Source organism: Pongo pygmaeus, chromosome 2 (assembly GCF_028885625.2).
Source record: "Pongo pygmaeus isolate AG05252 chromosome 2, NHGRI_mPonPyg2-v2.0_pri, whole genome shotgun sequence".
Lineage (NCBI taxonomy): Eukaryota > Metazoa > Chordata > Mammalia > Primates > Hominidae > Pongo > Pongo pygmaeus.
This window is the reverse complement of record NC_085930.1, coordinates 122,636,705-122,708,793: the sequence shown is the minus strand read 5'-3', so window position 1 is coordinate 122,708,793 and position 72,089 is coordinate 122,636,705. Positions and strand designations below refer to the sequence as shown.

Sequence of the window (72,089 nt, the reverse complement as noted above, 5' to 3'; positions counted from 1 at the left end):
TTCTATGCATTACTAGAAAAGGTATGCCCTAGTAATACCCTTTGTTCTTTGCAGCATGACACCTAAATCACTTTGTTCCAGCATAGTGCCTGACACATAAAATATGTTCAATATATGGTGCAGAAGGAAAGAGAAAGAAAAACAGTAAGAAAGGGTAGAAGGGCAACATGAGATTAAGTATCTCTTTGTAGTCCAGAAGTCTCTTTCACTTTTTTCAAAATCAACTTGTTTGGCAAAATATTCTGTAAAATAATTATTCTAAAATCAAAAAGAAAATCCACATATTATAGCCTCTTCTTGGATATTTGCACATGATACTATTAAAAGTGCTGGGAAGTCCTGCATCAGAGAAACATGTTTGATTCTGTTTCTTCCAGAGTATTCCGTGGAATTCTCCTCTATGAATCCTTTTATTATAATCTATTCACATCCTACAGGACCAGTGTCTGTCACAGGACACTTTGGCAAATGTAGCTTTAACTCAACTAGATATGATTTAGAGACTGCCAATATAAACTGTTCCCTGCAAAGAGCTTCTGAAACCATAATTATCAACTACATAAATGCCTCTGAGCCTGCACCAGGATCATCCTGATTAAAATACTTGCTCATATGAAGTTAAGAGCATATGAATCTATTATACTATAAGTTTTGTGCATCCTAAATATATCCTGAGCCTTTATTGGGAGGAAGCTGTTGAGGATGCTGGCAGCTAAAGTCATGCCAGGCAGTATGGTTACAGTCAATGGGTGTGTAATGTTCCATTCTGGGGGTCATTACAAATGAACCACATGATTGAGAGACACATTTATTTTTGTATCATATGATCCTGGCATTCAGTTCCATTCTGTGTCATGAATTTAACACAGCCAAACAAAGCATTGATTACTCTCTTCAAATTCAATTGGAGCCTGCCATGTTTAATGAGAGGGAAGCAAGAGATTATTGAGACCAGAGTTTGCCAGTGTCAGTTAGCCAGTGATAAAGGCAATCTGAGCCTATATTACACAAAAAAGAATGGAAAGTTGGCCTGCTTGTGGTGTCCCTCATGCCACTGGGAGGGAGGCAAGTATATGGCTTCTCAAACAGATTTTTTTTTTTTTTTTTGTCACCAGATGAATATTCTACCTGTTACCTCAGTGTGAGGATGGACTGACATCTAGTGGATAACCAGGTGATTGATATTTTTGCTATAAATTGCACTGTAGAAATGAGTAAGTTGCATAACAATGGTACATGAGAAGGTTCAGTTTAAATAAAATTTGAATTATAAATATAGACTTTTTCCTCATGGTTGAGACCAGTTAATTAAATTTGTATTTAAAGTTGATATTATATTTTGAAGATGTTTCCCATTAACAATACTATCCCATTGTCTTATGAAATAGTGGTCCATAATTAGATGCCTACCGGAATTAACAACTACATATGTAAAGACAAATAACATAATGCCAGAAACACCCAAAAGATGGCATAGAAGGATTTTTACTTTATACATTTTTGGAAAAGAAAAATGTCTATTTCTCAAACACACATGCGTCAGTAGATTGTAGCCACCTGCCAGTAAGGAATTTAAGAATTTTAAGAAATTTGGCTAATAATTTACAAAGCTGAGTACAGTTGTCTCATGTGCTACTCTGATGGGGCAGAGAAGGGCATTTCAAGTCAAAAGATAAGGTTTATGTGTCCAGTTTCCCTTGTATCATTGATCAAGAGCATCTGTGATATTGATCTTACTTATCTGGTTCATTGAATGATACCTTGTAGGAAGTAGTTAGTGTTAAGATGTGAGGAGAAAAAGAGACAACATCTGTCTCTTCAATTCTTGAAGTGTGAACCAACTGAGAAATAAATTAAAGAAGTAAATTAGACACAGATTTAAAAAATACAAGTTTTACGCTTGGTAAAGCAGATTGAAGAATGCTGTTCAAACTCCGCCCAACATAGATCTTTCTAATATTGCCTTTTCCTCCTGGATTAAATCTATTCTGAAATAATTACAGTGCTTCTGTCCAGTTCTTATCTAGTGTCTATGTTTTCCGGAATTGTATGAATTGCTCACAACCTCTATATTTATCCTTCTCTAATATACAGTGGTAAAACATTATCAAAAACTTGGAAATAAGGTAAAGGGAAAGTAGGGTATTTTCTCAATGCCACACTAGAATTTTGCTGAATAGGCCTACACAAAGGATTGTTTAATTTTCTAGGAGAATGTATCTGTTTTTGACTTACTACACATACGTTAATTTGTAGAATTTTGTACTGAAAGATTGAATATACAAATGGAAAGTTGCCAGACCATATATAAAAATAGACCTCTGATCCACAGCCTGCAAAAATCATCCCAGGAAACCAACCCATATCTATAGGAAGCCAGCCTACTTCTGACTTATAGCCGGCCTGATTTACAGGAAATCAGACCACCATCTCTAGTAACCATCCAGGAAGCCAAAACATAGCCCCTGTAACAATTGGCCCAAAATGGGTAGGACTAGATTAATAACTGACAGTTTCTTTAATTTTGTTTCTGTTTTCAACTTAGTACTAGCCAGAGAAAGCCAAATATGCACCCCAACCAATCACATGGGATGCACCATTTCTAGTTAGCCTGCCTCCAGTTCCCCCATGACAGCAGCCTTCAATCAGGGTACCCCCAAAGCCTTCCCTTTTTGCCACTATAAAGATTTTTACTCTGCCTGCCTTTGAGTCTCTTCCAAAATACAAGTAATAGTGGCTGACTCCCTTGCTACAGCAAACTGTGAACAGTAGCCTTTGTTTCTTCTCATTTTGTTTGTTGTCATTTACTTCCACCTTCCACTAGAAAAGAGAACCTCAAAAGTTAATGTTTATTGCCCCATAGAACATTAACCAGTTTTCTATATAGCCAAGCCATCTTATTTTAACATTCTTTTTGCTAATGTCTAGAAATAACTGTTCCTCATATATTCTTGGAACCAGTTTTACTATCTCACTTGTTCTCTCATTAATAGGTTGACTAAATTGCTGACAAGTAGACGTTCTACATTTGCAATTATGCTTTTAACTCTTTGAAAATTACACATTGACAACAGAAAAGAAACAGAATGCCTGTGAGCATCTAAGAAGAAATTCATATCTATATTTTGCCTGTATTAAAAGCTGTGTTAACAGAGGAAACTGGATTCTTATTAGGTCTACAAGGTGTCTTCAATTTATTTTAATATTGTAAAATTGCTGTGCCATAGTTATTTGTTGAAGAGATTTACCAAACTTCCTTAGATCATGGACTGTTTGGAATTACATAGCTCTAAGTGGTCCAACTTGAAACTTATCTTCGTCAGTTTTTGCTATTTAACAACCCCCAGATCTTACCTTCAGCATTTATTTTTCTTACTCAAATGTATGCAAGTCAGTTTGGTGGTTCTGCTTTAGGTGTGGGTTGGGTTCAAATCTGCTCTACCTCTGGTCCAGAGACTACTAGGGACAAATTCTTCTCACGGTGGTGACAAACAAGCAAGAGAAGAAGCTCAACCACGCAAGCAAACCTCAGCTTATGTCATACTTGCTAGTATCCCACTGGCCAAAGTAAGTTACCTATCTAAATCCCAGGTCAGGGGACAAGGGAGGTATACCCCTCCCACAGCAAGAAGCACTGCAAAGTCACATGTTAAAGTATGGACGTATACACCTCTAACAGGGAGGGAGTAATGTAATCTAATCCACTGCAAAAACAAAACTGTAAAGGAAGAAAGAACACTGCTGATCAGTTTTCAGAGCACTGGCATATAGTCACAGACCAGATGTGGGAGAAGGCAAGTGGGGATAGGATTCATTTCCCAGAGTGAAAGACCCTCAGTTGGTGTAATCACAGATCTTGAAAATCTGCAGAGCTATTTGGCAGAATGAAAATCACAATTTCAGAAGAAATTCACCACTAAGCATTAATCAAGCTTTAAGCCGTGTGGCAGCCTCTGTAATGCAAATCTCAGGATGTGTCAGAATAATTATGCACTTTTGCCCTATTGTGCTCCAGTTCCCAAAAGCATTGATTAAGGTAGAAGTAAACAATGCCCTACTAGCAGAAACTGAGTCCGTGGAATTAGAGGACAAGTATATTCCAAATATACTAAGTAACATTTATTAAAATCTTATGCAACCCAATTCTGAGCAATGTATGATTCCCTTTTCTCTTTCATAAAACTAAATGAAAGCTAAAGTCTAACTCATTGATATGTTTACATATACTCCATAGTTGTCAAGAATTATTGTCTGTTAAAACGCCAACAGCTTATTGATTGTAATAGATAGCTTATTAGGCTTAAATGTTACTTTTTATATAAACTTGACCAAATTTTGAAAATGCTCTATTAAACAAAATTAAGAGAGGTCATTGTTTTGGACTGAGCTTCTGCACTAAGGCCCCAGCAGACCAGATCAAACTGAAATGGAGTCACTAATGCTAAATGCCACATCATCAGACTGAAACTTTAAGAAAGCAAGCAAATGTCCACACAGACCAATGTTTCCTGAAAACAAGAGATTCACAGCAACCAAGTCTACCTGAGTCAGCATAAGTTCCCTGTGCTTTAACCCTTCCAAGAAAAGTAACCTGTAGTAAACCAGTGTTAACCAACCTGCTTTTAAAAAAATTGTTCTGTTTCCTTGTTCCCACCTTACAAAAACCAACTGTTCTCTCATGCCCAGCAGAATACTATTCTATTTTATTAAATAACGTGTTGCTTGATTCTAGAATCACAAACAAAAGCCAATTAGATCTTTAAACTAATTTGGGGGAAGTGGTTGTAATTTTGTCTTTTGACAGCTCTTATAAAACTGATTAAATCCATTTTTTTTACTTCCAATAAACTATAATCAATACCCTTTTCCATGTAGTCCACCCAAATATCTGTGTCTAATCACATGGCCAACTGTTGCAAAACTTTAGATACCTAATAGGAAAATACTTCAGTCTGCCGCCCAAGTTGTATTTTCACTAACCATTATATTCTTGAGATTCTCCCATTGATACATGTGGTTTTAGTTAACTCATTTTCAGTGCTATATTGCTTTCCATTGTTGATATATTCCATTTTTAAAATTCAATTTTGTATTAATAATTATTTTGAATTATTACCACACTTTGTCACCCCAAAACATTCTTGTTTCTTACCCTGTCATCTATCTGTCATCTATTAGTGTCTCAATGCTAATACTTACTTCCTAACAGACATGCATCATGGTTGGAGTTTAGCCTTAACTTGTAAACATGGAGAAAGAGGGACTTGCTGGTGTGATCTGTTGCCCATCCACAACAACATCCTATTAATGACAAAGGCCAAAATGATTCTAGTGAGAGAAACATTCAAGATGTTCTAGTCTGGGCCAGGCTTTGTGGCTCTTGACTAGCTTGCTTATGCATCTCTGGTCATTTGGTGGAAGGCTGATTTGTCTAGAACGGTCTTACGTTTCTACAGATAGGCTGGCTGTTGGCTGGGTCACTGAGCAGCTGGCCACGTGTCTCTCATCTTCCAACGGTCTCCAAAGGTAGGGTACCAAGAGAGAACAGAAGCTCTCAAGGCCTTTTGAGTATACATATGTGCTCTGAACTGGCACAACATCACTTCCTCCATTCTATTGGCTAGAGTAAAACACACAGATAGCTCATATTCAAGGGCAGTATTCCAGCTATCAATTTCTACGCACAGCACCTCAAAACATAGTAGTTCAAAACAACAATCCTTTGTTTTGCTCACAAATCTGCTCTTTGCAGAGCTTGGTAGAGAAGTTCATCTCTGCTCTAGTAGATCAGCTGGGAACTGAACTAGGGCTGAAAGATCTACCTCCAAGATGGCTCCATCATCTGGCTGGCAAATTTCTCTCCTGTGATACTCTCCAGGGGGATAATGGCTGGGTCCTAAGAGCAAGCATCACAAGAGACAGGAAATAACAGTTAAGTTTCTTAAGGCTTGGCCCAGACACTGGTACAGCACCACTTATACTACATTCCTTTTGTCAAGCAGTAAGTACCCAGATTCAAGCAGAGGAAACATAAACCCATCTCTCAATGAAGGAGTGTCAAAGAATCTGGGGACTGTACTTTAAAACTGCCACAGGCAGTCTCTAGACCTCACTCTTGATGGAAGAGGTGATAATGTCACCTTGTAAAGGGCATGGATGCTGGAAGGGGGTTAAAGAACAAAACCCTTTTCACAATCTATCACAGTGTGAATAGGGAGAGGGAAGGAGTTTCTGATTCAACATTTTTTCTGCTCCTTTTAACTAAACTATTATTTATTTTTTCAGCTTTATGTTAGCTATAACTTACCAAAAGGTAAATTTAGAAATACTATTCTTATTATTTAAATGGTTTAGAGGACTTTAAATAGGAAGCTTTTATAAATGTTTCCTTTTTATTTCAAAATAAATATTAGCACTTTAGCTCCCCTTGAAAGATGTGAAATCATGTTTTATTGATGGGATAACTATTATAAAACAGTAGTGCATGTAATCATCTTATTCCACTTGACGGGATGAACATAGCCATTTTTCACACAGAAAAGACAGTGAAGTACTCATTTACTGCTGTGTAATCAATTTAAAATTTCTCATTCATATGAGCTGCAGAGTCATTGATTAGACATGGAAACTATGTAAGCTGTGGCAACCCTGAATTTTCCTTTGGCTGTCTTCTCTGTGCCTCATGGAACACAACTGAAATGACCTAGAGGCCAGTAAAACGGAATTACTCATCAGCTTTCCCCAGACCCATTCATACCTGCTCAAACATTGCTCCATGGGACACAATCTTTTCTTTGGGGAGAAAATCTAAGTCACACGCATCTTTTAAATTCCCAAATCCTTGTTTTCCTTTCCTAGGCAGGAACCTGATTTCAGAAAAGGGATTTGACCTTATGGAAGTCCAAAAAATAAAATATTGATAGATAGCGACCGCATAGTATGGTTTGGTAAGCTGCATAGTAAGGTTTATATGCTCTAAGAAAATAGCACTCCTAGGGAGTGTTGAAGTGGTAATTGCTATGATTCATTGAGTATTTGGTTTGGGCTAGTCTCTGCATTATGAGCTTTTCAAATGCTTTCAGTTAGGACTGCATTTGGCAAGAAGAAACAAAATCTTACATATAATAACTCTTAAAAAGTGAGCATAGAGTATGCTTCTATACTTATAGAAGCATAAGTATGAGGCAGCATCATGATACAATCAGGAACCGATGCTTCTTTCTGTTGGGATCTTCTTATTTTGTGGTTTTCATCTTCATGTTTGACACCATGGTGTTGCAAGCTGGCTGCTTTATCTCTAGATTGAAGCTACTATGACAATCTTCCTATGGGAAGCCTGAGATTCCAGACAACACAAAGGAATCACAGAAAAGAAATGGAAAAACAAAAAATAGAGGCTGGAGACTTTGTTCACCTTGTTTAAGCCAATCCGAAAGATACTCTTAAATTACACATATCCCTGACCTTTTAAGTTACATGAGTCACTACATTCCCACTGTCCCCACTTTTTTTTGTTTTTTTTTGTTGTTGTTGTTGTTTTTTTTTTTTTTTTTTTTAGATAGTGTCTCACTCTGTTGCTCAGGCTGGTGTGCAGTGGTACAATCATAGCTCATTGCAGCTTTGAACTCCTATGTTCAAGTTATCCTCCCACCTCAGCCTCCTGAGTAGCTGAGTAGCTAGGACTATAGGCATGTGCCACCACATTTGGCTATTTATTTTTTTTAATTTCTGTAAAGTCATGGTCTGCTTATATTGCCCAGGCTGGTCTTGAACTCCTGGCTCAATCTTCCCACCTTGGCCTCCCAAAGTTCTGGGATTACAGGCGTGACTCCTGCAACAAGGGAGGCATGAAGTGTGCCCAGCCTCCCTTCCTATTAAATACATTGGAACTGAGTTTCTTGTCTTATGGAATTGAAAGAGCCTTAATAGACACAAACCCCATTTTGCAGATTAGAAAATGTGAGAGTCTCCAGATCCATCTAAAAAGAAAAAAAATTAGTTGCTCTTTCCATTCACATAGCACGAATTCATACAGTGAAAATTTGGAATATGAGGAACTATGGGGATGAATTTGTGAAAAACTGCAAAAGTGATATTTTGGGAAGAATATATAGCCTCGAATAGGTATAACAGAAATAGAGACTGAAATTTATTGAGCTAAGAATTTAGAAAGAGAACACCAGGATAAATCAAAATAAAGGAAGAGGAGGATAAAGAAAAGAGCAGATAAGTTAATAAAACAAAAACTAAAGATAAAAATAAGAGGATTACAAAATTATAATGGAAATTTAAAAATATTTATATGTAAATTAAAATTAAAATTAAATCTATCAAAACATGTACATTGAGACAAGTGATATCTGGAAAGAAATTTATAGTTCTAAATGCTTGTATTGGGGGAAAAAAGCTAGAGGTTAATTTGTTAGACATCCAATTTAAGAATTTAGAGGAAAACAAAATGAACCCAAAAAGTAAAAAAAAAAAAAAAAAAAAGAAAGGAAGAAGAAGAACATAAAATAAGAGCAGATCAAAGAACAGGATCAAAAAGCCAAAGCTGGTTCTTTGAAAAGTCTGTTGAGACAGACAAAAGCCTAGTAATCATTAGCCGGGGGTAGGGGGATGGGAAGAAGAAGGGAGAGAAAAATAAATAATATTAAGAATGAGAAGAAGGGCATATGAACAGATTCCACACAGATGTAAAAAGGAATAAGATAACATTATAAACAATTTGTATTACCATGAATTTGACAACAGATAAAATGGACACTTACTAGAAAAATATAACAGTACTGATTCAAGAAGAAATATAACCTAAATTGTATGAGAAAATAGAACCAATAATTAAAAATCTTTACACAGGGAAGTCATTTTTCAGTCAGGTTGTATCAAATTTTCAAATAAATGGCTCCAAAATACGTAAACTCTTCTAGAGACTTACAGATGAAATATTAGTCCCCATCCATTCTAAGAAAGCAGAATAACTTTGTCACCAAAACTAGGAAAGAACATGAAAATGACAAGCCAATTTTATTCATAGAATATGATCCAAGATAGGAAAAAAATCTTTAAAAAATCACAAAACAATAAACATAAGCAAAAGCATTGACAAATTATATATTAAAATTAATATCCATTCATCATAAAACACTAAAAGTACATAAAGACAAGCACAAAGCAGGAGAAAATATTTCAGCATACATATGACAAAGAAATAATTAGAATACAAAAAGAATTATTCAAAGTGATAAAAAAAATTTAAATGCACAAAAGACAGATACTTCATACAGAAAAGAATTACAAATAGCAAATAAACACAAGAAAAAAATGATCATTACCAATGAAGGAAATACAAATTAAGATCATAATAACATACCATTTTAGAGTGGATTGGCAAAAATTAAGAAATCTGGTAAGTGTCCTAAAGGAGATGAATCATGAAAACTCATGCACTTTCGACAGAGGGTAAATAGAGCAAACTGTGGCAAGCAATTTGGCCCCCTCTCGTAAATTTGAGAATTCACATATCTGAAGACACAGTTATTCCTTGGCTGGGCATACCCTAGGGAAACTCTTGCACATGTATAACAGGATACAGTAACTAGCATGTTCATAACAGGATTGTAGCAAATAAGGGAATAGCTAAAACTGTTTGCAAATAAGAGATTGGATAAATTGCAGAATATTCACACTATTTCTAATGTGACAGCATTAAAAATTAAATGAACTACAGATATAAATAACTATGGGAATAAATCTCAGAAACATACTGTTAAGAGAAAAAAGCAAGAGCTAGAAGACTTAATACAGTATAAAACCTTTATATGCATATGAAAGCAAGCAATGACATACACAATGATACCATTTATGTAAGCCCACAAACAAGCTCATATCCATATGTGATAGTAGTATCTAAAAAATAAGCAAAGGGTCTTACAAGCAAAATTCAAAATAGTGATTATCTCTGGGGCATGTGGCATGTGGCAGAGTGAGAAAACACGGAAATATACACAGGCAGATTCAATAGTGTTGATAGTATTTCTAATTCTTCACTTGGGTTGTGAGTACAGCACATGTGTTTATTATTATGCAATGTAACTTACATATATATTACATACTTTTTCAAAATGAGAGCTATAAATTTTCTGTACCTGCCTATTGAACAATGTGAAAGGAAAATCTTGGAGCCCCAAAATTACTAAGCTAAAGGGAAAAGTCAAGCTGGGAACGGCTCAGGGCAAACCTGCCTCCTATTCTGTTAAAAGTCATCCCTCTGCTGAGACAGATGCATATATGATTGCCTCCTTTATAAAGGCTCACAAGAAACCCAAAAGAATGCAACCACTTGTCTCTCACCTACCTGTGACCTGGAAGCCCCCTCCCTCCTTCGAGTTGTCCCTGCCTTTCTGGACCAAACCAATGTACTTCTTAAATATATTGATTGATGTCATAAAACGTGTAAAACCAAGCTGTGCCCCGACCACCTTGGGCACATGTCGTCAGGACTTCCTAAGGCCATGTCATGGGCACGTGTCCTCAACTTTGGCAAAATAAACTTTCTAAATTAACTGAAACCATCTCAGATATTTGGGCTTCACAAGAAAGTTTCTGCGATAATGCAACATGTCACTCTTCTAAAATCCACACCAGCAAAATGTCTGCTTCATTCGCTGAACCTTCTCCAATAAACACATCAGAGTGAGGTTGGAAAAGATGCTTAGCAAACTAATCCAAAGCATCCACCACACCTGCTATCATCACTGTTGTGCAACATGATACTGGAGGTACTGTAAGACTGGAAGAGAAAACAAGTGGTCATTATTTGGAAATTATATGATCAATAACAGAGAAAACTCAAGTGAATGCACAAACTATTAGAACAGCTAAGTTGAAAGAATTTTACAGCAAGCACTCACATACCCACCACCCAGAACCTACCACTAATATTTTACTAGGCTTTATTTATCACATGTCTATCCCTCTGTCTCTCTATATTCATCAATCTTAATTTGCATTTCAAGGTAAATTTCAAACTCAGTGTGTATCCCCCTTTAATATGTTAGTGTAAACCAAAAATCAAATTCTAAGTCCCTTAGCTAACTGAACAGACACACCCACTTGTCCAAGGAGTGAAAAACCTGAAAAACTAGTTCAGACCATAATGGGAAGGGAGGTGGGACATGCCTTATTATACTCTCTCCCTTTGGAGTTTAGGCACAATTGACCAGCATTAACATTAAAATAGAGATCAGATAGTAGGACTGACAAAACAGACTCTGTAGCAATAAGATACCCAACTCCAACCTGACCCTGGTATAACATTACATGAAAGATAGTAGGCCCTAAAGGAAATCAAAGTATTTTACCCCAAAATATATTTGTTTGGCATATTTTGAAATGGCCCTGCAAAGCCATCTCTTGTGGAGGAAATTCACAATTTGTAAAGAATCCCATTCCTTTTCCAGGCTTTTTCTTGACCCAGAAGAGATTTGACTAAGAGTCTGACAGCTTTTTGGGTCCCATAAGAGATATTTACCATCTATTCTCTCTGAAGCCTGCTACCCGGAGGCTTCATCTACATAACAAGAACCTTGGCTTCCACAATCCCCCTTATTTTAACTCAAGCATTTCTTTCTGCTGCCTTCACTCTTTAAGCAAAGCTTAATTTTTCAACCAATTGCCAATCAGAAAATCTTGGACTCTACCTATGACCTGTGAGTGCCCCTGCTTCCAGATGTCCCACCTTTCCAAGCCAAACCAATGAATACCTTACATGTATTGATTTATGTTTTTACCTGTAACTTCTGTCTCTCTAAAATGTATAAAACCAAGCTGTAACCCAACTACTTAGGGCACTGTGTGTCAGGACCTCTTGAGGCTGTGTCCTGGGCCATGATCACTCATATTTGGCTTAGAATCAAACTCTTCATATATTTTACAGAGTTTGACTTTTTAAAATCAACATTAGTATGCATATTATTAAATTGAATTGAGTATTTCTTTGCACGTTTTTCTTTTGGGGTAAAATGCACATGAATACATTTAATGCATGCAATTAAGTGCATAAATCCTAACTGCACATGCATCAAATTTGACAAATGCATACACATTTGTAAACCAAACTTTTATCAAGATGTAGAACATGACCCTTCCTCACCAACTCCTGCCCCCCATCATAGTCAACCACTGTTCTGATATTTTCACCATAGAAAAATTTGCCTATTCTAGAACTTTATGTACACAGAACCAGACAATATAAACTTTATTGTATAAGATTTCTTTTACTCAAAATAACATTCTTAGAATTGTTCATATTGTTGCCTGTATCAGTAGCTCATTCCATTTTATTGTTGAATAGTGATTTGTCGTATGGATATACCATAGTTTGATTATTCTCATATTGATGGGGATACCTGGGCTGTTTCCAGTTTAGGGTTATTATGATTAAAATTGAACATTCTTATATGTCTTTTTGTGAAGATATTTAATTTCTCCTGGGTAAATACCTAAGAGTAAAACTGCTCTGTCAGAGGATTAAGTATTTAGTTAAGGGTTTCATTTGATAAGAAACTGTCAGATCTTTTCCAAAATGGTTGTACTATTTTATACCCCCAGGATTTTGTGGTTGCTCCACATCACCAACATTTTTTATGGTCAGTTATTTTAATTTTAGCATTTGTTTGTTTGTTTGTTTGTTTGTTTGAGACAGGGCCTTGCTCTGTTCCCCAGGCTGGAGTGCAAGCATAATCACAGCTCACTGTGGCCCTGACTTCCCAGGCTCAAGTCATTCTCCCACCTCAGCCTCCCAAGTAGCTGCACTACAGGCACAGGCAACCATACCCAGCTAATTTTCTAAAGTTTTTTGGAGAGATGGTCTTTTGCTTTGCTGCCCAGGCTTGTCTCAAACCCCTAGTCTCAAGCAGTACTCCTGCCTTCACCTCCCTAAGTGCTTGGATTACAAATGTGAGCCACTGTGGCTTGCTTAATTTTAGCCATTCTGATGAATGTGGTTTTAATGGGCATTTATTTGATGAATAATTATGTTCAGTACTTTTCCATGTGCTTATTAGCAATTCAATATCCTTTTTGTGACATGTCTATCACATGTTTGTGACATGGCTGTTTGCCTTTTGTCATTAAATTATAGGCATTCTTTATATAGCCTAGATACCACTTCTTTGTCAGATATTTATCTTGTTACTTGCTATTCGTCTGTCAGGTTTGGGGTTTCTTCCTGGTTCAATCTTGGTAGGATGTGTGTGTCTAGGAATTTGCCCATTTCTTCTAGATTTTCCAATTTATTGGCATACAGTTGCTCACAGTAACTACTAATGACCCTTTGAATTTCTGCAGTATCAGTTGTAATGTCTCCTTTTTCATTTCTGGTTTTATTTAATTGGATCTTCTTTCCTTTTTTTCTTAGTCTGGCTAAAGATTTGCCAATGTGTTTAAATTTTCAAAAAAAACTTTTTGTTTTATTGATATTTTTGTACTGTTGTCTTCATTTCAAATTCATGTATTTCTGCTCTGATATTTATTATTTCTTTTCTTCTAATTTTTTATTTGGTTGGCTGTTACTTTTTTAGTTCTTTAAAATGCACAGTTATATTGTTTATTTGAAGTTTTTCCTCTTTTTGATATAGACACTTATAGCTATAACATTCCCTCTTAGTGCTGTTTTCGCTGTATTCTATAGGTTTGAGTACGTTGTGTTTCTACTTTCATTTGTTTCAAAATTTTTTTCAAATTCTTTCTTAATTTCTTCATTGACTCACTGGTCATTCAAGAACATATTGTTTAGTTTCCATGTATTTCTATAGTTTCCAAAATTCCTCTTGTTATTGATTACTAATTTTATTCCATTGTGGTCAGAGAATATGCTTGATATTATTTCAACATTTTTGAATGTGTTAAGACTTGTATTGTGATCTGACATATGATCTATCCTTGAGAATGATCCATGTGCTGAGGAAAAGAATGTGTATTCTGCAGCCATTAGATGAAATGTTCTGTAAATATTTATTAGATCCATTTGGTCTATAATGCAGATGAAGCCCAATTTTTTTTATTTTCTGTCTGGAAGAGCTGTCCAATGCTGAAAGTGGAGTAATGAAGTCTCCAGCTATTGTTGTGTAAGGGTCTACCTCTCTCTTTATCTCTAATAATATTTATATATATATTTCCGAGTGCTCCAGTGTTGGGTGCTTATGTATTTACAATTGTTATATTTTCTTGCTGAACTGACCCCTTCCTCATTATACAATGACCTTATTTGTCTCTTCTTATAGTTTTGGTCTTGAAATCTATTTTGTCTGATATAAGTATAGCAAATTCTGCTTTTGGTTTCCATTGTCATGGAATATCTTTTTCTATTCGTTTATTTTCAGTCTATGTGTGTTTTTATAGGTGAGGTGTGTTTCTAACAGATCAATGTGTCTTATTTTTTCATCCATTCAGCCACTCTATGCCTTTTCATTGAAGAGTTTAGCCCATTTATATACAATGTTATTATTGATAAGTAAGGACTTACTCGTGCCATTTTGTTATTTGTTTTTTCGCTGTTTTGTGGCCTTCTCTTTCTTCTTCCTTTCTTTCCTGTCTTCTGTTAGTGAAGGTGATTTTCTCTGGTGATATGATTTAGTTTCTTGCTTTTCATTTTTTGTGTCTCCATTGTTTGTTTTTTGGTTTGAAGTTACCATAAGGCTTGCAAATACTATCTTATAACCCATTATTTTAACCTGATAACAACTTAATGCCCTTTGCACAAACAAACATACAAGCAAAAAGAAAATGAATAAAACTTTGTCTTAATTTCATCACCCTGCTTTTTTTGTTGCTTCTATTTATATTTTATTGTGCTATGTTTTGAAAGGTTGTTGTAGTTAGATTTTTTCATGTTTTATTTCATGACTACATGCTGGCAGTGTAGTTATCATGTTTGATTTGTTTATTATTTAGTCTTTCTACTTAAGATAGAGTAGTTTACATACCACAGTTATAGTGTTATCATATTCTGTACTTTTCTGTGTATTTACCGTCACTAGTGAGTTTTGTACCTTCAGATAATTTCTGTTGCTCATTAATAATCTTTTCTGTCTGATTGAAGTACTCTCTTTAGCATTTCTTGTAGGACAGGTCTGATGTTGATGAAATCACTATGCTTTTTTATGTCTGGGAAACTATTTCTCTTACAGGTTTGAAGGATATTTTCACTGGATATACTATTCTAGGGTAAAAGTTCCTTTTTTCCTTCAGCACTTTAAATATCCCATTCTCTCTTGGCCTGTGTCTTAGTCTGTTTTCACACTGCGGATAAAGACATATCTGAGACTGCGCAGTTTACAAAAGAAAGATGTTTAATAAATTCACAGTTATATGTGGCTGGGGAGGCCTCACAATCATGGCAGAAGGTGAAAGGCACATCTCACATGGCTGCAGACAAGAGAAGAGAATGAGCATCAAGCAAAAGGGGTTTCCCCTTATAAAACCATCAGATCTCTTGAGACTTATTCACTACCATGAGAACAGTGTGGAAGAAACTGCCCCCATGATTCAATTATCTCCCACTGTGTCTCTCCCACAACATGTGGGAATTATGGAAGCTACAATTCAAGATGAGATTTGGGTGGGTATACAGCCAAACCCTATCATTCCACTTCTGGCCCTGCCTGAATTTTATATCCTCACATTTCAGAACCAATCATGCCTTCCCAACAGCCCCTCAAAGTCTTAACTCATTTTAGCATTAACTCAGAAGTCCATGGTCCAAAGTCTCATCTGAGACAAGGCAAGTCCCTACTGTCTATGAGCCTGTAAAATCAAAAGCAAGTTAGTTACTTCCTAGGTATAATGGGGATACAAGCATTGGATAAATACACCCATTCAAAATGGGAGAAATTGGCCAAAATGAAGGGGCTAAAGGCCCCACGGAAGTCCAAAATAGAGCAAGACAGTCAAATCTTAAAGCTCCAGAAAGATCTCCTTTGACTCCATGTCTCATATCTGGGTCATGCTGATGCAAGAGGTGGGTTCCATGGTCCTGGGCAGCTCTATCCCTGTGGCTGCGCAGGGTATAGCCTCCTTCCTGGCTGCTTTCATGGGCTGGCATTGTCTGAAGCTCTTCCAGTCACACAGTGCAAGCTGTTGGTGGATCTACCACTCTGGGATCTGGAGGATGGTGGCCTTCTTCTCATAGACCCACTAGGCAGTGCCCCAGTGGAAACTCTGTGTGGGAGTTTCAACCCCACATTTCCCTTCCACACTGCCCTAGCAGATGTTCTCCGTGAGAGGCCTGCCCTTGAAGAAACTTCTGCCTGGACATCCAGGTGTTTCCATACAACCTCTGAAATCTAGGCAGAGGTTCCCAAACCTCAATTCTTAACTTCTGTGTACCTGCAGGCTCAACATCTTGTGGAAGCTGCCAAGGCTTTGGGTTTGCACTCTCTGAAGCAACAGACCAAGATGTACCTTGGCCCCTTTTAGCCATGGCTAGAGAGGCTGGGAGGCAGGAAACCAGCACACAGCATTGGGGCCCTGGGCCCAGCCCAGGAAACCATTCTTTCCTCCTAGGCCTCCAGGCCTATGATGGGAGGGGCTGCCACAAATGTCTCTGACATGCCCTGGAAACATTTTCCCCATTGTCTTGGCAATTAACATTTGACTCCTCATTACTTATGCGAATCCCTGCAGCTGGCTTGAATTTCTCCTTAGAAAATGGGTTATTCTTTTTTTTTATTATTATACTTTAAGTTTTAGGGTACATGTGCACAAGGTGCAGGTTAGTTACACACATATACATGTGCCATGTTGGTGTGCTGCACTCAGTAACTCATCATTTAACGTTAGGTATATCTCCAAATGCTATCCCTCCCCCCTCCCCCCACCCCACAACAGGCCCCGGTGTGTGATGTTACCCTTCCTGTGTCCATGTGTTCTCATTGTTCAATTCCCATCTATGAGTGAGAACATGTGGTGTTTGGTTTTTTGTCCTTGTGATAGTTTGCTGAGAATGATGGTTTCCAGCTTCATCCATGTCCCCACAAAGGACATGAACTCATCATTTTTTATGGCTGTATGGTATTCCATGGTGTGTATGTGCCACATTTTCTTAATCCAGTCTACTATTGTTGGACATTTGGGTTGGTTCCAAGTCTTTGCTATTGTGAATAGTGCCACAATAAACATACGTGTGCATGTGTCTTTATAGCAGCATGATTTATAATCCTTTGGGTATATACCCAGTAATGAGATTGCTGGGTCAAATGGTATTTCTAGTTCTAGATCCCTGAGGAATTGCCACACTGACTTCCACAATGGTTGAACTAGTTTACAGTCCCACCAACAGTGTAAAAGTGTTCCTATTTCTCCACATCCTCTCCACCACCTGTTGTTCCCTGACTTTTTAATGATTGCCATTTTAACTGGTGTGAGATGGTATCTCATTGTGGTTTTAATTTGCATTTCTCTGATGGCCAGTGATGATGAGCATTTTTTCATGTGTCTTTTGACTGCATAAATGTCTTCTTTTGAGAAGTTTCTGTTCATATCCTCCGCCTACTTTTTGATGAGGTTGTTTGTTTTTTTCTTGTAAATTTGTTTGAGTTCATTGTAGATTCTGGATATTAGCCTTTTGTCAGATGAGTAGATCGCAAAATTTTTCTCCCATTCTGTAGGTTGCCTGTTCACTCTGATGGTAGTTTCTTTTGCTGTGCAGAAGCTCTTTAGTTTAATTAGATCCCATTTGTCAATTTTGGCTTTTGTTGCCATTGCTTTTGGTGTTTTAGACATGAAGTCCTTGCCCATGCCCATGTCCTGAATGGTATTGCCTAGGTTTTCTTCTAGGGTTTTTATGGTTTTAGGTCTAACATGTAAGTTTTTAATCCATCTTGAATTAATTTTTGTATAAGGTGTAAGGAAGGGATCCAGTTTCAGCTTTCCACATGGGTTTTTCTTTTCTATCACGTTGTCAGATGGCAAATTTTCTGAACTTTTATGCTCTGTTTCCCTTTTAAAATGGAATGCTTTTAACAGGACCCAAGTCACCTCTTGAATTCTTTGCTGCTTAGAAATTTCTTCTGCCAGATACCCTAAATCGTCTCTGTCAGGTTCAAAGTTCCACAAATCTCTAGGGTAGGGGAAAAATGCAACCAGTCTCTTTGCTAAAACATAGCAAGAGTCACCTTTACTCCAGTTCCCAACAAGTTCCTCATCTCCATCTGAGACCACTTCAGCTGGATTTCATTGTCCATATCATTACCAGCATTTTGGTCAAAGCCATTCAACAAGTCTCTAGAAAGTTCCAAACTTTCTCACATTTTCCTATCTTCTTCTGAGCCCTCTGCACTGTTCTAAACTCTGCCTGTTACCCAGTTCCAAAATTGCTTCCATATTTTTTGGGTATCTTTACAGCAGCGCCCCACTCTACCAATGCCAATTTACTATATTAGTCCATTTTCATGCTGCTGATAAAGACATACCTGAGACTGGGCAATTTGCAGAAGAAAGAGGTTTAATGTACTCACAGTTCCACATGGCTGGGGAGGCCTCACAATCATGGTGGAAGGTGAAAGGCGCATCTCACATGGCAGCAGACAAGAGAAGAGAATGGGAGAATCAAGCAAAAGGGATTTCCCCTTATAAAACCATCAGATCTTGTGAGACTTATTCACTACCATGAGAACAGTATGGGGGGAAACTGCCCCACGATTCAATTATCTCCCACCTAAGTCTCTCCCACAATGCTTGGGAATTATGGGAGCTACAATTCAAGATCAGATTTGGGTGGGGTCACAGTCAAACCACATTCGCCTGTAAAGTTTCCACTGAAAAGTCTGCTGCCAGATGTGTTAGAGCTCCATTGTATGTCTTTTGTTTTTTTCTTTTGCTGCTTTTAGGATCCTTTCTTTATCCTTGACTCTTTTGAGTTTGATTATTAAATGCCTTGAGTAGTCTTCTTTGAGTCAAATCTGCTTGGTCTTCTACAATCTTCTTGTACTTGGATATTGATAGCTTTCTCTAGGTTTGGGAAGTTCTTGGTTATCATCCTTTTGAATAAACTCTCTACCCCTATCTCTTTCTCTACCTCCTCTTTAAGGCCAATAACGCTTAGATTTTCCTTTTTGAGGCTATTTTCTAGATGCTGTAGTCATGCTTCGTTGTTTTTTATTCATTTTTATTTTGTCTCCTCTGATCATGTATTTTCAAATAGCTTTTCTTCAAGATCACTGATTCTTTCTTCCGGTTGATCAATTATGTTCTTAAAGGACTCTGATGCATTCTTCAGTATATAAACTGCATTTTTCGGCTCCAGAATTTCTGCTTGATTCTTTTTTTTTAAATCGTTAAATTTATCTGATAAAATTCTGAATTCCTTCCCTGTGTTACCTTGAATTTTTTGAGTGTCCTCAACACATATATTTTAAATTTTCTGTCTGAAAGATCACATATCTCTGTTTCTCCAGGATTGGTCTCTGGTGCCTTATTTAATTCATTTGGTGAGGTCATGTTTTCCTGGATGGTGTTGATGCTAAAAGATATTCATTTGAGTTAGATATTTAGTGTAGTCTTCACTGTCTGGGTTTATTTGTACCAATCCTTCTTGGGAAGCCTTTCCAGATATTTGAAAAGACTAGGGTATTGTAATCTAAACTCTATCTGCTTTAGGGGGTAATCCAAGCATTTAGGGGGTAATGCTTTGGCTCTTGTAGACTCATAAGGGTATCACTTTGGTGGTCTTGGACAAGATTCAGAAGAGTTTTCTGAACTAGCAGACAGACACTCTTACTCTGTTTTCTTACTTTCTCCCAAACAAACAGAATATCTCTCTCTGTGTCTGTTCTGAGCTACTTAAAGCTGGGGGTGGAGTGTAGCCACCACCACTATGACTGCACTGGGACAGACCTGAAACCAGCGCAGCACTGGGTCTCACCAAAACCTTAGACGTCTACCTGGTGTTCTATTGTACAGCAGCTGAGCTGGCACTCAAACCACAAGATGCAGTCCTCCCACTCTTCCCTTTCCAAAGACAGAGGAGCTTCACCCCAAAGCCATGCCATCCCAGGCCATGAGGAGTGCTACTAGACTACTTCAGATGTTCTTTTAAGGCCCAAGTACTCTTAAATCAACTTGTAGTGAATACTGCCTGGGCTGGGACTCACCCTTCAGAGCAGTGCACTCCCCTCTGGCCCAGGGAAAGTCCAGAAATGCCAGCCAAGGGTCAAGTCCTGGAATCGTGGACCCCAAGAGCCTTGCTGCTCTACTCCCCTGTGACTGTACTGGTACCTGAAGCTGGTAAATCTCAGAGGCTCACCCAAGGCCCTCGACATAGGACCTGGGGATAACTACCAGTTGTTCAGGGTCCTAGGGCTCTTCAGTTGGCAGGTGATGAATGCTGCTAGAACTGAGTCCCTCTCATCAAGGCAGCAGGCTCCCTTTTGGCCCAAGATGTGTCTAGAAATGCCAGCTGGGAGCTAGGACCTGAAACAGGGGCTTTATGACTCTGACCAGTGCCCTATCCTGCTGTGCCTGAGCTGATATCCAAGATGCAAGACAGAATCCTCCTTACTCTGCCCTCTCCTCTCCCCAAGTGGAAGGAAGAGGTCTCTTCTGGAGCCACAAGCTGTGCAGCCTGGGGTTAGAGGGGGGGTGATGCCACACTCCCTTGGCTGCCCCAGCTGGTTTCTCAGTATGTCATTTACTCCCCCAACTGGCCCCCACCCCCACAATGCCAGTCCACTGTCTCTGGGCCCAATTCAGCACTAGAACTTGCCTAAAAGTTGCAGTCTTTATGGCCTAGACTGCATTTCAAGTTTACTTGGACACACAGAGCACTGGAGCCCTCAGTGTTGAGGTTTGCAGGCACTCCAGTTTGGACTTCTGGGATTGGTGATTCCAGGCTGTCTAGGGCTGGGTGAAATGTTCCCTCCATGGGTGGGCATCAGCTGAGTTTGGTCTGGTTTTCCTTTCTTCTCTAACACAAGAAGGCACTGAGTTCAATGCCTCAGAGTTGCTGTGTTCTCTCTCCCCTAGAGAAGCTCTCTGCACCATGTTGCCACTGTTGGGAGTGGGAGAGGGGTAGTGTTGGTGATTAGGACTGGTTTTTCTGTCTCTTTGGTCCCACTTTCAGCCATATGAAGTCAAAACCAGGTACTGTGGGTGCTCACTTGATGTTTGGTTCTTATAAAGATTTTTTCTTGGCTGGGCGTGGTGGCTCATGCCTGTAATCCCAACACTTTGGGAAGCCAAGGTGGGCTGATCACGAGGTCAAGAGATCGAAACCACCCTGGCCAATATGGTGAAACCCCGTCTCTACTAAAAATACAAAAATTAGCTGGACGTGGTGGCACGTGCCTGTAATCTCAGCTACTCAGGAGGCTGAGGCAAGAGAATTGCTTGAACCCAGGAGGCAAAGGTTGAAGTGAGCCGAGATCGCGCCACTGCACTCCAGCTTCCTGGTGACAGAGCTAGACTCTGTCTCAAAAAAAAAAGATTTTTCTTGTATGTGTAAATAGGTGTCAAATAGGTGTCCTTGCAGTGGTGAGGGGAAATTGGTGGAGGCTTCTATTCTGCCGTCTTGTTTCACCTTTCCAATTTCCACTTTTAAATTGAATTTTATGGCCCATTTTGAATTAACTTTTGTGCCTGGTAGTATTTTTTGAAGGAGATTGGCAAACTGAATTTTAAATTTTTGTGAAAGAAAACTTTACAAAAAGCTGAGAAAATTTTTACAAATAAATGCAAACATGGATGACTTACCCTACCAGCAAGCAAGATATATCACAGAAACATATTACTATTAATTAGGATATATTACTAGTTCAAGAAGAGAAAACTAGGTCAACGAAATATGAAAGTACAGATGCAGAACTGAAGACGTATATGTGGATTTTCATATATGTGTGTGTACGTGGGTATAGAGTTTGCATCACAAATTAAAAAGAAAATAATTGGACTATTTAGTAAGTGTAGTTAACAAAACTGGTTCACTAGCTGAAGAAAAATAAAGTTAAAATCCATATACAACATATATAAAACTCTCAGTATATTACAATCTTAAATGGAAATGGTAAAACCATCAAGGCAAAGGTCGAAAATATATTTAAATGCCTCAGAAATGTTAAAGTGGGCAAGGATTTCTTACATAAGCTCTAAGAAGCATAATTGTAAGTGGGGTGTAAGTTGATTAATTTGTCCATATCAAAATTAAAGAATTTTATTTACCAAAGCACATAAAATTATCATGCAGGTGACAGACTGAGAGAAGACATTGGAGTCATCCAAAATGCACAAGGAATTAGTATATAGAACTATTAGGAAATTTATGAAAATCAGCAAAAAAAAAATGGACTAAGGAGAAGATTAGAAACTTCAAAAACTGGGAAACAAATACAAACAGATAATCTTAATAATCATAGAAAGGCTAAAAAAAAAAAAGATACAACTTCATACAAATAATACTGATAATAATAGAAAACTGGATAACATCAAATGCTTAGAAGTTATCAGAAGAAAAGGAATCCCCACAGACAGCTGATGGAAGTATACACTAGTTCAGACAATGTGGTGAAAAATTTGACATCATTCACTCCTGGGAATGAGCCTCAGAGAATCTCTCATACGGGTCCATAAGGAGATGCAAGCGAAGATGTTTACTGCAACATTGTTCTTGAAAGGAAGATTCATCTCCAGAAGAGTGGATAAGTAGAACTCGACAAGTGCATGTGATTGAATGCTATGAAAACTATGTAATAGTCAGGAGCAATAAACCAGATTTACCAAGTACACATAAATAGTTCTTTAAAACGTAACATTGAGTGGAAGTAAAAATGGAAAGAGAATCTGATTTCTATCTCAGTTACATTGAACAGATTTAAACACACACACACACACACACACACACACACACACACTACTCCACATATTTTCCAAGGTACGGCAATATCTAAATAAACATATTCAAGAAATCTAGGAAGTTCACTTATTATAATAAATACACCAGAGTGAGCATCTAAGAGGTAAAAATGGTACTGCAAGTGGGGATGAAAGGGAAAATAACAACAAAATAAACAAAATAGGAGCCACACACAGAATAAAGTGGATAGCATGCCACCAAAAGATGTATAGAATCAACCCTTTTCTAGGCAGCTGAGTCACAGACAGTCATTCCAAGGATATGCTTTCAAATTACCTGTAAATCTATTGAATTCTCTCACCTTACAGTTTTCATTTTATCCACTTACCCATAAAGCTATCAGAGGAGAATAGAAAGTTTTGCTGAGATCACAGAAGAAAGTGGAGTAACTTTGAGCTTTCAAAATAGTAACCAGGTCTCTAACAAGTTATTGTTATTGATATGACTGACTTGTATTAGTGACCAACTCAGCTAGACAGAAAGGGCTTATACCACTAATTGTCAAATTCTCCTCCAAATTTCCACAAATTAGACACTTCTTAATTATCTTCAAGAAGTGTTTTAGATTTTTTTAATATCAAGCTTTAGGTAATTCTTCACCTCTCCCTTTTGAAAATCACATCGTATTTTCCCAGGTTTGCCCTTGTTGTACCTCTCCCATTCTCCAAAAAGTCTCAAAAATGAGGACAATCATCATCATCTTAAAATAATAAGCATAGAATAAACCTGCAAGTTTCTTTAAGACTTTAGAATATAATCTATCTAGGCTTGGACGGCTAAGTGCATTTAAAGTAACTTTGTGATTTTTTTTTACAGACTCATTAATATTTCATGTATTTTAATACTAAAGTATTGATTGTTCACTACAGGTCATAGTAGCCTTTGTAAAAGGATTCAGTGATGTAGAACAACACATTAAAAATAAAAACACAACATGGAGATGGCCTTAGCAGTGAAACATGTAACTACTGATTCAATATTCGGTTGATTATATTTAAAACAGATTTAATGGTGATGTAGTGAGTAAGAATCAAAGATGCAAATTCTAGTTTCAAATTGTCCACTAATGACCTTCATCTCTAAAATGGCATGCTATTTGTCCAGATCAAATGAGATAGTGGATGTGAAATATTCCTGTAAGCTGCAAAGTAAAAAATAAATGGATATTTTAATTTTTATTTCTAAACTTGTGTCCAAAGAAATGGAAGTGTGTATTAGCTAAAATGCTTTTGCTTACATTTGAGAAGCAACCCAGTTCCAACTAGCCTAAGCAATAAAAGGAGTTTATTAGCTCAATTTCTGAGAAAGCCTGGAGGGAGACTAGATGCATGGGCTTAAACAGTGCAAGCAAGGCCCATTTTTTTCTCCCTTTATTTTTCAGCTCCAGCTTCTCAATAGTTCTCCAACTTCATAGTCACAAAATGGTTGCCAATAGCATCTAGGCCTACATGTTTCCTAATACAAATCAAGAAGAAATTTGGTCTGCAACCCTGAGAGTTTAAATAAAATCCCTGAAATTAAGTGTCTTTGGCTCTCATTAGCCTGACTCGGGATATGTGCTCATCCATCAACCATCACTGTGGCCAGGAGTATGGGACATACTGATGGGCTTAAGGTAATCAGGAATTGTGGCCAAAGTGTCTGCTTTGCAGAGCTCCATGGGGCAGTATTCCCAAATCTTTAAACAATAGACGCCGGAGAGCCAATCGACACAAGTAATTTATTGTGGGTCTCTAGGAGAAAAGTTAACATTTACACCAGAAGTTTTTTGAGCTAGGAATAAGGCAGTCAGCCTCACTAATTGCAGGCCAAATCAGCAAGAAAAATTCTAGATTTTACTTGTTAATAATTTTTCTCACACACAAATTCCTCTACTATGGATGGAAGTGTGTCCTCGTCAAAATGCTTATGTCCAAGCCCTGACCCCCCCAGTGTGAATGCATTTGGATATAAGGCCTACAAGGAAGTAATTAAGTAATTAAATGAGGTTGTAAGGGTGTAGCCCTGATCCAATAGGATTAGTGTCCTAGTAAGAAGAGACACCAGAGAGCTATTTCCATCTCACTTTGCTGGCACTGTGGAAAGGCCATGTAAGAACACAGTGAGAAGGCAGCTATCTGTAAGCCAGGAAGCCAGACCTAGCCAGAAATCAGATTTGCTGGTACCCTGGTCTTCAACTTCCCAGCCTCCAAACCTGTGAGTAGTAAGTGTAAGCCCCCCAGTCCATGGTATTTTGTTATGGCAGACTGTAAAAAGATAGCCCCTCTCCCCATTTCCTTCTGTGTACACGAACGCACCTGGGTTTCTGCATTCAGAGGCTTTAAGAGTCATGTACACTCATGGTTTCCACTTTCCACACCTCTTTCTTGTATCAGCTTACTATGAGGATGCTTTCCTTCAATATTCTAGTAAAATTTTCTGGCAAACACTGTGTACTTTTCAGTTCTAATCTCACATGATTATTTAGAATCATGTGACTTCACTGAATGCCCCCTTCTCCTCTACCTTTTCTGGAGTCCATGACCCAAATCATAATTTTCATTTCGTCCTCTGGCTCACTTCAGTTTTCTTTATGGATTTCTTCACTTTTCTTGATGAATGCTGATGCATGTTTTGCTCCTCTTCATGTTCTTATTCTTCTGTTATTCCAAGTTCTCAAGAACTTCATACTACTTGTGTACTGATGATTCCCTCGTGTAAATCCACCCTACCTTTTTCATACCTTCAACTTCCTATCAGCCATCTCCATGTCAGTGACCATCGAGCCCTCAAGCTCAAGCATTCAAAACAAAGCTTACCAATATTATTATATCCACTTCCAAATAAAAACAAAGCCCTCTTACTGTCTGGATAAATGGTGCCACTAAACCACACAGCTACCCAAGACGAAAATCTCAGGATTATTCTCAACTCCTTCTCCTTCACTTTCTGCATCAACTAATGACCTAGGACTAGTGCTCTCTCTCCCCAAGTGGCCCCTCTGCTTTCATTTTGTTCGTTCTCTGCACACTCAATGCAAAAGAAAAGACAATATGAAAAATCTTATCACTCCCCTACTTAAAACCTTGCCATGGTTTCCCAGTGCATAGCAAGTAAACTAAACTTTGCCTCAAGGGATGGGATGCTATGTAATGTAACAGGCAGCACCCTCGACAACGTCACCTAAATCAGTGAGTGGATAAAGTATTATAGCAGGTTTGGTCACAATACAGTTCCTCCCTGAACTTAGCACTACACCCCTGTGGCAGATCAGATCATTATCTCATTTATTGCATACCATAGCTTTAGGAAGTAAGTTCTCATATTATTCCCATGTTGTAGCTAATGAAACTGAAGAACAGAGAGATTAAGCAGCTTGCTGAAGATCACACAAGTATCAGAGCAGGTAAATAAATAAACTATAGTGGCCTAACTCAAGAGTCCACTTTTTAAACCATTCATGAGAGGAGTTATCATATATCTCAATCTGGGCCCTGTTAACCTGTCTAGGGATAGTTCAAAAATTACATTAAAATTATTGTATGTATATATATTTTGCTAGGGAGGGGATCCATAGGTTTCCTAAGATTCTCAAAAGAATCTCTGGCACAAAGTGCACAAAAAGAAGAAGAAACAATCCTGCTATGTGACTGCCATTCCTAGGGACTATAAAGTGACTTCCAGAAATCTTTCGTGAGAGGCACTGAAGGTTATAGAACTTTGGAACATTTTTTGTTATCATAATATGCTCATTTAAAACTCATCACTTCTATGACATCTTCTCTGTATTAATTAAACTTCCTTCGAACAGGGTGAGAGCATGGTGCTGGCAGGGCAAGTGGTGACCCATCCAGAGAACTGTGAGTGTCAACAGTCCCTCCGGACCAGAGGTTCAGGTGAACAGCTGAACATACAAGTTTAGGAAAACAAGCTCACCTTCAACAAAGCATGTAAATAAAAAGAATTCAAGCCTGATCCATAAGGATTTCCCTCAGGTAATAAACTCCTTCAGGCTGAAGCTCAGTTATTTCCAGGGAGGGCTGAGTCACATTTAGATTCTTCCAGGTACGAGTTTCCTCAATTGAGGTGGTTGGGTTCGCCAGGCCTGGATATTTGCAAAATGCCCTGCTTGCCTTGATTAATGACTTTCTCCATAAAGCCAGTCTTGGTGATGACATGACAAAGCTCCTCTGTCCCTGTGTGTTAATAGTACAGTGAGACCATTAACAGTTGGCAAGTATCCCAAAATTGCTCTGAAGATGTAGAGGAATTCTAATGAAATGTAAAGCATTCATCAGAAAGGAGCACAATAGATTTTTCAAAGCTCATGCTCAGTACTGCCACTTAACAAACGCAATACCATCCCTCTTTAGGAAATACATGCATTTCCCATGGAAGAAAGAAAAATATTTCAAATTATCCTCTTTATTTTTCTGTATGTTCTAAATTTTAGGTTATAAACATGTACTAATAGTATTGTTATAAAGGAAAAGAATTCATGGAAAATTTTAAAAATTTTTCTAAAGTCACATATTCTTGTGGTTCCCAAAAGTGTTTTATTGTCACATAAATAGGGGAAATACACTAAAATGCAGAGATACTGAATTAGTATCCCTAGTGCTGGGGGTCTAGATTCTCAGCAAGTGGCATCCAGAAGTTCAGTTTATGTCAAGTATTCTTGCTTATAATTGACACAGTTGGTTACCCACCCAATACATTTCATGTCTTTCTTTTAATAGCCCCCAGATATTATTAGAATAGCTACCTCTCTCCATGCATCCCATATTATTTCGGAATAAGCTCAAACTTCCCCCTCACTCCAATAGTGGTCCCTGGTTGGTTTTAATCAAGCATGAGTTCAAGAGTGGGCCTGTGACCTATGCAAGCCATTCAAGGTTGATTGTAGGACTCTTGCTCAGAATGCTGGGCCATAAACCCGCTGTACCTTGCCAGCATTGAACAGAAGCTGTATTATCCCAATGCCTATGACAGCCATCTTAAAGCCATGAGGGCAACCAGACTTAGGAGGAAAATGACACCATGAGAGCCATAGAAGGGAGATGGAAAGAAACTAAATCCATAGTGCTACCCTCAAACTGCTGGATCAACCAATCATGGAAGCTTTATTGCCTCTGCAAGCTCAGGTTCATAAAGTAATAAATCCCTTTCACTGAAATGGTCAATTGAAATTAAACTTTCTGTTCCTTGCAACATGATGTCCTAGCTCATATGCAACTCCTTACAGTTATTGGTTTCAGTTGTAACACAGTGTATCAGCTGATTTCAGTCCAGCATTTTTTTTTTTTGGCATACCGAGATCAGACTTTAGCCATCCTCATGGCAATCAAGTAATGTTTACCTATTAAAAAAAATAACTGATGCAGTTATTACTTCAGGACTTTCTTCCCATCAATGATTATGACAATAACCAACGTTCCTCTATAACAAGACTCTGGTTTCGTTGTTTCATACCTCCATAGATGTCTCAGAATCAGCCCCATCCTGTCTTGAGGTCTCTAGTTCTGTCTCGTTACTTCTGACCTGGACCTTGACTCCTTGCACAACTATTTTAAACTGACCCTCTATTGGGATAGTCTATGTTATTTTTCAGTTCACTTTTACACCAGATGTTGACTTTCAGATATGCTTACCTTTCTTATCCATCTGCCGTGATCTAGCCCAACCTGTCACAATGCCAGGATGCACGAACCCTGGAGTGCATCCAGAGAATCGGGCAGTCTGATCTGGAGATTCTGGAGCTACAATAAATATGCATCAATCTCTATAAATAAAATGAGAACATTGGATTTAAGATTACTCTGAAATGTCTTCAATTTATAAGATGTAAGAGGCTAGAGACATAGCCCTTACTCTTGAGGTATTAACAAGCCCAGTACTCAGGAGGATGCTGATAATTAGAGGACTCAGTAATCAACATTTTCAAATAGCACTTTTCTGTGTAACAACTGAATAGTGTTGAATCCACTCCACAATTGTTAGAAATAGGACACATATTACTTAGCATTTTCAGCTTTATTTTTCAGAATGTAGGACACATTTTAATAATACAAAAAATGTTCTGATATAGAAAATGCCATAATATCACTATCTTGGTTAATCCCCATAGTAGCCTCACGACCAACAGGGAACATTCTTTGCTTATGATAAAAGACTACTAGAGATTTATCCATTTTCTACCTCTGTGGCCACGTATCTTACTATATCTGTCTCAAATCCTACACTCCAACCTAACCAGATCACCAACAGTCCCTGGAAGTCACAAATTTGTCTTTACCTTTTCTTTTTTCTCTAACCAGAATACTTATACCCAACTTCTTCATCCAGTGGACATACTCATCATTCAAGACCCAGCTAAATCCTTTCCTCCTCACATAAGCCTTCTCTGATCTTCTGAAAGTTGTGGCTGCACCTTCTATGTAGAAGACAGACAGTGAAGGAAAGATTTCAGAGAAGAGCTGCAAGCCATTTGAAGCCTGGGAATTGCACCAGTGGTGCTTCTTAGTGAATGCTTTAGGTTTTAGTCAGTCAGATCTACAACTTCTCCTTTGCAAAGGAGCCAGGAAGCAGAATGGAAGAATGGACAAAAAGGCAGATGCTCTTCCCTGCAGTGTATTACCAAATTAGAATTCAGGCAGAAATTCACTCTCCAACTATAGTACCTAAAAAACTTCATATTGTACATGTGCATATAATGGATCGCAGAAGTCTGTGTTGTTCAAGTATGGTTGAACAAGTCTGTGGGCCCCTAACTCAAATATTAGGTTTATGACAGTAAGAACAATAACCTCTCCATAGCACAGGGCCTGCTATACTATAAGCACTCAATTAATATTTTTTCTTAATAAAAGTGAATGAAGGACCAAATAAATAATAGTCTTTACATCGAATAAAAGAATACCAAGTGCTAGTGAGAATGTGGAACAAAGGGAACTCTGATCATTAGTGAGTGTCAATTGGCACAATCACATTGGAAAACTATTTGGTAGCTCTTTCTATAATTAAATGTAAAACCATGACCCAGTAATTCTACTCCTGAGTATATACCCTAAATAAATGAGTACATATGTCTACCAGAAGACTTTAACAAGAATCTTCATAGAAGCTTCATTCAAAATAGACAAAAATTAGAAACAACCCAATTGTTCATCAACAATAAAGTGGATAAGCAATGGTATATTTTGAGTAGCAGAATACTACTCAGCAAGAAAAAGGATAAACTATTGCTAAATAGAACAACATAGATACATTTTAGAAGTACAATAAAGAGCAAAAAAGACCAGACCTAAAGGAAGACATAAGGTATGATGATTCCATTTGTGAATTATGACCGTGAATATCAATATGAAGTTAAAAAACAGACTGAGAAGAGGCAAGGCTGTGGTGTTGTAAATGTTCTGTATCTTGATCTAGGTGTCATTACGTGGGTGTGTGCATGTATATATGTGTGTTGCGTGTGTGTGTATGTGTACATATATACACACATATACACACATGCAACACATATACACACACATACAAATATACATATATAAAAGTTCATAAAGTTGTACATTTAAAGTTTCGTATACTTAATACATATGTTATACATATATACAAATTTTTAACAACTTCAAGGGATTTCAGATTCATTTCATTTTCTGGTTGAACTTGAGAGAACACAGTGAGAAACTGCATCAGAGTCAAAAGTTCAGAGTTAGAAGCAACAATTTCCTTATTTTACAAATGAGAACACAGAGCCCAAAGAAATTAACTTATTTAACCAGTGACCACTTTTCTTATTAGTCACAGAGCTAAGCCAATATGTTTTCATTACCCCATGCCTTCCAGTACACACACACATACACATACACACACAAAACAAACTGTGGGCATGAATGTGGAATGGAGAGATGGCAGGGAAGCCTGTAGAAACAAAAGGGGTTTTCTCTAAATCCCATCCTCCTCATTGCCCCTTCCCCATTTCTCCTTCCTTTTCCTTTCCTTGACTTAATTCCAAGCATTATTGACTTCTCTCATCTTCCCTGGTGTTTTTTCTGCCTTTCTCTACAATTACCCATCCCAGCCAAACACAACTGTATCTTAGTGGATCTCAGGGTGGTCCTCAGATGATAGAAATGGAAAAGTAGATAAGCACAAATCATGTTTCTTTAAGATATAATTAATACAATTGTACACTTATTTACATCACATCCATTTCCAAAAAGTCAGCTTGGAAAAATCCATATATTACAAGATGATAAATACTGAGGAAATTGCTGTGGAGGAAATATCAGAATTGGAGGAATAAGATGACTTGAGTAAAGTGCTTAGGGTAGGGAGATATTTTTTCATGCTTCTACAACTCTAATATCAAAGTCAGGAACTGCTGCTGTACCTACCTCCCCAGTGGAATTTCCTTTGCAGAGGATCCTGAAAAGGAACATGTGGATCCAAAGACCTCCTTTCTTTCTTTCTTTTTTTTTTTTTTTTTTTTTTTGAGATGGAGTCTCGCTCTTGTTGCCCAGGCTGGAGTGCAGTGGCGCGATCTCAGCTCACTGCAACTTCCACCTCCTGGGTTCAAGCAATTCTCTGCCTCAGCCTCCTGAGTAGCTGGGATTACAGGCTCCCCCCACCACACCCGGCTAATTGTTATATTTTTAGTAGAGATGGGGTTTCAACATCTTGGCCAGGCTGATCTTGAACTCCTGACCTCGTGATCCACCCGCCTCAGCCTCCCAAAGTGCTGGGATTACAGGCATGAGCCACCGCACCCAGCCAAGACCTCCTTATTTTACAATGAATTAGAGGAAATAAAGGCCTTCTTATTTTAGTTGGCCCTGAATATAAACCTAAGAAATACGAAATTATGCCTGCCATCTAAATTACCTAGCTGCTTCCAAGGTGCTGTTGAGTTGTAAACAAATTAAAGAGAAAGCATAATTTGATCAGAGACGTGTTGCAAAGGACTCCTCCCTCCACACTAGCTCAGAAGCCCCAGGACACAAGCACTAGATTCTACCATGCCAATCAAATTGCCATATGGTGGGCCTCTACTATGTTTACAAAATGATGCACAGAATAAAACATATATTAAAATTGGGTCGTGGGAAATAAAACACCATTCCAAATGTTGACAACACAGAAGCCAGGAAATACACATTTCAAGTATTCTCGTTTTATTGCACATTCATCCAAGTTTCACATGTAAAACCAACATCCTAGAAACCAACCAAAGAGTTTAAAATGCTGCTTGCTACTAATGCAAGAATGGGGTCATTAATTCCTGTCTATTATCCGTTACTGTTGTCTGAGGAACCTCAAATAATACACCTTAACTTAGTTAAATTAAAATTAAGGTCTGAGTTTTTGTTTTTCATTATGAAACACAGAATGGAAAACAAAAGATATTTTAAGACTATAAAAATCCTTGAATGTTACAAATATTTAAAAATTCTAAGTAGTCGTTAAAGAATTCATGGCCCAGTAGAGGAGAGTGGGTTCAGGGTGTGGACAAAATGAATCCTTAGAGTTCTTTCCAGCCAGTAGCTACTTCCACACAATTATAATTCCTAATTAGTCCATGACCCAGTCTTTAGATTGGCACATCTCATCTCCTGATTTAAAATTATATTTGTAAGTGTTTATATTTTTATTATCTTAGTGGTTAAAACTTGGGACTCCACAGACAGTTGGACTTGGGTTTCAGTTCCAGCTCAAAAATGTGTTAATGATGTAATCTTGGGCAAGTTAATTAACTTCTCTTAGCCTCAATTTTCCTGTCTGCAAAAGGAGTATAATATACAAATAATATTCTCAATAAATTATTATATTTGCAAATAATTTATATGAATAAATTATAACTAAATATTAAATAATGTAAAAATCTCTCTATAGGGGTTGTTGCGAGGATGGCATGGTAGTAGGAAGTGCAGTCATTGTTAACATCAACATCATTATCTCCATGATCATATTCACTCCTACCATCATAATGAATTTTTGCAAAAAACATAGAGGAAATCATCTTCATTTTCTTAGAAGAAAAATAGCCCACCCCAAGGAAACAGACAAGGGCCATTCATATACATATAATTAGTAAAGTAGTAAAGGCCAGTTTTGCCAGACTTAACCTTCTAGAGATACATTATGGGAGCTGTGCTAAAAGGGAATATAAGAGAAGTATATCACAAAGCCTAAGAATTTGTGGTAACTAGTAACAAAAACTGGGACAAAAGGAAGCACATGCCAGCAAAGCAGGCTCAGGATTCTCTGAGAAAAGTCAGCAAAACCTGGACAGTGCAAGAAAGAAACCAGACTAAACCAGTGTAAAGGCCACTTGCTTGGGCTCAGTGTCTGAAAGTCATCATTCCTTCCTTAGGGTGGAGACTTCAAGGTTATATCAGAATTTACTGCATAACCTTTGTTGTGAGTTGTTACAATGCTTTAAAGCTCATACAGTATGTAGTCAGTGTAACATAGTACTAAACTTAGGGTGTGGATTTGGTCACTCTTAGCTAATCTTTTTCATTGTCACAAGAACATCCCAGGATTAAAAAAAAAAAATCTCTCTGAGAATGGCTATAGATAGAAAATTGGGACCTGATGAACTGACGGTTTTATTTATAGTCCTAGAGTGGCCAAAATCAGATGAATACCTGATTTGTGCATTCAGACACCGCATGTTATAACATGAACTGCTTTCTTCAACTCTGAAATAAAGTGAATCCTATTCATGGCAATCCGTTTAAAGTAATTCTTTAAGACACTTAATATTTATTTATTTATTTATTTATTTATTATACTTTAAGTTCTAGAGTACATGTGCACAACGTGCAGGTTTGTTACAGATGTATACATGTGCCATGTTGGTGTGCTGCACCCATTAACTCATCATTTACATTAGGTATATCTCCTAATGCTATCCCTCCCCCCTCCCCCCACCCCACGACAGGCCCCAGGGTATGATGTTCCCCATCCTGAAGACACTTAATATTTAAAGCAGCATAATGTATTGCTTTCTAGAAAGCCCCAAATTCATGAAATCTAGCAAGCAGAAGTCTTGTCTATTTAACCAGCAATGAGGCATACAAAGAAGTTTTCCAAAAATAACAAAAAACAGAAACTACTTCTTCCTGGAGCTGCAGGGAATCATATTTACCAGCTTCACTGAATAATCAACTAAAAGTGGAATTCCTGAAGAAACACTGGCCATAACCAACAAGATACAGAAATCAACATCACGTGAAGCTATTGAGGCCCGTAGAGCAGTCACTACCCTGCAGAGATCAAAGGAAAGAAAACACTTCATTCTAGGAGCCTGAGAGCCACGCACATCCAAGCGCTCTTATCCACACTCTTCTTATAGCTCTGCTGCAGATACCACTGAGTAAACCAATCCCTGGCTAATTGTTCCCTTAACAGCAAAGAGTGAAGGATGATGACAGCAACAATAACATTAGCTGACACTTGTGAATGCTTATTATGTGCCAAGTACTTTTATAAGTGCTTTATTCTACACTAAAACATTTAATTTTCCCACAACACTATGAAGTAGGTGCTATTATGATATGCGTTTCACAGATAAGTTCGCTGAGGCATAGAAGAGTTAAATAACACATCCAAAGCCACACAGCTAATAAGAGACAAAACGAGGACTTAAAATTGAACTTTGACTCTAGAGCCTCCATTCTCAACCATCAATTTACTGCCTCTTGGAAAACGGAGGTGTTCTGGTTGATGTCCATTTTCCCCGGTGCTCAGAAGCTTCTCAAGTGTCTAAGCTAACCTAGCATGAATAAAAGGGGAGGGGTAGGAAAAGGGGCAAAAAAGCTTTGAGGAGAGAGAAATAGGATTGATTTAACAAGCAATCCTGTAGTTTAATTTCTATGCCTACTAAATATAGCCGTTCTTCCCTTCAAACTTTTTTTTATAAGAGAACAGAACAAATTTTAATGGAAGTCAGGCAGAGAAAGGACAAGAGAGCAAGTAAATTGTTATCTGTAGATCATTGCACAAATGTAAGATATTCTTAGCAGTATTTGAAGCTGTAAGAAATTCAGAGAATGCAATGCAATTCTGCACAGACTAACTCATTGTTAGTCGGCTGAGTGTTTGGCCAGTGTGTTAACTCTTTGTGGCTTCTTGCGGTCTTTTATTGAAAAGTTATTTGCTTTCCTGTATTCCTATTACCAAGGGTCTATTCAGGGAATGAAGAAAAAGAATGGCGACTCAGGAAGCAGATGGGGTGAGTGAGCTCAAGGTGAAAGAATGAGAACTAAGGTACTTACTCATTTGGCAAATATTTATTGAGCATTTCCTATATAAGTGCTAAGCATATAAGGAAAACTGAAATAGACCTCCTACCCTTAAAGAACTTACAGTCTACTTCAGGGGTCAACACATTTTTTTTTTCTATAAAGGGCTAGATAGTATATATATATATACCACAGCCATATATATATATATATATATACTATATATATATATATATACTACAGCCATATATATATATATACTACAGCCATATATATATATCTATATCTATATATATATATATAGATATATCTATATATATATGGCTGGGCAGGCCATAAGGTCTCTGTTACAACTACTCAACTTGCTATTGTGTCAGGAAAGCAGCCAAAGACAATATGTAAATGATGAGTGTGGCTGCATTCCAATAAAACTTTATTTTAAAATCAGGCAGTGGGCTGGATTTGGCCCAAGGGCCATGGTTTGCAAACCCTTGTTCTGGTAGACATCTCAAGAAAGGCTTACAGGAAAAACAATTTCTGTGTGGTTTTCTGTTCTGATCTGTTGAATTTAGCCTTGAACAACTTTTGTCCCAGTATCAAATCTTTGAATCTTATTTAGTTCCTCGAGGGTTTTGTAGCTGTTACTCCAGTCTTTTAGCACTGACTGTTGCCAGGGAAAATCTGTATCCAGCTGATTTTTTCCCCTAATAGGTGACTCCCCAGGTGATTCTTTCATTATCTTTGAGGTCCAAGAAACTTGTTAGGATATGTTGTAGTGATCCTAATATGAAAGACTTTTTCTTTCCACAGGAGATTTTAGCCCATTTATGAGTACGGATATGACAAGTACTTTTATCATCCTATTTTATATTATGCTTTCTTTTTCCAGCTTCAAAACTTACTTTAACGTGTCATCTTTTGCTTTATGTTTTGTGTTTCTTCTCATCTTTAGTACCATATGTATTTTTGTGCTAGTGGTTACCTTTATAACTGTAACTTATACACTACCTATTAATTCCTTACTATAAATGATGAATTTAATACATTTTCTCTTTCTCCTTCTTTCCTCCTTCACCTGTACTATCCACTTTTAGTCAATTATTTTATTTTATTTAATAGACACCTTTGTAATGCTTATGTAATATTTTAATAGTTACTATTTAATATGCTCTTTCATGTTTTTTGCTAAGGTCATGTTTGGTTTCTTCTTGTATTCTTACTGCCTGCTGTGGACTGAACATTTGTGTCCCTCCAAAATTCATATGCTGAAGCCTAAATACTCAATGTGACGGTATTTGGGAGTGGGAACTTTAGGAGGTAATTAGGTCATCAGGGTGAAGCCCTCATGAATGGGATTAGTGTCTTTTAGAAGAGACAGGAGAGAGATAATGTTTCTTTTCCTCTCTATTATGTGAGGAAACACAGAGAAAATGGTCATTTCCAAATCAAGATGAATGCCTTCACCAGATGTCAGATTGGCCGATGCCTTGATCTTAGACTTCCCGGCCTCCAGAAGTATGAGAAATAAATTTCTGTTGTTTAGTCATTCCGTCTATGGTATTTTGTTTTAGCAGCCCGAACTGACTAAGACACTATCTTTATTTTGAGCTCTTACATTTCTGCTTTTTGTTCTAGCGCCACAAAGGTGATGGGATTATTAGTTTTATTTAGTCATAATGGAAAAATGGTTGCGATTATTATCTTTTTGATAGTAATATTTTTTTTTCTGAACACGTATCTTTCTCGGCCACTGTTTTCTATTGCTTCTCATCACTCTTTCTGGTTTCTTACACTGATCCTGTACTCTACATATTTCATTACTCACCATTGAAGTTGATGAGTATTTTTTGTAACAATTATTGTGTAGATTTCTTGTTACAGGTGTACTTGAATATTGTTTGTTCTGTGTGTGTGTGTGTGCGCGCGTGTGTGTGTGTATTTATGTGTGTTTACCCTTTCCTTCTCCCCAGCTAATGGAGATAGACAACTATAGGGTTTTTTGCAATGTAAGGACTTGTTTCTCCTCCACTGCCATGTAAACACCTTGCTTCCTGTAGATGTGGCTTACCTGTGTAATTCATTTACCCTCATCTCCTTTGTTTCTTGAAAGGAATACAGGTCTGGGGAGTTCCAGCAACCACTGGGATTTAGATATTTTTCACCTGAGTGTGTGCTGTCACTTTTCATGGGTGACTTGTTTCTGGCCATCTCTAAGGTCTCTGGCCATGGTGTTTCTCTCTGCTTCCTGTGTACCCCTTTGCTTGGGTTCCACTGCTTTTTACAGCACTTCCACCTGTTTTGCAGTTTGGGGTTTTTGCTGTTACTTAGTTTTTCTGAAAAAATGAGTTTGTGTCTGTATTTTTCATTCTTTTTTCCTTTAGGGGAATGTATCCTTTAGGAGAATTTTCTTAGGGAATGTTGGCTTTGCTGTATTCAAAGCAAAAATCTCAACGTAAGTATCTAACGCAGGAATGTGAATGTGTGTGAAAGTGTTAAAGTGACTAAAAGTAACCTAGGCTGGCTGAAGCTGAAACATGAAAACCAGAAAGAAAAAAAATTCAGGTTAATTGTTTCCATATACCTGACTGCCTAAGTAAGCAACATCTTACTAAACAAAACATAGGAAGGCATCCAACCTATTGAGAGCAAAATGATCCTTACCAAACCTGTTCATATTCTTCAAAGAAAGACTGGAGAATGGGTGTGATCACAAGACCAAGACTGGGGAAAACAGGACCTTTCTATGGAGGGAAATAAAATCTTAAGAGTAGGATGTGATCTCTCTATTCATAGGTACAATGTTGGAATGAGTTTGCAGAATATATTGGGGTTAAAATAAGTGTTTGTTGTCACCTATTTTATTACTTCTAATTTAGTATATTTACACATATACTCACACATATACCTGATTTTGCCTACATGCATAACTTTGATTTTTTTTTAATTGCAATGTCATTTTCTCCTTTATCTCAATGGTTTGCTTCACCCTATCTCCAAAGTGGCACTCTAGCTGGCCCTGCCCTCTTTCCCAGGTAATTTATGCTAACAACTTTTTTTTTTCTGTCTTTCATGCTTTCCTCTTTATTTATATAATTTACGCACACATACATGTACATACACACAGATGCACACCACTTCTTTGTCATTATTTACTTTATAAAAAAGATTATATTACACATTCTTTTTTGTCTCTAGCATTTCTGGAAACATTACCTTGTGCTAATTCCTCAAAATCATCTTGAATAGCTCTAATTTGTCTTTTTCAGTATCTACATAAGATTTCATGGTGTAATTATATACCATAATTTATTCAGCTATCTCACTATTGATGAACATCCATATATTCTCCATTTTTTGCCACAATGTAGCAAAAACACATTTTTGCATATGTTTTATGTATCAGTGTTTGTGTTTCTGCAGGATAGATTTCTACAACTGGTAATTGTTGGGTCCAAGGAAATATATATTTTGTAGTCTTAATGGAAACTGCCAAATTGCTTTTTGAAAAGGCAGAAACACCTCATATTTTTACTAGCAATGCGTGAAACTCCCCTTTTCTCCACATGCCCTCAATGAATATTTAAATCAGTTAATTTTGATTTATATGATTTTTCTTATCAGTCTTGGGATAATTTTCTCCTTTTCCACAAAGTGGTGTCATGGAAGAAGACATGGGCAGAGAGAGGTTCAAAAAGAAGAGTCATGGTGTCAGACAGTCTCCCATATGGAGCTTGGGGAACATTTATTCAGGAAATACTTTTTCAGACATTTACCATGCATGCAAGAACTGTACAATGCATTGGCCAAATTGCAAAATAGATGCATATGCCCTTTAGAAGTATAGAGTCCACATGGGAATAAATTATACAATAAATTATAATGTGGTAGTTCTATTTAGGAAAGCCTGGAATCTGCTTCCTGTTCATATATGACTTTCGAAAATCTCAGATTCCTCTTCTATAAAATGGTTTTGATGTTCCTATCTATACTTTGGTATTATTCTGCAAATTATATGGGGTGATGCATGTAAACCACTTATCACAGTATATGGGATAGAGCATGCATTCAATAAATAGTAGGTGTTATTATTAGTAGTAGCAGTAAAAGTTTATGTATGAGTGTAAGAAGAGTAGACAGGTAGGTTGGGGCCAGAATGGGGAAGACCTTGAAGGTCAGGTTGAGAAATTTCATCTTTAAACTATGGGCTCTCCAAAATAGAGTGATATGATGAAAAAGGTGTTCTAGGAAGATTCCTGGGTCAGTCATTACTCAGTAGATAAATTAGGGAATAGAAGAGGCTAGCCACAAAAAGACTGGATAGGAGGTTTATCGGTTAGATACTTCTAGATATGGGGTGATATTTGAAATATTTTTTAAATGGCACAGCACCAGCACTGAGCAATTAAAACATGTGACTGAGTCTTCAAAGTGGTTGCTGGCTGTAAACAACACATTCCTAGCCTAGCACATATAAGCCAAATAGCCGTCCTGTTTCTAAGTGAGAGAGCACCTTCCTGAAAATAGCTTAAATAATAGGGATTTGTTTATGCACACAAAAGTAAATCTGGAGGAAGATGGTTCTAGAGGTGGTTAATTGTGCAACTTAACAGGAACTGTCAGGGCCCACTCATATCCCTCAGAACTCACCCTTCTGATGTACCCTGTCCCAAAGGATTCTGCTGGCCAGCACTGGTGACTCTCTGTCTGCAGGCTCTCTCTAGCCACAGGCATGTTCTCATCCCATGTGTAGGGCAGGCAGGAAGTGCTAAGGGAGAACACACCCTGGGAGCAGTGCTCAAACAACTCTTCGTGAGAACTGGTAGATAAACACTCAGGTTTCCTCACCTCTTGGGTGGGACAACTCTGTTCTCAACAAGACTGGGGCTCAGTTGCCCACAGAAACCTATCATTAAACACACTCCATTGACCCCCCTTGTCTTTTCCCATCACTTCCCCACTTCCCTATTTCTGTTTCCTAAGATCACTCCCCAAATAAACTTCTTGAACTTCAATATTTTTCTCAGGGTTGGCTTCTCCGAAAGGCCAACCTAAGACAAAGTATGTAGACTTGCAGCTTGAAGTCTATCCAACAAGACAGAGGTTCCAGACATTCTTCTCATTCCATCAGAGAAGAAAATATTTCCCAGAAGGTCCATGACGTTCTCTCCCTTAGTATTATCGGTGACAAGAGGGTCACATGTCCATGCCTAACCACACACTAATCACAAAGAGAAATGGGTTCACCACAATGCACTTGGACTTGACACATTAACAGTAAGTACTTAAACAAAACTGGAGTTTTGTTACAGAGGAAGAAAAAAGAATGGCTGCTGGGTAGGATTCAACAGTCTTGAATAGAAAAGCCTTCTCTAATAATTTGGGCATGAGGCAATGAGAACATCTGCCATGGGGTTGGCAGTGAAAATCTTCATGTAAATCCTGGACGAGATTCATCATTCACTGAATTTGGAAACTTTCATCTTCGCTCAAGAAAAATGAAAAAGTTTTAGCATTCAACTTGTGATTAACCTACCATGAATCTGATCTGCATATTTCTCACATAAAATAGGTTTAATACATCTTAATTGCTCACAATAGGAATAACATTTTTCATAATGATTGGGTATTCACATTGCCCTTTCTCTTCATTTATCTGAGTGATCAGACATATGTCAGGAAAAGCCAGGAGTAGATTTGCCACATAGCAGCTCGTGACTACACTATCAAATCAGCCCTCTACACATCCACATTAAGACACATAACACAGGCATAGGACGGCTGCCTAAAACTCATTTATTAATATCCAGACAGTCTGAATGGCTAAGACAGGTAATGATTGATAACTTAGGCCACAAAGGGTCTTCAGAGATGGAATTTTGAGTATATTCTTATTTTGTTTGAATGTCTAATGAAAAGACCAAAGTTTACTTGTCAACCCTCTCATGACAGCCAAGAGCTACTTCAGGCAGGCCTTCTGACTCAGCCTGGGACCTTAGCTGCCATTTTGCTTGCTTAACTTTTCCTAAATCCCAGGCAACTGCACAGTTCACCAAGATTGTTTCCCATAAGTGAGACCCCTCTGAGGAGGTCACAAAGAAAGAATTCTCCCTGGGCCGGGCCTGTCAAACATTTCACTATTTCACTGCAGATGGGGGAAGGAAGAAGAGCGAGTGTTTGGGACACAGAACTGTCACCACAGTCATGTCAGCATGTACTTGAGCCCAGCTGCTAATGCTGCCAGTGGCATGTGAGAGGCACAAGGTGATGGAATTTGCCTTTAGCCGGTGCTCTTTTATCTTTGTTGGCATGGAAATAAATTGGTTTCACTTTTTTATTTCCTTCTTTGAAAGTTCTTTAAATTCTAACAAGCTAATGGAGTCAAGCTCTTTTGCCACCCCAATCCAAGTTCATTAACACCCACTCTACATTTTCTCATAACCTCATGCCCCTTTTTAAGTTATGCAATCATCTAGGTTTAGTTTGTTCTATAGGACGACATACCCAAAGGTGTCTGGTAATTCCCAGTGGAGAGAAAGATTCAGTGAGTGATGTCAGAGAGTTCAGAGCCCTCCAGAGTTGGTCCGCTTGTTAATCTCAGCCTTGCTGCTCTCTGGGCCGACAACCAGGAAGACAGGCCTTCAGTAGAAAGCCACCTTTGGCCATCACTACTAGTGGGAGCTGCAGAAGTGGTGGAGCGGCAGGAGAGCTGGTAAACCCCATCCTTACAAAAAAATGCTGAAGCCCTTTCACAGAGAAAAACAAACAAACAGCTGAAGCTTTCAGCTTTCATCTCACTCAAGGGTCAGGCATTATATAAGAAAAGACTTGAAGGACTTGGAAGCTTTCTCTCAGTGTTGTATTTTCCCCACATTTTCTCATGATATTAATAGGAAAGCTCAATATAGCAGGTGTCTGTGGCCCTGAATGAAGGAAATGGAGAAAGGCAGAGCAGAAGGGCTGAGTCTTGTCCACTACCAGTTTCAGAGGCAACAGAAACCAAGGAATCGTGTGAGTGGTGGCAGCTATAAGGAGAGAGCAAGTTAAACTGAGACTCTGGGGGTGTTTATGGGAAGAAAAGTCAAATGCAGGAAGATGTTCTTGGACTTGGAAGGTCTTTGGAAGTAAGACCAAAGCTGTAACTCTAGGAAGCATTGTGTGCCAAGGAGCTGCATTAGTTTTTAACTCTAGACCTGAGCAGTCTAATATGGTACCCATTCACCACATGTGGCTGTTGAGCACTTGCAATGTGGCTTATTAGAACTGTAATACACACCACATTTTAAAGACTTCATACCAAAAAAAGGATATTAGATGCTCATGAGTTATTTTTATATTACATGTTGAAATAATAATTTCAATATATTAGATTAAATAAAATGTGTTATTAAAATTAATCTCACCTGTTTCTACCAATTTTAAGGTGGCTCACATTACCTATCTATGGACACCATGGGTCCAGACAAAGAGATGCAGAATTTCAAAACTCTGGGTAGATAGGTTTGCCATACTGAAATTGTGTCCTCCTCTGGACCCCTGAGCTTCATGCTTCCTTGAAAAGCACTGAAATGGGCCTCAGTAGAGCAGTGAAGTAGGAGAATTTTGTGACAATAAGCCTAGAAAACAAACATGGCTTTCAATTAATGCGTTAACTCTTCCTCTTGCTTTCAAAAAGAGCCAATTTTGGGAGATGCTGAGGCACAGGAAATAGGAAGCTGGAAAGAGGCGTCAGTTCCCTCCTCTGCCCCAAGTAGTTTTGCTCTGTTTTAGCTCCACTTTGTCATGAAAATTTGCGTCTTCTGCCTGCTGACCCTGACACAGACCAGCAGCCTATTTAAATAATCACACCACAGGATGGTGCCCAGTACCCTCCCTTCTGCATCGAGGCACCAAGCACAGAATCATTTTATTACTCACTGTCAGGAGGCAATTTAGACGTTCTGGAAACAAACTTTGTTCTATTTGCTCAAGTACTGAAGCTTTCTCTTGTCTTATTGACTTATTACTGGAATTTGCAGAACATTTTGTGAATTCTAGTTGAATGGTAGGTTTTGGTTTTTAAAAGCCTGTTTATTTTTTTTTTATTTTTAAGTTCTGTATTTTTCTTTTTTAAGAAACCCATTCATCTGGTTAACAAAAATTAATGACTCATGCAATGTACAGGGACATTATCAGATACCTTGTTCTCAATGAATTCCAAGACTAATTGAGTGAGACAAATTTGTTTTTAAGAAAGATTTACTGATACCATGACAGAAATCTGTACAGAATACAGAGGCAGGTAAAGGAAAGAGTGATCAATTTTCCTACAGACCAGTCAGGAAGGACTCCAAGGGCTTTGAATTCAGATTCCCTAACCCCTACCACATGCGCACTCCTGCCTAAGTCTGAGCTCCAAACCAGCGTATCTAGATGCCCCCAGATGTCTCCACTTGGGTGCCCCAGAGACATCTCAAACTTGACACATACAAAATGTATCTCATTTTTTTGAAAATCACTCTTTGTATATCTCAAAGTGCCTTCAGTGCCACATCTCGGTAAATGGCATCATTACCTACTCAGTTCTAAATTATAAGCTGAAGATCACCCTTCATTCCCTCCTTTTCCTTCACCTCAATGCAGCCAACCCATCTGTGAGCCTTGTCAATCCTGAGCCATCATCTCATCGTCTCTCACTTGGGCTGTTGCAATTGACCCCTGCATGGAATTCCTTTATTCTCATATCTAAGTAGCAGCATACGTGAACTTTTACAAACATAAGGTGATCATGTCACTTTCCTGCTGTGCCTTCCTCATTGAGCATGAAATAAAATTCCACTTCTCTTGGAATCTGAAAAGCTTTTTTACACACGGCACAGAAAGAACTAACCAAGAAGGGGAAAACAATAAATTGAATTATTTTGAAGTTAATAACTTCTGTTCAACAAAGAGATGTGAAAAAGCAACCCATAGAGTGAGAGAAGGTACTTGCAAAACATATATCTGATAGAGGATTCATATCTAGAATAAAAAAGAATTCAAGCAAATCACTAAGTAAGACAGGGACTACTCAATTGAAAATGAGCTAAATACTTGAACAAATGCTTGACCAAGAGAATATCCAAATGACCAACATACATACAAAAAGTCATTCAGCCTCATTAGTTGTCAGGAACTAATTAAAGCCACACTGTAATAGTGCTACCCGCTTCAGGAAGGCTAGGATGAAAAAGGCAGATGGACTAATACCAAGTGTGGAGCAATTAGAATGCTCGCACACTGCTAGCAAGAGTGTAAATTGGAACAAACTGGCTGGAAAACTATTTGGCAGTATCTATTAAAGCTGAACATATACATATCCTATGTCCCAGCCATCTTAGCCTTAGGTATATACATTCCCTTGCCCCAAAATACATATATATACATAAACCAAAAGACAGGTACAGTATTATTCATAATAGCACCTTTCATAAATATGCCCAAGTTGGAAATTAACCAAATGCCCATCAATGTAGATGAATAAATAAATTTTGGTATAGTCACACAATGACATATCCAACAGCAGTAAAAATAAGTTGAATCACAGAAAAAAATATGATTGAATCAATATCATACTGTTTAGCAGAAGACAGAAGAATGCCTACTGTATGATTTGTTAACTTACATTCAAAAACAGGCAAAACTAACCAATGCTGAGGCCAGGAGCTGGAGAGTGAGACTCTGTTTCTACAAAAAATTAAAAATTTTTAAATTTTTTAATTAAAAGCATGGTGGTGGAGCACACCGGTAGTCCCATCTACTCAGGAGGCTGAGGCGGAAGGATTACTTGAGCCCAGGAGGTCTAGGCTACAGTGGGCCATGATCATGCCACTGTTCTCCAGCTCAATAGCAACTCTTTGGCAAACAAAGTCATCTCTGACCAGTATCGATCACCTACTCTGTGTCAAGTCCTGAGCACATAGAGATGAATACAACACAGCCTCTCAGCCTGGAAGAGCTTATATTTTGGGCAGGACACAGATAAAACATCATTTTATCATGACACAATAAGTGATAAGTTTATAAAATGCACTGTACTATGGTGAGAGGTGATAATCCCATTGTCCAGGAGAGACCATTTTCAAGGTTACAAGACCATGCTTGAGAAGACGGAGAGCCCACCAATGAAGCAGCAATGCAGGCAGGAAACCATTATCTGGCATTGAATGGGCACATCTATGACAAGTGTAGTGCCATGATAGAAGATATCCAGCCCCTTCAGTCCTAAATAGTTGCTAAATGGCATTTCAGGCAATTTCTACAATAGAAAGTGATTGTCTCCTGACACTGGGAATCCACTTTCCTTCAGTTTGAAGGCAAAAGAAGAGATGGTTTATAGGGCCAACTTGTACAATTTCAAATGGAAAAAACCTATGGCTTCTGTCTGGCATATTCCCCTTCCTTTCTCAACATAAATTTTGAGGTACACTTTAGTTACCATACATTTCAGCTGTTTTAAGTGTACAGTTTAATGATATTTAGTAATGATTGTAATGATTTTACAGTTACGCAACCATCACCTGAATTCAGTATCGGAACATTTTCATCATGCCAATAAAGATTTCTTCTATCCATTTGCAGTCATGCCTTGTTCTCATCCCCAGCCATAGGCAATCATTAATCTACTTTCTCTCTAAAAATTGCCCTTTTTTGTTATTTCATATAAATAGAATCATACAATATGTGGTCTTTTGTATCTGGCTTCTTCCGCTTAGCATGTCTCTGATGGTCATCCATATTATAGCATTTATCAATCCATTTTGTTTTTTAAGACAATTATTTTTCCTTACCAGCTCCATTTCTGCCCAATAAAAATAACAGTAACAAACAGTTACTCATAATTCATAGCTTTAGCTTCTCAAGCGGCCAGGCTTAGGGAGGCTGGTGCCTATAAGAAATGGAGATATTATTGATTATAGTAAGAACAGGGTTTATTTTCTATCTCTCATATCCTCTTTACTACATTGGCCAGCAAAGAAACCCCTAAGTCCTTGGTTATCACAGACAGCATCACAGATCATCATTATTCCTTAGAAAAAACAGTGTCTCCTACGTATTTCCCTGACCACGCCATGGACAAAGTGTTTCTTAGACTACTTTGATCTTGATTCTATCTCTCTCTCTCTCTATCTCTCTCACACACACACACACTCTCTCTCTCTCTCTCTCTGTTGTGTCTGTATGCCCTATTGAATCTCCAACTTGTTTATTAAGAACTCTTGAACTTTTACTGCAGTACAGGATCAGAACATTGCAGGCCAAGACCAGAGAAATTATCTAACTCTATCAAAGACAAAGACTATAAAATTCTTCCACTCATGTCACAGCATCTAAATAGATACCAATAGAAAAGGCACCATTAATCTCAACATGTTGTTGTTGTTGTTTTGGGAAGACTTTAAGCATTTCAGTTGAGCAATTCAGGAAAGAGAACAATGTTTTTATACAGTTCCTTATTATTTCCATCAGTGAAACTGTATCACCAAATCAGTTCACAATTTAAGGAAGTTTCAATGCATCTCCTTTTGTAAAATCAGAAAAAAACAACTTAAGCACTACATAGAATAGAACTTTGAGTACATAATTAGCCATGAGAACTGTCCAACCTAACTGGGAATCATGAACAATGATTAGACCATCTGTGCTCCTAAGCTAGGACCTGTATTCAATACTACCATCTCTAGCCTTGTACCCAACATACACATTCGGATTTGCATGACTATTTCAGATTCCATGTAAAGAACACTATCCATCTTGCAGTAGCACATTGAGACCACCTATGACAGCTGAGAAACAATGCCATACTCAATATCTCTACACAAAGTGACTGTGATGGTGCAAAGCCTAATTTTGTAAGCCATGCCAAGGCTAGGTGATCTGCCAGTGCTTTGATATCAAGTTTGAATCCGAAACAATCTGGAGAAAGAGAAAGCAAGGTTTAAATTAAACAAAATCAAATTGAACAAAGAGAAGGGGAAGATAGAACCTTGTAACTATAATAAATCTTGCCAATTCAAAGCTGAGAAATAGTGGATGGGAGAAAAGAATGTGAACATAAAACCTCCAAATCTATCAGAATCAACCATGCTCATCTGATAGAAAACAGGGTTGCAAGCAACACAAAGATTGAACCTAAGCGTCACTTATCTGTCTACTCCCATAGTGTGAGGCTTTTAGGAAAAGCAAGGGTCACAAGAACTGGCCTACATATTTTTCAATGTGCATGTGTCATGGGAAGGATTGAGTTAATCATATTCCTCGGTCCATGGGACATTATCAATTTACACAAAGCCCTGCCCTACTTTTATTTCCTCATTTACTTATTCTTTTTTAAAAAATGAATTGTGGTTAAAAAAATACAAACCATAAAATTACCATCTTAACCATTTATAAATACAGTTCAGTAGTGTTAAATATAGTCACATAATTGTGCAATAAATCCCCAGAACTCTTTATCTTGAAAAATTGCAATTCCCATCAACCCACCCTGACCCCTCAACCCCTGGCAGCCACCCTTCTACTTTCTCTATCTATGAATTTGACTACTCTGGGTACATCATATAGTTGAAATTATATGGTATTTTTCTTTTTGTGACACTCTTATTTCACTTAGCATAATGTCTTCAAGTTTTATCCATGTGATAGCATGTGTTAGAATTTCCTTCTTTTTAAAAATAATTTCAACATTTACTTTAGATTCAGGGGATACATGCACAAGTTTGTCACATGGATATACTGGATGATGCTGAGGTTTGGGATGGGAATGATCCCATCACCCACGTAATGAGCATAATACCTAACAATTAGTTCTTCAAGTCTTGTCCTCTCCCTCCCCTTTCTATTTCTCCCCAGTGTCTGTTGTTGCCATCTTTATGTCTGTGAGTATCCAATATTTAATTCCTACTTATAAATGAGAACATGTAGCATTTTGTTTTCTGTTTCTGCGTTAATTCACTTAGGATAATGGCCTCTAGCTGCATCCATGTTGCTGCAAGGGACATGATTTTGTTCTTTTTTATGGCTGCACAGTAGTCCATGGTGTATATGTACCACGTTTTACCACCGTTGATAGGCACCTAGGCTGAGTCCACATCTGCTGCTGTGAATAGTGCTGCAATGAACAAATGAATACATGTCTTTTTTTAGAAAGATTTATTTTCTTTTGCATATATACCCAGTAATTGGATTGTTGGGTTGAGTGGCACTTCCATTTTAAGTTCTTTGAGGAATCGCCAAAGCAATCGCCACTGGTTTCCACAGTGGCTGAAATAATGTATATTCCCACCAACAGTGTATAAGCATTCCCTTTCTTCCACAGTCTAATAGCATCTATAGTTTTCTTGACTTTTTAATGAAGCCATTCTGACTGGTATAAGATGGTATCTCCTGATGGTTTCGATTTGCATTTCTCCAATGATTAGTGATGTTGACCATTTTTCCATATGTTTGTTGATTGCTTGTATGTCTTATTTTGAGAAGTGTCTTTTGCTCACTTGTTAACGGGGTTAGTTGCTTTTTGCTTGTGGAATTGTTTACGTTCCTTATAGATTCTGGTTATTACACCTTTGTCAGATGCATAGTTTGTGAATATTTTCTCCCATTCTGTAGGTTGTCTGTTTACTCTGTGAATAGTTTCTTCTGCTGTGCAGAAGCTCTTTAATTAGGTCCCACTTGTCAATTTTTTGTTTTTGTTGCAATTGCTTTTGAGGACTTAGTCGTAATTTTTTTCCTAAGGCTGATGTCCAGAACGGTATTTCCTAGGTTTTATTCTGTAATTCTTATAGTTTGAGGTCTTACATTTGAATCTTTAATCTATCTTGAGTTAATTTTTGTATATGGTGAAAGGTAGGGGTTCAGTTTCATTCTTCTGCATATAGTTAGCCAACTATCCCAACTCCACTTATTGAAAAGGGAATCCTTTCCTCTTTGCTTATTTTTGTTGACTTTGTCAAGGATGAGATGTCTGTAGGTGTGCAGCTTTATTTCTGGGTTCTCTATTCTGTTTTATTAGCCTATGTTCCTGTTTTGTGCCAGTATCATGCTGTTTTGATTACTGTAGCTTTATAGTATAGTTTGAAGTTGGGTAATGTGACACCTCCAGCTTTGTTCATTTGGCTTAGGATTGTTTTGGCTATTCAGGCTCTTTTTTGGTTCCATGTGAAATTTACAATAGTTTTTTCTAATTCTTTGAGAAATGACATTAGTGGCTTGATAGGAAGAGTGTTAAATCCATAAATTGCTTTGGGCAGTATGGCGATTTTTTTTTCCTTCTTACAAACAGAGATTTTATTGTGTTTGGTCCACGGTCATATTTCACATTATCTCATGTAGCAGGACCCCTGGGTGGGGATCCCCGTGCAGTACTTGGCAGAGTGTGTGGCCGGGAGAGATGGAGCAGTATAGCTGGTCAGGCCCAGAATGGGAGAAGTAGAGCTGGGGGCTCCTTAAAGCCTACTGAGGGGCTGGGCGTGGTGGCTCACACCTACAGTCCCAGCACTTGGGGAGGCCGAGGCGGGCAGATTACCTGAGGCCAGGAGTTCGAGACCAGCCTGGCCAACATGGTGAAACCCAGTATCTACTAAAAATACAAAAATTAGCCAGGCTTGGTGGACCACCTCCAGTCCCAGCTACTTGGGAGGCTGAGGCAGGAGAATCCTTTGAGCCCGGGAGGTGGAGGTACAGTGAGCTAAGATCGTACAACTGCACTCCAGCCTGGGCAACAACAACAACAACAAAACCCTACTGAGGCCACAATGTGGGGGTTAGCATGGAGAGGGGGTCAGGCTTAGCCCCAACAACTCAGAATTCTACTTCCTTGTATGGGCCTCACTTCCCTACAGGGCCACGGTGCAGGTCTGAGGATCTGAGGTCTGTTGGTCTGAGGGTCCTAGGGAAAGCCAGCCACTTGAGAACCTGAGATATTTAGCATCGTGGCCGGGCCCCCTTTCCCAGGGACTAATTTCCCAGCACCCTCGCCACCGTCCCTGCCCCATTCCTTGGGGAAAAAAAAAAATGTATTTTTCTTTTGTTAATACTTCCTGAAACTTTTGCGGGTACAGAAACCACAAACTGATCGGCTGACAAAAGGGGCGAGAGGTGAGGCAACTGGAAACCTTCGGGAACAAGTTCCCTCCAAGCCCAGGTCTCTTCTCCCCAGCACAGCTCAGCCCACAGCCTGGACGTGCCAGCAGGGACCCTCACCCTACACATATCGGAATACAGCCTTGACCCTTCCCCCTACAGCCGGGTGCTCAGTCCTGTGAAGGACCAAGGCAAGGGGGAAAGAGCCCTGCTGCCTGATCCCACACCGCCACTCACAGACCCTCGGTTGATTGGCAGCACTGAACAGGTTAAGAAAAAAAAAAAAAAGATGAAAATACAGAAAAATCCCAAAACCCAGACGGGGAGACAAGCTGGGGAGAGAGTGTGCTGGGAGCCCCAGTAGCCGGCCTCCTCCTGGTAGTAAGGGGGATGTTCAGGGGCCTTCCCCGAGCCGGGACAGTCCCCAGCACCCGAGGGAGACCAGTCAGCCACTGTGCCTTGCTGGCAGCGCTTGGGGTCGTATATCTGCCGGCCCAGGCCGAAGACCTGGCTGCTCTGGTTGGCGCCCTGAGTGTAGCCCGTCTGCAGGGACATGGAGGAGTTCTTACACTTGTTGGTTCCCAGTTTGGTGTCATAGATGTGCCGCTGGGTCCCGGGAACTGTCATGCCCACCTGGCTGGCACACTTCTTTGTACCCATCTGGAGGCTGATGGTCGCGTGGTCCATAGTGGGGCAAGATGTGGTTCTTGGGGTCATAGAGATGCCTCCTTGTGCGGACGTGGTCATGCCTGACTGGTTGGCATATTTGTTGGCGCCCATCTGCAGCCCAATGATGCACTGGCCAGCCTTCATGGGGGCATCATCAAAGTTCCACTCCTGCTTCTCCCAGTACTTGATGCCGATGTCCACCCCATTCTGCAGCCCCTTAGTCTTGGCCTTCCCCACCAGGGCGAGAAGAGACACCTGCACCTGCATCATGTTCCCACTCTCAAACAGGTTGTTGGCCTCCAACAGATCCACAGGGTTCATGCCGTAGCTGACCATGGCCTTGATGAAGTTGGAGAGGTTTTCTAGCTGGTGCCAGTTCTCATGGAGCGGTTGATCTTGGGGACTGAGGCCGGCTGCAGCTTGTTCATGAGTGTGCATAAGATAATCCTGTCCTTCAGGCCCTTCTGGAAGTTGGGGCCGATGGAGAAGCTGATGAGTCCCTCGATCCAGCTGTGGAGCTCTGCCTCCTTCTGGGGGTCATATTTGAACAGAAGCCAGTTCTTGACCTCGGCTGACAGCCCATAGGAGAGCAAGACCCACTGCTGGTACAAGAATCAGAGCTGAAGTCCAGGTGGCCCCTGGTTTCAGCAGAGAGAACAAGGCAAAAAATTGCTGTCAAGTGTTTTGACAAATTTCACACAAATCTCATATCTATTCATTTGCCAACTTTCATGGCTCTCTGAAATCTTTATATGGTATCAACACACCCTGATTCTCTTTTTCTGAGAGCTGCCAGGAAATCAGTGTGCTTTTGAAGCCCTGACTCTACTGACCTGACCCAACTTTCTAGCCATTATTAACTGGACAGTTGGACCTGTCAATCCCTATCCCAGGATCTTGGAATTGGGATGCATAGTTACTAGTGACTCTTCTGAACTGAGGACTTGGAAACTCAGGAGATGTGGGACAACTCTGTAGCTATATGCATGGAAAAGTGAAGAAAGCAAGTCTGGAGAGACGGGTGAGGCAGATGCAAAGAAAAATGGAAATGAGAGAAAATGAGAGTGAGAACAGAAATATTTAAATTTATAAATTAAAATTTTAAAATAGGGACTAAAAGAAGATATTGGAAAGTTAGGTGTTACCTATTCAGACACTTGTATTAATAAATAACAGCACACACATCAAACTAGCATTAGCAAAAGGCAAGCAGGTAGCATTTATTATGACTCTCTGTGACTCTCTTTCTTGCTTGCTGTTGCTCTCATTTTCTCCCGCATAATAGTTGCAATCCTCACAGTGACCCTATGAGGAGTTTTTATCATCCCAATTTTTAATTGAGGGGCCTGAGAGGTAAATGATCAAGTAATTTGCCTAGAGTTTGAAAGTACTGGGCGTAGAGCTCAGATCCAAATATATCTCATGTCCAACTTTGTTTGTCATCACAAGACAGTGTTTTATCCTTACATATATGTGTGTGTGCTTATTCATGCTTTTTATTCACTGGCCCACTGCTGTTATTATCTGTTTTGGAATATGACAGCTCGAAAGGTGGTAACTACTTTCTATTTGCTTTACGTTGTGTCTCACATCTCACTTTAGATGTATTCCTATAAAAGAATGGTAAATCTAGTAAGCATATAATTCTCAAGAGCATATAATGCCTAATTTGAACACTAAAGAAAATCCTTTAGACACAAATCCAACACATGAGGAGGTTTAAATAAAACAGGGGAAAATGTGGAAGGACAGAATGCTCGATGAACCTATTCAGATAGAAGAGGCTTTTAGAGTCTATGTGCCTACAGCCTCTTCTGAAAAAAAAAGTACAGAACAAGAGGAGAATCCCACCCTCCAGGAACAAAGGCCCAGTGGCTGTGGCTCTTGCAAACAGTCACTTGATTCCTGATTGTAGGGACTTCTCCCAGACTGGCTGTGGGGGTTATTGCAGCAGTGTAGGAAAGGGACAGGCTCTGAATCCAGAAAGCCCTGTGATGGACCCCTGCTTTTGCTGAGCATTTGCTATTTGGCCTTGGAAAATTTACCTTCCAGGGCTTCCATTTCCCATCTGCAAAATAATCTTTCCCTTGGAGTGCTGTTGCAACTACTAGAAAGGATGAGAAATCCTTATGGATGGTACAAGGGAGGCATTCAATAGATACCATCATTGTTATCACCGTTATTGTGCAAGGGGGACAGAGAATATTAGGGACTTTACTGTACCCAAGTAATAATATTCTGGGGCTATGCACACATGGCTGGGGATTCTGGGTTCTTAAAAGTTGGCTGAAGCCTAGAAATGGCCAATAAATCTCTGTCTCCACTCAAAGAGAAAGAAAGGGTCTCCCAATCCCGTGACTCTGGAAATCCTTCAGATAAAAGTTCCCTTCTTACTGACGAAGGGAACTTTGTTGGCTCACATAACTGGACAGACCACAAAAGTGCTGATTTCAGGACCAGCTGTATTTGAAGCTTAACCTCAAACTTCAGGGGTGTCTCTCCTTCCCTTAATTCTGCTTCCCACCTTCCAGGTTGGCTTTACAGTGTGGCAAAACTTTAAAGATAAAAAGGGCTGCCAGTAGCTGTATCTTCACACACTCTGCTTTCAGCAACTCCATTAAAATATTTCTTTTCTAGTTGCTCCTGGAAAAGCCAGAGAGTCACACTGCTTGGACCAATTTAGCTCATACATGCATCATTGAACCAATTCCTGGGACCAAGGCAAGGAAATTATACTGGTGGGTTTAGACCTGGTTCCCACTCACAGTCCTGGGGCTAGTACTGAATTCAGCCCTGCCTAAACCATATGAACTGAGAGTGAGGTAAAGGAAGTTCTCCAAGAAAAACAGAGGCGCTATTAGCAGCAGCAGAAGAAAATGGATGTTGGCAGGCTAAAACAACAAATATGCAGCATAAGCTCTAAATAACATCAGTGGAAACTATAATCACCAATATTTACTAAATGTTTACTGTGCTCCGGGATAAGTACTTTTCATTAATTTCCTCACTTAATCCTCACAAAAATGATCAATGCATACATTATTATAATTATCCCCACTTAAGGGATAATGAAACTGAGACACAGAAAGGCTAAGTATTAATCATTTGTCTGAGGTCACGTTGCTAGTGAACAGCAGGGTTGAGATTTGAACTTGAGTCATGGGACTTAAGAGTCCACATGTACTTTTGTGAGCTGAATAACTCCCCCACCTCCACACCCTGCCCCTACCCCCACTAAGATATCCAGGTCCAAATCCCTGGAACCTGTAAATGTTAACTTGCAGGGACTTTGCAGGTGTGATTAAGTTAAGGATCTTGAGGTGGGAGTGCTATCCTGAATTAGCCCAATGGGCCCCAAATATAATCACAAGTACATTTGTAAGAGGGAGCCAGAGGGAAATTTGTCAACATAGGAGAAAAGGCAGTGTGATGACAGAAGCAAAGACTGGAGTGACATACTTTGAAGATGAAGGAAGAGGCCAAGACCGGAGGAATTTAGATGGCTTGTAAAAGCTGAAAAAGGCAAGGAAGGAAACATTCTCATTTGGAGCCTCCATAAGGAAAATTTCTTTTCTGTTGTCTCTTCCTCTACCCTCCCCTCCTCCTTTCTCTCCACTTCTCTTCCTCTTCTCCCCTCCAGATCTCCCAGCACTGCTTGCATATGGCTCCCAAATGGCAACCCCATCTGTGTTAGGCAGAATTCTAAAGTGACACCCAAAACTCCCAGCTCCTGGTGCATGGGCCTTGCATAATCCCCAGGACTATGAATACCATGGATTTCCCTGCCTTGATTCAGTTAGATTGTATAGTACTTTCTCCTTAAGAAAAGGGGTTTAGGCAGATGGTTCACCTAATCTGGTGAACCTTAAAAGAGTCTGGGCTCTCCCTGAGAAAAAAGATGAAAATCATGAGAAGAATTCAACGGAGGAAGATTCTCCATTACTGTCTTCAGAGAGGAAGTACAAGGATTGCAAGTGGCCTCTAGGAACTAAGAACAGCACCAGTCAACAACCAGCAAGGAAATGAGAATGTCAGCCCTACAACTACAACCACACAAAATTGAATTCGGCTAACAACCTGAGAGAGCTTAAAAAAGAATTCTTACCTAGAGCCCTGATAAAGGCACCCAGATCAGCCAATGCCCTTATTTCAGCTTTCTGAGACCCTGGGCAGAGAATCCAGCCACACAGGGCCAGGTATTAGCTAATACATAAGTACTGTTTTAATCTGCCAAATTTGTGGTAATTTGTTACACAATAATAGAAGACTAGTGTATTATTCCTGGTCTATGTAATCTCTCAATTCAAACACCCACCAACTATAGTCTTTATGTCCTTAAAGAATAGAGAGAGCTGGTGTGGTGGGGCATGTCTGTAGTCTCAGCTACTTATGAGGCTGAGATGGACGGATCACTTGAGCCCAGGAGTTCAGGTCCAGACTGGGTGACAGAGCGAGACTGTCTCAATAAATAAGTAAAAAATAAATAATTTAAAAAATTTTAAGCAAAATAAAGGAATAATCTTGTCCCTAGTTGGGTCAAGGGTCCACCACTAATCTAGACAGCACTGGCTGTCAAGGGTCCACCACTGATCTAGACAGCACAGGTTTTCCACCACCTACACAGTAGTTGTCGTGGATATACAACCTCAGGGAAGGGGAATAGGCAAGGCAGCCAAGCTGGCTGGTGTGTTCTGCTACTCCCCTTCCAACTTGTATGTGACAGCTTTCTATTAGTCTATCTCCTGCCTTGCATTATGCACATTTTCTCTCACCTAACTAGCTCGTGAGTTCATCAAAGGCAAAAAGGTGGTATAGTGCAGTAAGACAAACATTTATCTTCGGGGACACAAAGAGCTGGGTGCAAACTGACCTATTTGCTGTGTGAGCTTAGACAAGTCACTTAACATCTCAGGATTCCTTTCCCTATTTGTGAAACAAGAGTAATATACCTACCTCGAAGGGCTGCTGTGAGAATTAAATGAGATTAAATAGGTTGTGTCCTTTGTGAGTCTTTGATAAATATCAATCCCCTTCTGCATTTTTAATCCATTTTCTATGTCCACCGTAGCAGCTGGAACAACAGTATATAAGCTTATTCCTGCATCAAATCAAACAAATAAAAACAATCCACATGCTGATGGAAAGGAGTAGGGCAACCAAAAGCATGGAAGTAGCCCAATTATTACATGAGCAAGGTGTCAACAGAGGACAGGACTGGTAAGCAGTCCCCTGGATTTGAGTTGGCCAAGAAAGTAATAATGAATAACAAAATGATAGCATGAGGCATTAATTGGAAGCATTCTGTAATGTATGCCAGGCACTGTGCTGAGGGCTCTCTTGATATAACTCATTTAATGGGGCAACAAGGGCCACTCATTAGTATTATCATTACTCCACTTTACACATGAGGGATAGAGATCCAGAGAGGTGAAATGATTTACCCGGGCTAGGAAAAGGCAGGGTCAAAATTCACCACTGAATCTATATGACTCCAAAGTCCAAAGCTTTTACCTACTACTCTTCTTTAAATCTCCATGAAGATGACATTCCTTTTTTGGAACTAAGCTTCAAGTTGGTGCAGACACCTGTACCCATGGAGACTGAAACTGAATGATAACATATAGTTCCTTTAGTTGACTTCTAAACTCTTTTCAAATATTTAAATTTCCGGGAATTTTTTTTTTTTAATCACAGGGAGAGAAAAATATCCAAGAAAAGGTTAATGGGCTATGTCTGCCAAATCAAAAGTAGCTATTCAAAAAACTCCAGAGCAACTCCATTTCCTTGCCTAGAGGAACACTCCATTGAGGAAGTCTTCCAAACAATTTCTGCTCAATTTTTAGTTGTTTCGAAAATTAAGACAAAATGAGAAGACTGTTTTCTGTCTGCAGAAGCCAATAGTCTCTGATTTTTTTTTTTTTTTTTTTTGGTCAAGACTGAAATCTCTCCAGGGGCTAAAAATTCTGTGCACTGCTTGAGGTATCAGAGAAATTCTGTGTCACCCTTGAAAAACAGCATTTCCCCCAGGAACCTGGCATCCTTATCTTTATTCATCACCCAGACCTGGCATGGGGTCCTCACCTCTCCAACACGTAGTTTCACAGCTCGTTCTGGCTGCTACAAATGCCCCAAGGTGCACTCTGATAGTTTTAATAACCTTGTGCATTCCCCATTTAAGAGTCAGCCATTTTTGCTCAAGCTTTTTCAAGCCAGCTGGAAATTCACCTTGGCAAGAATTCTATCCTTGTTGGACACTTCCCCCGGCTTTTCAAACTTAGTAAAAGGAATTGAGACCTAGTGGGAAAAGCCCGCCTGTCGCTGCTTTCCTTCTAGATTATGTATGAAATCTCCCATAAGGCTGCCCTGGCTCTAGGCTAATTAGGCTGTTTTATTATACAACAGTATCAGGGAAAACTAAGGGGCGTTCTTTATACCAGCCTCCAGGCCCTTGTCCCTGAGAGTCTGGAGGATCTATAGAAATCAGAGAGCAACACACGGAGGCCTGCAATACGATTTGCTTACATGGATGTCCAGGGTGTGGTTTTGGAGCCTGGGCCCCATTTAAATAGAGTGTTAAATAAAACCAAAACATTGGATTATTAGAGTTTGCTAAGTGGTCAGTGATCCCCAATGACTATGTCTGTGAGCCAGGGTTGGGCCAGAAAAGCCCCGTTACCTAGGAAAGTGCTATTCAAGGTGTGGTCCACCAATTGTCAGAGACCAGCCCACCTGGAGGGAGGTGCATACATGAAGATCAGCATTTAGAAATCTCTGCAGTTATTTGACAGTACTGGGACATTTTACATAAGTACCAGTCCACAATGGATTAGAAATACAAAAATTAAAAATGAGGTTTTTATTGGTTTAATGCTTGTTTTTTTATCAGAGTTTGAGAAGCACTGATACAAAAGACAAACTGAAAAGAAGAAAGGAAGAGGGGTGGAAGAAAGGAGGGAGAGAAGAAAGATAATGAAGGTAAGAGAAGAAAGATAATGAAGGTAAGAGAAGAAAGATAATGAAGATAAGAGAAGTAAAAATGATAATCTTTGAATTATATAATTATTTACAACATGCAAAGTATGCATATATTATGCCACTGGATCTGTCATCCAAGATCTTCCTCCTGTTTTTCAAGCACTCCAAGCACCTGTCCATCTTTTTCCTTTGTTCTCTTCTTTCCCTGGGATGTGTTCCTCTCCACTGGCTTCCTCTGTAATTATGATCTCAGTTCACATGTTACCCCTCAGGAAGCCTTTTCTAGCCACCCAACCTAGAGTGGTCTCCCTCATCCATGCCACCCATCTCCATCATAGAGCCATGTTTATTTTTTTTTTCTTCTATGAAACTTAAAACAATCCCAAACTGTTGTGTTAATGTATTTGCTTATTGTTTCCAATCAATCTCCCCACTAGAATATGAGTTTCTTCAGAACAGACATGCTGTCTATTTTGTTCACTTTGTAACTCTCATGGCTAGATAGTGCCTGGCATGGGGACAAGTACATGAATTAATGAATGAATGAATGATGAATGGCTGAATACCATAGGTATCAGTGTTTCCATTTAAAATGTAAAGAAAATAAGAGTTTTAAGATTTCACTCAAAAGAATTGAGAGTCTTTCCCAAGGATGCATAGCTCCTCGGTAGAACCAGAGTTCCAAGTGAGCCTCCTGACTCCAAAAGTACTGTTACTTCTACCTTACGACATTACCTGAGGTAGAAGTTTCTGGAGAAAGATCTATAGAGCCTTGTAATACCCAATGAGAAAAGTCACATAGGTTGCATGTAGCTACAGTCAGCTTCTGCTGTTGTAAATAAAAATCACTCTGAAATTAAGGTGAAAAGAGCAAAGGCCCAGGAGATTGAGTAGGGGATCTGTTTCCTACTGAGTTGACATCTAACCCTCGCCTCCAGTCCTCCCTGCCAGCCCCCGCAAAATCCCTTAAGTGCTCTCTATAATTGTAAGACTGGTAAAAGCTAGAACTCTGGGGCCAGACACACTGGAGTCCAAATCCTTAATTTTTTTCTTACTTGGGCAATAAGTAAATTCCTACATGTCTCTCCTACTTTGCAGGGTATGTGTACAATTAAATAGGGTGACATAGGCAGGTGCCCCCAGGGATATTCAACCAAGAAGAATTCCCTTTTCTTCTTCCAATTGACGTCTCTTTAACATCAGCTAATTATACTGGTGCCAAGTGGATGAAACGAATGAGGATTTACAACCCACACAGCTTGTCAAGGTAGTTAAGGGCTTACCAGTTAGCTTTACCTTGTAAATGTGCTCTTTACATTTACCCCCTGCCCCCCAACTAAAAAAAAAATTAGCCGGTCTATAACCTTACATGCAGTCTCACTGCTAGGAAAATGACCTGCTAAGAAATTGATCCTTATTTATATAAAGGAGTAAATGGCTGCTTCCAATGCCAAAATACAATTATGTGAGGAAATACCGTTCTTGAAAACTCAGTCTCCACTTTATTTCTGCTTTTCTTCTCTGACAGCTTAACAAGTAGAAAGATTATGAGCTTTGAAAACAGATAGGCAAGGGTTCAGATCCCAGTCCTGCTATTTGTCTTCATATGTCTAATCTCAGTTTCTGGATATATAAAATGGGCATAATACTTCTTACCTTGATGTATTCTTGGTGGGCCTGGAGATCACATAGCACAGGCTGTAAAAGGTGCTCAGTAAACAAGAGCTTTAATCCCTCCTCCAAATATTTGGTCCTAATCACAGGAGAAAATGTCTGACCACAGAAGCATAAAGTGAGGGGCACCATTACAATAGACCATGCCTAGAACATAGTAGGTATTCAATAAATATTTGGTGAATGAATAAAATGGAAGTGTGATTTGTTTGCAACTGTCAAAGAGGAAAAAGTTTCATCTGAAAACCGGCATGGTGTCCCAGAATTTTCATTGATGACATTAGCACTTATTCACAAGGATCCACCAAGAACTAGAGCAGTTTTGTCTAAAATCTTTCTTTCTGTCATCTTTCAGCTCCTCCCCAACTTGGTTGAAGACCCCATGATCTAAGGTCAATTGTGAGTGATGACATGGTCTATTAGGAGTTAGGTTGAAAGTACCAAAAGTAATATGTCCGTGCCCACCAAAGTGACTCTGTTCTCCCTGGGGGAGGAGCAGACCCCCATGGAAGGAAGATTCCAGCCTCCAGCCTCAAAGCCATCCAGCCTTGATTTAGAAACACACAGTTCCTTCCAAGCAAGACCCCTTACTGCATTTGAATTTTCAACTGGGTTCAACCCTTCCTGACAAGAAAATGATGCCTGAAATGCCATCCTGAAATTTGATAAGAGAACGAAGAGAGTCGGGCAAAAATTGAAGGTCCTGCGAGGAACCTCCATGCTGGGGTTTGCAAAGCTATGCAGAAATTCAGATCCAGCACTTAGCAGCAGAGATGTAGTTGTCTGTCAGACATCAAGCCTGGTTTGCGAAGCTGTCAGTCACTGCTGTGAACTACAAAGTCACTGCGTGAACTGGCCAGGACCCAGGAGGATTTCCACAAAATGAAAATCCAGATAAAGCAATGCCAGCGAGCCCAGGGAACACTGGAATTCTCAACAATCCTGGTGTTCCAGGCCTCCAAAGCCACGTCGGGGCTCCTCTCTCTTTGTCTCTCCCCAGTCCCATGTCCTCTTTCCCCCATCCTCTGACTCTCCCCCACCCCCCACCCACCCCACTCCCCTCTTTTATTTACCAAATTTTGCATGATTCAATACATTCTTCCTAAGTATCAAGCACAGACTGTGCCTTTCTCTCCTCCTTTCTGCCCAAGATTAGCTTCACTACAAAGTTGCGGCCTTCAGCCTCCACTGGGCCTTACACACTACTTGGAGTCTTTCTGCATTTCTCTGGTCAGCACTCTCCCCTCCTCCACACAGGCAACTTCATGCTCAGCAAAGCTTCTACCTGGGCATCACCCTCTTTACTGACAAAATCTCCTCACCTCCTCCTTCACAGTGAAAATAGAAGCCATAAGGCAAGACCTCCCTCACCCATCTACTGCCCAGTTCCCCAATGTGGGATCCCCGCTGTTGTGATCGCTATGGTGAGAACGTTAGTGCATGCTCAGGACCCCATTCCATCCTGTGCTACCACCTCAGGAAACCTATCCTGTGGGTCAGTCCTTCCTTCTCTCTCCAGATCTTTTCTACCAGTTCTTCTCCATCAGTATTTAATATACTTCAGGTTACCCCATCTTGAAAACAAACAAGCAGACAGACAAAACCCCTCTTCTTCCTGAGCTAGCCCCTCTGGTTCTCTCTTGCCTTCCCTCGAACCTCAGACCCTCACTGTTGAAAGCAGGTGGACACTCATTGTCCCTCTCTTCTCTCTAATAAAATTAGGAATTATGGATTAAAGTAGACTTGAGTCAGAGTCATTCTTCCTCCATCTGATTTGTGTGATTGGGGGCATAGTATTTAATTTCTCTATGTCTCAGTTTTCTCAAGTAAAGTGAAATAAATATTAGTTCTACTTATTGGATTGCTGTGAATATAAAATATGGCAATATTGATAAAGAGCTTAGCACAGTGTCTGGCACAAAATAAGCTATAAAAAATGTAGCTATTGTTATTATTATTTGATTTTTTTAAATTTTGCAATCTGCCTTCTTCCCTTGCCATTCTACCAGCATTGCTCTTCTCAAAAATGTCATTATTGCTAAATTTAATCAAAGATGATTTTTCAGGCTTGGCATGGTGGCTCATGCCTGTAATCCTAGCACTCTGGGAGGCCGAGGTGAGAGGAGCACCTGAGTTCGAGACCAGCCTGAGCAACATGGTCAAACCCCATGTCTACTAAAAATACAAAAAAATTAGCCAGGCATGGTGGCACACACCTGTAGTCCCAGCTACTTGGGAAGTTGAGGCATGAGAATTGTTTGAATCTGGGAGGTGGAGGTTGCAGTGAGCCGAGATGGGGCTACTCCAGCCTAGGCTGGAGACTCAGTCTCAAAAAAAGAAAAAAAAAAGATTTTTCAGAATTATCTCACTTGACCTTTTTGCCACAATTGGTGACATTTTTCCTTGTAAAACAAGTTCTTCATCCACTTGTTAGTCTCCTTCTTCTAACATCCTGATACCTATAGATGTCTCTCAGAGTTTCATGCCTCAAACTTCCTATTTTTTACTCTTTATATTCTCTCAGTAATCTCACCTATTCCTATGGCTTCTACAAACTGACAATGCCTAAATCTAAATCTGTACTCCCAAACTTTCTCCCAAGCTGTAGATTAAAACATCTAACTTCCTGTAGGGCACCTCTACTAAGATGACTCTCAGGCACTTCCAACTGTCCCAAGCAGACATAATCATCTTCCCTGTGTGTCCCTTTGTGGACCGTTATCACTCACCCAGTTGACCTTCCAGAAACCTAATGACACTCACTTCCTTCGCTCCCCTTCACGTCCAATTCCATTTCTACCTCCGACATGTGCCTCAATCCATTTGTGTATTTCCATTCCTACTGGGGCACTGCCTTGATTAACGCATAATTGTCCTCTGTCTAAATTACTGTCACAAATTTCCAGCTGACATATGTGTCACATCTCTTCTAATCTGTTCTCAACTCTGTAGCCAGGAAGAGCTGTATTTGTTTAGTTCCATTTGAGTCAGACTTTTGAAAATGCAGAAAAGTACAAAGAATGGTAAAATGAACACTCATATTCCCACTACCCAGAATTAACAGTAATGTTTCTAAAACTAAAATCTTACCATATGGCTAGTCTGTAAAATGCTCATTGGCACCTCCTTGTCCTTAGGATCAAGTTCAAATTCAGTTGCAAAGTTGACATGACTCTCCACGATTTCCATTCTCTTCTCACTCACACCTGTCAACTCAACAATGTGAAATCCAGATCACAGCCAATTATTGTGTTCCTCCCAAAATGCCAGGCTCCCTCTCCCCTCCAGACCTTTCCACTTTTGAGGAGGAGGGCATAAAAGGGATGAGAAACTGCCTGAGTAAGGAACAGTGCAGAAATAAACATAAGAATGGAGTTGGCAGTCAGCCCATAGAAGTGATGTTCGGAGCAATACCTTAGATCATGCAAGCGACAACATCACAGAATCTTAGAATGGCTCAGAAATGTATTTAAATCCAGCCCTGCATCCACCGCTGAACTTACCCATCATGCCTTCAAAGAACCTATATTTGAAAAGTAGTAAAGAACATGCACTGTATGTTTTGCATGTTATGGCTTTTTAATGTACTCAAAGGAGAGTATATTATACACGGAGACAGATTATCATAATTCTCTAAGGCTCTTGGAAGGCAGAAATCTTTCCTCTGACATCTCTCCCAGGGGGTAGAGGTGACCTTTGAATGCAAAAGGAAAGAAGTTCGGTAACTTCAATTAAGTAGTCCTTTTCGTGAAGACAGAGGAAGCATCCAAAGGTTTCTGGCAATTCCTTTGTTTTATAGAGATAGTTAAAAGGAAACCAAGAAGGAAGAGAAATCTTTTCACTTCTTGTGACAGGCCTTGCCAATTGTCTTATTTTAAGGAAACACTGGTTTTTTGTTTTGCTACCCAGTTACAGTAAATGATGCCTAGAAAATGGCACAGCCATTGTAATCCAGAATTCTTTTATTTTAGTCTGTACTGAAGTCAGTTTCCAAAAATGCCTACATCATTCAATGCCTGATGCTATTTGGATTAACAAAAAAATTAGTGAAATATCAGTATATTGCACAACCACACAGACCGAATTATTTACGAAATGAGTAGCCAACATGAAGGAAAATGGATTGTACAAATAAGCTGCCTAATCCACAAGGTTGTAATGGAAATTGCTTCCATTTCTGTGGATGCTTTAAGATGGAAGATTTGTTGTTTTTTTCAGAAGTCAACAGTTGTTAACTGATCACACCTCGGCTTCTACAACGATTTTTGTAAAATATGAGAAGCAAACCAAAGGAACTTGTTGCTGATTTTTAAAAGTATTAATGAAAGAGAAAGAAAAGGAAATCTGTGGGTGAGTTCTTTATACGTGATGCAGGGTTTTTGTTTGGTGATTGATGGTCTTCATTACGTATGAGAACTACCCACCCTGCCCGCCATGGAAAACATTTATTCTGGAACATAATTGACTTTCCAGTAAAGTGTAATATTTTCAAAGTGTTGCCATTTCCATTATGTAAAAAGTACATTGCCTTTTAGAACAGGTGTTTTGGAAAAAATTAAACTTGTGTCAAAATAGATATTTTAATTTGTAATGGGAAGTTAACACAGATGGCTGTAATGAGGGCTCTAAACTATCTTTTAATTTATTATTTAGAACCTTATATCATTATGCACACACTCTCAAAATGTGTAAGCCCTCCAAGCACATTTCTCAGCAGATGTGCTCAAAGGTGTCAGTAATACCTAAGTGATGATCTGAACTGCATGGCAAAGTCAGTAGAAGGTTGATGGAAGTGTAGATTACAATGGAACAGGCTTTTGGAAAACAATCTCTGTGTGATGTATAGGCCATGCTATTCAGCGAGAGCATGGGTGTGAGCACATAAACACACACAGAGGAATCATTCAGAAGCACAGTAAGGAAGTAAGAGCATTGTGGGCTCATGCTTATTTCTAGAAGCATCACCCATTGGAAGGGGCTGAGTCAGTCCTTTAGATTAATATAGTGGTCACGATTTAGTAACAACTATACAGCAGGTACCATCACTAGTCCTTTAGAAGAATGAGCTCATTTTATTCTCTCAACAGCCATATTTAGTAAATTGTAATATTCCTATTTTACAGATAATAAAAGAGAGGTGTGCTTCATCACCAAACTACCACATGACCTCGGAAAAGGCAGCAAGGTCATTTATTTATCCAAGTCATATTTGTTTCAGAAACACGTTTTCCAACTTCAATAGGAAGCAAATTTGGTTTTATGTCGGATTTGTTCATTTATTTCAAGAAATTTGTAATTGAGATACAGAGAATAGCTTGTTTATATTTAGTTATATTCTTTCTTTGACAACAGTATGCCTTATTTGAAAAGCTGAGGATAAGCATTGGGAAGAATGACATGGTACCAGGTATTAGAGATGGATAAGGATGGCAAGAAAATAAAGCTGGAAACATTATCAGGGCCAAATCACAAAAATTCCATATACGATCTTAAGAAGGTTGGGCTTTATCCAGAGGATGACGAAGCACATTTGAAGGACTTTCATCAGTGGCTACTTGATTTAACTCCACTTCTGTCTCCAGGATTGAGTATAGCTCCACCTCAATCTCTTGTAGCTAAAACCTTCCAGAATTTTCAACCCCATGGCATGTTAAAATTCCTAAAGCTTTTCTTCTGCAGTGAACTTCACCATAGGAAAGGAAATTCCCAATGTCTGTAGACTTTCCCAACCAGCCAGTATGCTCAGCCCTTCCCACCTGTTCTTTGATAGGGTAATAATTCCTATCACCCAACTCAAGGAGTAGAATCCTCCTGATCCATTCAGAGCAAGAAGAAAAGATAACAATGGCTCAGCACTTGTAGCATGAACCTGCATAACTGCCTCTGTAATATGTTTCTCCCTTTAGCCACCCCATTTACCTTTAGCTGTTTTTTCCTTGAAGCTGGAGCATTTATTTCACTCAAAGCTATTAAATGGAAGTATTCCTTAGCGACATCACTAATACTCGGCTAAATTCAAAACTGTTCCCTCTTTAAAAGTTCAAAATTACAAATATGTTATGCCATAATACAACCTTTAAAGTATAAACAGGCCATTTTTTAAAAAAAACTTAGTGTGTTCTCTACAAGTTTTTTTTTTTCTTTTTCTCCTTTTGGACAAAGAGAAAGTTCCTAATAAGAAAATGGAAAATGCTTTTGGTATGAAATAATCCAAAACAAACAAACAAATACACAGACACACACACACACACTTTGGCTTTCAAAGATTGAATGGAGAAAGTTGTTTAAAAGGAGTAGTAGAATGTCTAAACAGATACTATCCTAAATATTTCAAGCACCACCCAAGAGGGAGTTTCCACTAACACGTGCCGCAATTTGCCACAGGCAGATGAGAGAGTCTAATTCAGAACATAAGCTGAGCCTCTATCTATAAAAAATTCTACAAGCAACAGCATGACCTGGCTAGAATAATGATGTATGACTTGTGGCTGAGAACATTCCACAGCTCAACAGATGGCTCTCTTCTGGGGTTTGAGACAGGCAGGCATCAGGCAATATCCTGACAAGAGTGAAATACTGACCCGAGGAGAAGAAGATCAGAGCCCAGGGAGACGGCATATCTTTTGTGAAGCACACCATTTTCTAGGTGTGCCCTGCAGGAAGTGCCTGCTGAAAACAGCAACAAAGCAATTGCTTTGTTACAGAAGCATGTCAAGGAATTTGTAAAACAAAACCATTGGTGCAAGTGAAATTCTGTGATTTTTTTTTTTTACACTGAGATATTTCGATTTGTGTTTGTTTGTCTCTGCCTTCAGAAGCTAAATCTTGTTACCATACATCTTGATTCTAACTCAAGGTTTACTTCTTTGGCATATTCCAGCCCAAGTTCCTTGCATCCTCAGTCCAGATCCTCTTCTATACCAGGGAGAAAAATAAGCCATGGCTGTTAACTGATGATGAGCCTGTGCTTGGTGCTATAAACAGCCTTGCCCACACACCCAGACAGGCACTGGATTAGTGCAAAAGCAGGGCATCCCCCTGCCACCTCCAACCCTCAGACATATCCAAACTTGAGTTCATTGTCCTCCCTCCACAACCCAATTCTCCTCTTAGTTCCACAAACAGACAAATAACTATACCATCCACCCTTGTTATCCAATCCAGAAACGTAGAACTCGTTTTCGCTTCCTCCGTCTTCCTCAAGTCTCTGGCCAATAATCAAGCCCCACCATTTTGACAACCAAATCTCTCTCCCATCTGTTTTTCAACAGCCACCTTCTAGGCCAGCTCATCCTGGTCTCAGCCCTAAATTATGCAACCTGTAGCCTGAGTGATCTTTCTCAGCACAGCTCAAATTGAGTTTCTCTTGCTAAAAGCCCTTCTAGTAGCTCTCCACGGCCATTAGAATAAAGTCCAAAGTCCTTACCATGACTCAGGAGGCCCATCAGGTTATGGCCCTTGCTTTTGTTGAAATCTTCATCCCTTGCCATGCCCCACCTATCACTGTATGTCCCAACCAGTCTGATGTCATATGGCTTCCCAAAAGTACTGTTGGCATGCTTGCCACCTGGCCTTTGCCCCAAATGAGCGTCCTCTACTTAACTGCTACTTGTCCCTAAACCTCAACTCAGCCTTCTCTGCCAATAGGAAGGCTTCTCTTTTCTCCTTTGGTGCCCTCCCCATATGTTCTCATAATGCTCTTTCAAGTCATAGAACTACTGCACCATGTTGGTGTCTAGGTCCTGGTAGTATTGCATACCAATATTTAGGCTCAGAACTTAGAACATTTTAAAAACTTGAATATTTGTTGAATGAATGAATGAAGACTCCTTGAATAACTGCATGATATATTGAATAAATAAATTATATTCCTGATTATTTTGGCAATGATAGCACATCTGTCTGCCTCCCCACACCATCATACTACTCACTTCCTTCCTTGTCTCTTACTGACTTTGGCACTGATCTGGTTCCTAATCTAGTCATTTCTCAGGCCCTCTTCACTTGGTATACATATGTGATATCCCTGCTGTAAGACTCTTGGCGTTCCCATGGTGTCTCTGATTTGGCCTGCCTTCTTGTTTCGCTATTCTTTTTTGGGTAGGGCTAGTCTCACAGAATCAATTGCTGGTCCCAGTCATTCACTTGTCCTATGCCTGGGCCAGTCACCACTCCTGCCCCACCCTATTCATGAAATGAGGAGTCAAGCATATTAATAAACACCCACAGTTCCCAGAGTCCCTCCTCAAGACTCAGACAAAATTATGTCATTTTTGTTCCCTTAAATTGTGATGTTGAAGCAGGACACACACAACTTTGTGAGCAGAAGTTTCCTCTGCTCTGCCGAGGAATAAAGGTCAAAGCAGAGATATGCACATGCCCTTTGACCACAGGTGCCTCCAGTGACCACCACCGTGGCATCATCAGCCAATTTCTCATCTTTCTGTAGAAGAGTCATATGGCTTTATGTCAGAGCTGTAGGTACCCATGCATACCCAGGACTTAAAATCTTGGGGAATTTTTTCTTACAAACCAACTGCTGTGGGGCAGTGTAAGGAAGAGTCATCTTATCCTTGCATAGAAGACCCTATCAATGTCTTGGCTATTCTGCAGGGCATTCTCAACAGCTGCATCCGCCATCCCATTTGCTGCCAGGAGTCAGAGGCCCACCTGGCTAGGACACTGCAGCTGAGCACCGCTCATCTATAATGTTCTCTCATAACACTTACACTCTGAGTCCTCTCCCATTCCACCTCTTCAGGCACCATCCTCTGCCACTTCCACATATTTTTTCCACTTACTTTAGTCTTGATTTCTGCCACTGTAACCTTGGTGCTAAGATCCTGGTCTTGACCTTGCCTCTGACACTCTCAATTTGATGTCTACACATGGACATCCAAGTGTGTGACATATGGCTTCCCTTTATGACTTTGATTGGCTCATCCTCCAGCTTAAGATTCCAACTCCATAGCATCAGCCTATCCAAAGGCCCCTTGGAAGGAGAAGGAGAGCATGGTATAGTCAAGCAAATAACCACCTTGCATTGCCAAGTGGGCAGCATGCTTCCTGTGGATGCTCTTTACAGAGACCACTTTATCCTAGACTTGTGTATGCTGAAACCTAAGGCTAGTGTCGGAAGACAACTACATTGCAATTGACTGACAGAATAAATCAGGTGGATTTTGAAGAGCATTCATCTCTATTTATGCCACCTCCAGATACCCTGCTGTCCTTCCTTAAGGCATTTTTAATTTTAAAGGTGCAATTCTTAAAACACAAAAGGTGGAACTGAAAACATCACCAGACATCACAGAAGTGTGGGCTAGCCTTTAAGGAGGAAGACAGAATCTTCATATCAAAAGCTATTAAAAGCCCTCTTTTCCTATCTCTTCACCTGCGCACCTGATTGCTTTTAAGTGAAGATGTAAGATCACAAGGAGAAGAGGGTGCAAAAAATAGAATGCCATTTTTTCTTCTCCATTCTCTCACAGATAACGATGTGGGAGCATTGGCTGGTATAGACAACCAGCGTAAATTAAGAGCTTAACTGGAAGCCTATTAAAGGCCATCTCCACTCACTCTTGCCTATTCCTATTCTTGCACAGTACACAACACAACTTGAAAGAAGGCCAAAAAAAAAAACCTCTAGAAAACCCAATTGCTATAACCAATTGTTCAGTGAAATGTCCTTTATTAAGCCTCTTTAAATTAAAGAGACTCCTCCTTCTCCCACTTAAAACTGACCTGCATCAAATACTGTCTTTGCTTACCATGGTGCTACAAAGTGTTTACAGGCCAAAAGGGATATTAAAATTCTGAGACAAAACATTTTAAACATGATCTTAGGGACAATACTTTCACCCCAATACTGTCCATGGTATAGTTAACTTCATGGGAAATTTAAACCACAAAACCCATAATACAAGGTCAAATGTTCTGAAGGATTTACTCAATGAATTTAGAACTTGAGAAAGAATGCAAAAGTTCATAAAAATCAGGACACAAATCATCCTCTTATTCTAGTTAGGAGCAATTAAAGGAAAATATGTCACTTGATTTAGCTGCTCTGTCTAATTATCTGCCCAAATCCATGCCCAGAGTCCTGTTAAAGACATTGGGAGCCATGGGACCCTTCCCCCACCATACTGATGAACACCTGATGAAGGGTAGGCACTCAAGGGTCTCCTTCACAGGAAGTTGAATTCAGACACCAACACTGTAGTTATTTAGCCACAGGTGCAAGACTTGGAAAGCCATGTAAACTAAGGTGCTTACTACATTTTGGAATAGGTGAAAATTACACCCAATACTATGGGAGATTGGTGAGGGAGAGAGACAGAGAGAGGCAGAGAGAAAGAGAGAGAGATAAGTATCTCAAAGCTTTCCAGTTCCAGGAGTTATACCTTCTTCAAAATACCATCAGAGTCCCCTGAAATAAATTGCTTTTCACTCGAGCTTCCTTAAGGGATTTCTGTTGCTTGCCACCAAGTGATACCTGCCCATGCCTGTATCTTCCATGTGACCTTTCATTGTGGTTTGTGTTTTCCTGGGTTAAGCCATACCTTTGAGCAATCATGTATTTTAAGGACAGCCCAATCCTTAAAATGTCCCAGATTCCCAGTGGTTTTTATGACTGGCATTTTATTACACAAATTACAAGGCTAGAAACCATATCCCCAGTTTTCAAGAGTCTGTAACAAGATAGAGTTTGAGTGAAATATCTTTGTACTAAACGAAGCAGAAAAGAAACACTTTAAGTCCACTGAGAGAATAAAATTGATGTCAAAGGGCCCTTACAACTATACTTTAATCACTACCTTCCACACCTTTCCCAATCTTCTGGAATCTTTGATGATGTTATTTTATTTTGTTTATGCTTTCGAAAGCAGTTGGGGAGGTAAGTAGGATTTGCCAGATTTTGGAGATAGAAAGGGATAATCAACTGGAATCTTTGACACCAAAATAATAAAGTTGTGAAGAAGACACTTTTCTTTTCTCTCCTCTGTAAATAAACACAGAACACAATCAAGTACATCAATTGCAGAGGATGAATGACATTTAGGAACAATGACTAGAATAAGCCAATGCATTGCAAAATACAATATGCCCAGTCAAATTAAATTTCACATAAACAGTGAATGTTGCACAGTAGGTACTTATACTATAAGAAATTTTTCTTGCAATTCTAGAAACCTTAACTTACCTTCTTGTCTCAAAAGTTCAATTGAAGCTCCAAAGCTGAAAACACTGAGGAAAAAGAAGCCAAACAAATCAATGTCCCTAAAATGAGCTGCTAGACACACTTTGCCTTCAGTTTGGATTCTGCCTCAACTTTTGTGCTTAGGGTTTCTTAACTTTCCATCTCTTCTATATACTCTTGTCAAACTAGTCTTTCTAAGAGTCCACTTTCACACTTATCATCGGCTATAACCTACAAACTCCTTCAGGGAAGGGCCGTATCCAACTCATCTCTGTTTCCTCAGAATCCTGGGAACACATAGAAAGTGTTCAATAAACGTTCACTGAGATTTGCCAATGGCCTTTTGCCTCAATTCCAGACTTCCCTTCCTGGCTTTGTGAAAGCTTTCTTTCTCTCTCTAATCAAGCCTCAGCTGGATAACTTTATTTTTTATTTCTTCTCAACAAAAGCATCCACGTTTATTAAGATTTTGTTTCTCCTATTTCTTAAACAAGCTCTGTCTCTCTGCTTGTGCTAAAGTAGATGCCCTTTCTGTAACACCTTACCTCTGCTCCCTGAAAGTTACATAAACATACTGAAGATCCAGTTTGGCTGGGCACAGTGGCACATTCCCTGTAGTCCCAATGACTTGGGAAGCTAAGATGGGAGGATAGCTTGATCCCAGGGAGGTTGAGGTTGTAGTGAGCTGTGATCATGTCACGGCAATCCAGGAAAAAAAAACAGTTCAAGTATCACATTCTCTAATTGTTCCATCCAATGCTATCTCTGTTTCATGAAACTTCCATATTAGAAGTTAAAGGAAAGTTTCACCTTCAATGGTTTTTCCTGCTCTAAGATCCTTAAAATAGAGGACTACATCATAAATCTCTCCTGTCTGCCCCTTTAGCACAATGCTTATCCAGTGGACATGGCCTACACACAGGAATTGGATGTTATTTTCATTGCTTCCAGCACAATTCATGGCTTAAAACCTCCCACAGCAACTAAGGAACAAGATATTGGAGGCTTTCATTGTTTGCCTTGTCAAGTCTTACCCACCCAATATCCAAATGCTCTGATTTACAGCAGGCTTCTGGGGGCTGGAATTTGAATTGCCTTAGTTAATGGCTTTCCAGAGGCCAAACCGTATGTGCTAAAGATAATTTTTTAAAACTCCACTGTAGGGGCCAGCCATGGTGGCTCATGCGTGTAATCCCTGCACTTTGGGAGGCTGAGGTGGGAGGATAACTTGAGCCCAGGAGTTTAATACCAACCCAGACAACACAGCAAGACCCCTGGCTCTACAAAAAAACAAAATAAATGAGAAATATTAGCTGGGAGTGGTGGTGCACACCTGTAG

General features: G+C 39.3%; 1 pseudogene; it reads right to left on the bottom strand.

Moving 5' to 3' along the window:
- Positions 1 to 47,019: 47,019 nt before the first annotated feature.
- On the bottom strand, positions 47,020 to 67,040 carry LOC129032908 (calponin-2-like; annotated as a pseudogene).
- Between the last annotated feature and the right edge of the window lie 5,049 nt (positions 67,041 to 72,089).